This window comes from Melospiza melodia, chromosome 29 (genome assembly GCF_035770615.1).
Source record: "Melospiza melodia melodia isolate bMelMel2 chromosome 29, bMelMel2.pri, whole genome shotgun sequence".
Taxonomy (NCBI): Eukaryota; Metazoa; Chordata; class Aves; order Passeriformes; family Passerellidae; genus Melospiza; species Melospiza melodia.
In genome coordinates, this window is record NC_086222.1 from 7,967,323 (window position 1) to 8,039,411 (window position 72,089).

The following is a 72,089-nucleotide window of genomic DNA, read 5'->3' on the forward strand; positions in this document are numbered from 1 at the left end:
GAGTTAGGGATCTACGTGCGGAAGAAATCAGGCTGTACGGTCAGTCAGGACATCCCCCCACCCCTGCAGTCAGACCTTTGCTCCGTACCTGGCTGCACCCAGCCGGATGTGAGCAGAAGGAAATGACACTGACTGCCCAAGCTATAAAAACCCTTGTGACCCCTCAATAAATGCCATTTGCTGTCCACCACGTTGGTGTCAGGAGCATGTGGACTGAGTGACCCTGGGGTTTGGGCCACCGTGCCGGACTAAGAACCAGGTCGCCATGCCTTGAAAAGGCAACAGGCACAGGACATGATATCCAGCATAAACAGAACACACAGATGGGGATACAAACATCCTAACGTCACCTTAGGACGTTAACATGTGGTGACAGGTGCTGACACCCCCAATTTGGGCTCTGCAGCCCCAAATTGGGAACCCCCCCAATCTGGGATACCCCACCAAATTGGATGCTGGCGCCTTAAAATTGAGTGTTGAGCCCCTAAATAGGCAATGACCACCCTAAAATAGAGTGGTGACCCTCCTAAATTGTGAGTTAACCCCTTCAGTTGGGTGCTGACCCTGCCAAAGTGGGGTGCTCACTTTCCAAATTGGGTTCTGACCCTGCAGACTTGACTGTTGGTCACCCAAAATTGGGTGCTGACCCTCAAACTTATGGTCTGATGGCCAAAAATGGATGTTGACCTCTAAGACCTGGGATCTTAAGGTCCTGATCTTCTATGTCTAGGTTCTGATCCATAAAATTGTGTGCTTAACCCCCCCAAAATTGGTACTGACACTTTAAATTGGGTGTAAAATCCCTAAATTTTTCACCAAACCCCTAAAATTGGGTCCTGACCTCTCTAAATTGTCTCCTGCCCAAATCGTGTCCTGCCTTTCCAAAATTAGATCCCCGCTCTGTAGACCAAGTCCTGCCCCCCACAAATCAGGGTCCCCCTGTGTCAGTGGTCACATCCTGGTGACACAGCCTCGGTGACACCCAGGGGAGATGGCAGGGCTGTACACCACTGGGAAGGTGCTGGATGCCATCGGGAGTGGGGATGGAGTCACCGCTGGAGCTGTTGGGATGGTGGCGGCTGCTGGAGCCACAAGGTGGGTTGCAGCATTCCCAGGGCCTGTCCCCATGTCCCCAGTGTCCCTGATGTCACCGTGTCCCTGTGCCCCCACAGTGTGCTGTTTTCTGGCTGCCGGCGGTCTCTCTTCATGATGTTGATGGCGCATCTCTGTCAGAGCCTGAGCCTGCAGCTCTTTTCCCACCTGGTGCACCAAGACCTGGACTTCTTCCAAAGAACACCAGCACGTAACGGGGCACGGCCCAGCCCCATCCCACCTGACCCATCCCACCTGTCCCATCCCATCCCATCCCATCCCATCCCATCCCATCCCATCCCATCCCATCCCATCCCATCCCATCCCATCCCATCCCATCGATCCCATCCCATCCCATTGATCATATCCCATCCCATCCCATTGATCCCATCCCATCCCATCCCATCCCATTGATCCCATCCCATTGATCCCATTCCATTGATCCCATCCCATCCCATCCCATCCCATCCCATCCCATCTCATCCCATCCCATCCCATCCCATCCCATCCCATCCCATTCCCACCATCCCATCCGTCCCATCCCATCCCATCCCATCCCATCCCATCCCATCCCATCCCATCCCATCCCATCCCATCCCATCCCATCCCATCCCATCCCATCCCATCCCATGCCATCTTCCTGGCTTCATTCTACTGCAATGTTCCATCCTGTCCCCATCCCACTTTCCCATGCTAGCCGCTGTTCTGTCCCCATTATTCTCAATCCCGTGCCTCCACCCTGTTGCATATCCCCAGCTTCCTCCCACCATCCCATCACCCCATCCCACCATTTCCATTCCCACCATCCCATCTCCCCTGTCCCACCCCATTCCACCCTGACCATCTCCACAGCCATTCCCATCATTCCATCCCACTGCTCCCACATCATTCCCATCCTGAATGGGATCATCCAGGATGGGATCATGGTCTCACCCATCACTATCCCAACCTCTTTTCCCACCCTGCAGCTGAGCTCCTGGCTCAGTTTTCCATGGAAGTGCCACGGGTGTGCAGGGCAGCACCGAGTGGAGCCAACCAGCTGCTGCGGAGCCTGGTGATGGCCCTGGTGGTGGGGGGGTTCACGGTGGGGCTGGCACCGGGGCTGGCACTGCTGGCACTGCTGGAGGTCTCCTTGGAATCGCCACTCGCCGCATCCAGAGCACCCGCAAACAGGTCAGCAGTAGGAGGGAAAGAGTGGGAGTGGACTGAAGAAAGGTGGGAGTAGTGGAGCTGGGATGGGGGCTAGGGGAATGGGATAGTGGGGAAGGGATGTGATTGGATGGAGAATGGAAAGGAGGACAATGGAGGTGGAAATGGTGGGATGAAATGGGATAAAGACGAGGGGAATGGGATGGTGGGGATGGGATGGGATGGAGAATGGAAAGGAGGACGATGGAGGTGGAAATGGTGGGATAAAAGGGGATAAAGACCAGGGGAGTGGGATGGTGGGAGTGCTGACATGAGGATAGAACAAAATGGTGGAGATGGGAATGGTGTGGATGGGAAGAGAAGGATGAGGTAAGGTGGGATGGTGGGGATAAGACAGTGGGGATGGGGATGGTGGGATTAGGACTGGGAGAATGGATGGGAATGGTGAGAGTGAGAGAGAAGGGTGTGGGATGGCGGGAACGCAATAGTGGGGATACAGTGGGTGTGGTGAGATGGGATGTGCATGGTGGGCCAGGAAGGTGACCTGGGAAAGTTGGAGATCCCCCGTTGCTGCCACAGGCCCTTCAGCAATCCATGCTGGAAGCTTCTGCCTGCACAGCTGTGGGGGTACAGGAATCTGTTGCTGCCATCGAGACCATCCCAACCTTTTCGGCAGAGGAGGAGGAGGAGGAGGAGCAGCACAGATGTAACCTGGCCAAGGAGCTGAGGCTGAAGGAGCAGATAGAGCTGGAGCTGGCAATCCTTGTCCTTGTCTACAGGGTCAGAGAGGACTGGGAATGGGAATAGCAGGGAATGGGGATGCCAGAATCAGGGATGGGGACACTGGGAATGGGGGTACTGGGAATGAGGACACTGGGACCAGGAATGGGAAACCAGCGGCTGAGATGGGGGCACTCAGAGCAGAAGAGGGCGCCAGGAATGGGTACAACAGGACAGGGACATTGGGTTCAGGAGCAGGCATGGCAGGAATGGGAATGGTGACATTAGAAACAGGATGGGGACACTGGGATAAAGGTTGGAAACATCAGTGTGGTGGTGTTAGTGGGTCCCCAGGATGAGAAAAGAGACAAAGTTCTTGACTTCATGTTTCAGAAAGCTGATTTATTATTTTATGATATATATTATATTAAAAGAAAATTATATACTAAAGAAAGAGAAAGGAGACATTAGAAAACTAGAAAGGAATGAATAATAAAATCTTGTGACTCACCAGAGAGTCTGACACAGCTGGACCTGTGATTGGTCATCAAGTAAAAACAACCATGTGAGACCAAGCAAAGATGCACCTGCTTCATTTCACAGCAGCAGATCATTATTGTTTACATTTCATTTCTGAGGCCTCTCAGCTTCTCAGGAGAAAAATCCTGGTGAAAAGATTTTTTAGAAAATATGTCTGTGACACATCAGGGTCAGAAATAGGGACATCAAGAGTGAGATGGGGACACCAGAACAGGAATGAGGACACCAGGAACAGAGATGAGGCCACCAGGAACAGAGATAAAGACACAGAGATAAAGGAGTGGGATGGGGACAGGCAGAATGGGGACACCAAGAGTGGGTTGGGGGCAGATGGAATGGGGACACCAGGAGTGGATTGGGGGCAGATGAAATGGGGACACCAGGAGTGGGTTGGGGGCAGCAATATCCCTACAGGTGATCAAACTGGCCATCCGGGTCATGGTGCTCTTCAGAAGCCACCAGCAGCTCCGTGTCGGATCCATCACTCCTGGGGTCCTCGTCACCTTCCTGCTGTAACCAGGACAGAGTTGGCAGCCATGTCCAGGTGATCCCATGGAATGCTTGTGTCTGTCCGTCTGACCGTGCTTCTGTCCATCCCAGTGCCACCCCCTTCTTTCTCCCCAGGTGCTGCTCTACGGCTTCAATGAATTCCTGACCAATGCAGCTGCTGGACAGAGGATCTGGGAATACCTGGATTGGAAACTCACAGGGAATGTCGGGGGGACGCGGGAGACCCCCGAGCTTCAGGGCCACGTCACTTTCCAGAAGGTCTCCTTCACATATCCTGGAAATCCAGAGTGCCCTGTGCTGAAGGTGGGTCAGGGGGGAGGTGGGATTTCCCGGGGGTGGGAATTCTGGCATCACCTGCTGTCACAATCCATCCTTACGAATGGGTTTCTTGATAGTTCATGGATTGATCTCAGGGTGCAAAAAAACCGACACGGCACAGGGGGTTTTGCAGTAATAAAACAAATGCAGCTTTATTGAATGACCACAACAAAATGCGATAGAGGGATTAAAGAAGAGAAAAAGATAGAGAAAGAGAGAGAAAAGAGAGAGAGGGGGAGGGGGATATAGCTACCAAACGTAGAGACGAAATCCTTTGGTCCAGTACAGTTGAGGATCCATCTGTTACGTGGGGCAGATCTCAGAGCTGCAGTCCATCTGGACCCCAATTATACTCTTTTTCGATGGGAGAAGGGGAATGGATTTTGCAACTGAATCAAAGGTAGTTTATTGTATATTCGGGGAGGAAAGAATAGTATTTGGAAAAGGGGTACACACAGTCCATGTTCGGCAGTGGGGCAGTGGGTGTGAGCCATTGTTTTCATGGTCCACTGCTCACATCTGCAACATCCATCTCGCTTTGGTCAGCTTGCCTCCCCCACACACCTCCCCCAGGTTAGGGGTCTCAGTCCCAGTCCTTGGAAAGAGTGTGGGGGGGGCCTTTTCACCAAGGGGTTTCATGTCTCGGTCTTTGATGGAGAGGCTTCTTACATCTCAGTCTGTCTGTCACGGCAGTTGTAGGACGAGTGAGGGGTCTTCTGTGGGGTACCACCAAAAACTCAGGAGAAGTCCAGCCAGGCAAAGAGGGGACAGGTTCCAAGGCTACTGTTGCAAAAAGGCAAGGTGCCCCCTTCTTCTTCTCATTGGGCTCAGTGTAGCATATAGTAAATACACCTGTGGGCAATAGCTTAGCAATGCTCTCAGGTCTCGGGGCCTTGTTGGCATGTGACTTTATCCTTCATAACCAGAGGTTTTAGACAGTGGGGTCTTCTCTTCAGTGGTCCCCCAATGGCGATCGTGAGGCAGATGAGGAATATTTCAGACAGACTCTCTCACCTGTCCCCATCCCACAGGATGTGAGCTTCGAGGTGCACTCCGGGGAGGTGACAGTGCTGGTGGGGCCCAATGGCAGCGGGAAGAGCACAGCCGTGGCGCTGCTGGAGCGGGTGTGGGATCCTGGCAGGGGGACGGTGCTGCTGGATGGGATCCCGCTGCCAGAATATGAACACCAGTACCTGCACCGCAAGGTGGGACAGCAGAGACACTGGGAATGCTGGGCATGGAATGGGGAAAATAGGGACAGGGGTCAGGGGACAATTGTGATGGTGTTCACAGGGGTTTTTAGATGAGGGAAGAGACAAGGATTTGACTCCCTGTTTCAGAAGGCTTGATTTATTATTTTATTATATATATTACATTAAAACTATATTAAAAGTACAGAAGAAAGGATTTCATCAGAAGGCTAGCTAAGAATAGGATAGGAAAGAATGATAAAAAAGGCTTGTGGCTCGGCTCTCTGTCTGAGTCAGCTGGGTTGTTATTTGCCATTAATTACAAACACCCAACATGGGCCAATGAAAGATCCACCTGTTGCATTCCACAGCAGCAGATAATCAATGTTTACATTTTGTTCCTGAGGCCTCTCATATTCTCAGGAGGAAAAATCCTGAGGAAAGGATTTTCCATAAAAGATGTCTGTGACAGAAAATAAAATAGAACTGTGACCACAGGAGCATGGGAGCAGAAATGGGGACACTGGGAAGAGGGATGGGGACATCAGGAATAGGATGAGGACAACAAGAAATGGGATAGGAACATTGGGAAGTGGGATGGGGATGACAGGAATGGGAATGGGAAATGTGAGAAGTCAGGGGTGGGGACACTGGGGACACAGATGTGGAGAATGGGATCAGGGATGGACACTATGGGGACACCAAGGATGTGATGGGGTCATGGAACAGGACTGGGGACACCAAGAGCCAAGACAGCATCACAGGGGTTGGTGCTGGGGCAGGTGGTGCTGGTGGAGCAGGATCCCATCCTGTTTTCTGGAACGATCCGTGAGAACATCCTTCTGGGGCTGGAGTGCTCTGAAGAGTCAGAGCTGTGGGAGGATGCCACTGCTGCTGGAGCCATGGACCTCATCCAGGAGCTGGAGCAGGGCTGGGACACTGGTGAGAGCCAGGGGGATGGGGCACCCCTAGGGCACATCCCCCTGATCCCAGGATCCTCTGTCAGCGATGGGAGAGTGGGGTGGGTGGCAGATGCTGGAATGTGTGGGGGATCCCTGAGGTCAGATCCCACTGATCCCATGGGATTGCTCACGCAGGTCAGATCCCACTGATCCCATGGGTATGCTCACACAGTGGTGAGGGAGTGTGGGGGCTAGGGGAAAGTGGAGGAACCTCTCGTGCTGGGATCCTGCTGATCCCAGGATCCCCCCCCCCCCCAGAGGTGGGGGAGCACAGAGGGTGGGAGAAAAGGGGAGAACTCCAGGGCTGGACCCCACTGATCCCATGAAGTTGCTCCAACAGAGGTGGGGGAGCACGGGGGGTGGCTGGCAGTGGGGGAACGGCGCCGTGTGGTCCTGGCCCGGGCTCTGGTCTGGCGTCCGGCCGTGCTCATCCTCGATGAGGCACTGGATGCTGGAGATGATGGAGCGGTGAGTGGGGTGGGATGAAGGGGGTTGGTCTGGATAGGGGTGCAGTTGGTGAAAATGGGGTGTGATGGTATGGCTGGGATGACTGGAATGGAATGGTGGGATGAGGTGGTGGCAATAAGGGATAATGATTGGCATGGAGTGGGAATGATATGATGAAGACAGGGATTGGATGGGGTGGCGTGGGTCAACAAGGTGAAGAAATAGGACAGGATAGTAGAATGGGATAGAGACCAGGGGTGTAGGATGGCAGGAAAGTAGAATCAAAGGATGAAGACAAGTAGATATGAAGGGGTGGGGTGGGATGGGGTGAGAATGAAAGGGATAGGAATGCTGGGATGAGGACAGAGATGGAATGCAATGGGAAGGGTTGGAGTGGTAGGAGTAGGATGGGATGGGACAGTGGGAATGGGGATAGTGTGGGCAGGATGGCATAGTGGGCATGGGGATGGGATAGAGAACAGGGAGGTGGGATGGTAAGAACAGGATGATGGGATTAGGGTGAGACTGAGAGTTGGGTGGGATTCGTTGGTCGGGACTGGGTGGGATCAGGTGGGACAGGGTAGGACTGAGTTGGATGGGTTGGGATGAGTGTTCTCTGAGTTGGATGGGTTGGCATGAGGGTTCTCTGAGCTGGATGGGTTGGGATGAGTGTTCTCTGAGTTGGATGGGTTGGGATGAATGTTCTCTGAGTTGGTTGGGTTGGGATGAGCACGCTCTGAACTGGATGGGTTGGGATGAGCGTTCTCTGAGTTGGATGGGTTGGCATGAGGGTTCTCTGAGCTGGATGGGTCGGGATGAGCATTCTCTGAGCTGGATGGGTTGGGATGAGCATTCTCTGACCCCAGGCACAGCGCTGGGTGCACACTGGGCTGGCCCAGACCGTCCTGGTCGTGTCCCACCGGCCGCGGGTGCTGGACGGGGCCGATCGCCTGGTGGTGCTGGAGCGCGGGGCCGTGATGGAGACAGGAACACCAGTGGAGCTGCAGGAATGCCGCCGAGCCTACAGCCACCTGCTCCTTGGAGGAGGCAGCACTGGGCAGCCCGAGGCCCCCGGGATGGGCAGCGAGAAGGGGGCTGCATCTGGCAGGAAATAAAGGGGAATTAGCCCCAGTGTCCCCATTCCCGGTGTTTGTGTCACCAGCCAACTCCTGGTGTCCTCAGTCACGGTGTCCTGTGAATCCTTCATCCCCACGTCCTCAGGATCCCAACTCCCTGTGTTCCCCATGTCCCCACTGTGTCCTCCAGGCCTGCCCATTCCCTGGATGTGTCTGTGTCCCCTGTATCCACCAAGTCCCCATGATCTCTGGTCCCCATGTCTGCTCCTGGACATGGGACACCGGGTGGGAAATCAATCCCAAGGAATGGATCTGGGCATGGGTGTCACGTCCTCATCTCACTCCTGCTGTGCTCACTCCAAGCTCCTGGTGTCCCGAGTCCTTTCCCAGTGTTCCCATCCCCAGTGTCTTTATCCCAGTTCCCAATGTTCCCTTTTCTATTCCTCATTCCCTGAGAGGAAGTGCTGGGCACTGGAGGATGGGACTGAGATTTATTGCCCAAACCAGGGTATTTATACATGAGAAATAAACATTTTGAACAACTGTAATTCTTGTGTTTAAAACATGGGAAAACAGGAACTCAGTCTGTTGGGAAGGGCTGCTGTGTGATGAGTGGGAACAGAGGATGAGCTCTGCCAGCAATTTGTGGCTTTCTGCAGGGAGAGGGAAGGGGTTGGACCTGCACCATGGATCATTCAGCTGGTGATTCCTGCCAGGATGAGAGTAAGAGTTGCTGTCACCCTGTCTCTGTCCCCATCCCATGGGCTGGATCTGGCTGAAGAGCCCACAGAGAGCAAGGATCCCACCAGATCCTGCTGCATCCGTTGTACCCCAGTCCTGCTCCACCAACACCACCTGATCTGTTTTGGAATCCCCTCAATCCTGTTCTGGAATCCCACTCCAATCCTGCTCCATCCATCCCACATGATCCTGCTCTGGAATCCAGCCCAGATACACTTTAGAATTCTACCTGATCCCGATCTGGAATCATGCCCGGGTCTGGAATCCTGCCCTATATCCCTTCTGGAATCCCGCACAGATTCCCCTCTGTACCTGTGGTCAAGCAATTTGGTTTCTCTTCCTGTTTCTGCAGAATGAGAGGATCGATGAGATTCCATCATGGATCACACAACAGGATTCACCTGCATGGAGGTGATCCAGAGCTGGATCTGCCTCTGTGTTAGGTCACATCTGGAGGGTGAGGGGCACAGGAGACAAAGACCACTCACCCTGATGTTTGTGTGGCAAGAGAGGGTTTTGTTTTCCACTCCCTCCTTTATATAGAGCACTTGAGAGGCCTGGTCTGGAAGCTGTCATTGCTTTGAACTCCACACCCCTTTGGGTCCTGGGCCACTGAGATGCCTGCAGGCTTATGAGAGATCAAATTGGCCAAAGCCCTTGTCACTGAGCCCAGGGGCTGGCAAGGTGACACCAACATCTCACACTTTCTTTTCTATAAATTTTGATTTGCATTATAGCTGCAGCATTTATGTCCAGGAACTGCTAGGGGAGAGCTCAGGTAAATATGCCCCAGGCATTAGGCTTATAGGTTACAGATTGCAACTTATTTGTAAAAACAACAAACCATTTAAGCCTTGAAGAAAATATAACAGTCTATAAGAACAAGAATCATTCAACCCTTATTAAAGGAAAAAAAAAAACAAATGCAAAAACTAGGAAACAATGTGTAGACAAGGAAAACAGTTTTTAAATAGGGGGATAATTTGTAAACAGATGAATCTTTATGTGAACTGCAGTCCCAGATTTCTGTGAGATTGTCATCAATCACTGATCACACGGCTCTGTGTCTGCTGAGGGTTTATCAGGAGGGTGCTGTCAGGATGCAGAGCAGGCTGGATGCATCTGGCAGGTACATAATATGTCCCACTGTCTGTTGGAACACATGAATGTCCCCAAGCCCAGGTAATGAGATCTCAGGGACCCGCCCCTTGTATTGGTAAGGAGGTCTCGTGCCATTACCTTGGATTTGGGCAGCTGAATATCACAGGATTGCATTGATAAGGAGTGATTTAGCATAACTGGGTTCTGGGACTTTCCTAATACTGTTAAGTGATTTAATGTGTATAGAGCTTTAGCTATTCTACTCTGTGGGGTCTCACCACATACCTCCTTTTTGTTTATTAACTATACTTTTTCAGGCACCATGTGCTCTTTCCACTATTGCTTGTCCAGCTGGTAAATGAGGGATGCTGGTTTGGAGTGATACACCCCAGAGCTGTAGAAGTTGCCTGGTTTTCTGTGAAGTGTAGCAGGCCCTTTATCAGTTTTGATGGTTTGAGGAATGCCCAAGGCTGCAAAAGCTGATTGCCAGTGTGCCATGGCATCCAGTCGCCTTTGCCCTGTGTGTACTGTAGCCCATATTGCTGAGGAAAAGGTGCCAATTGAGACATGGGTGTATTTTAAACGGCCAAATTCAGGGATGTGTGTGACATCAATTTGACAGATTTGCAAAGCACACAGTCCATGAGGGTTCACTCTCATCTGCAATGGTGCAGTGTGACCTTGACAGCACAGATGCTAACAATATTACAAACCTCTGTGTTTGACAGCTGAAATTGCTGTTGTAAAGCTCAAGCATCTTAGTGGAAAAAACTGTGCAATGTCTTTGTTTGTGGAAGCACATCTGGCTGTGGTGCTGAAAAGGTACCAGAAAAAGGTACCCAGACCATCTGTAACTCTTTGTTTTTATTGTCTCATATTGTCCTAAATCCTAATTGCCCAAATTTTTATTACTCTAGTAATATTGCTATTTTTATAACAATTTTATTACTATTAAACTTCTAAAATTTTAAAAAACAAGTGATTGGTGTTTTTCACGCAGTGCCTGACACAACGGACAGGGGGGTCACAGGATGTGAAAAATGCCAATTCTGTCACTGCTGTGTCCCGGCGCTGCACTGAGGACATCCCCCTGCGTGATGGCCGTGTCATCCCCAAGGGTATGGCATGGCCAGGGTGTACCCAGTATCACCACCCACCCTCACTGCTGTCCCTAAAGTGGCCATTCCCATCCCACCAGGGGTCATCTGCCTGATGAGCATCTACAGGACCCACCACAGCCCAGATCTCTGGCCCGAGCCTGAGGTAGGGCCACCTTATGAGGTGTCCCTGTCACCACAGTGGTGACAGCTGTGTTCCCTTGGTGTGAGTGTGTCGGTGTCACCCCAGGTGTTCAGTCCTCTGAGGTTCAGTCCAGAGAACAGCAAGGGACGGTCCCCGTCGTCCTTCATCCCCTTTTCTGCTGGCCCCAGGTAGCATGAATAAATGATAGCATGAAAGGGACAGTATCATGGTGGTGGTGGGGATGTGTTGTCCTTGGCCATGGGACACTCCATCGCATGGCCATGTCAACCCATGGACTTGTCCCCTAGGCCACTTTTGTCACCATCCATGGCCATGTCCCCCATGTCCTCATACATGGCCATACATCCCCATGTCACCATCTCTATCTGTGACACCCCCCCCCCATGCCCTATATTGCCATCCACAGCCATGTCTGCACCCATGTCCTTATCCCCATCCTCCCATGTCCCCACCCATGTCCCACAATGTCACCATCCGTGTGTTAGTTAAATGTCTTTATATTTACCCCAATGTTGGGTGAAGGACAAAGAAAAATGAAAGAAAATAAAGGCCAAAATAAAAGCATTTACATGTCCATGCTGGCTGAGTATCCATGTGCTTGGGTGGGTAGAAATGACCTTTTTTAAGAGGGATTTCCATTCCATTGTCTCCAAAATCCTGGTTTTTTTGCCCCAGTCCATCACCATTTGGCCGTGGAAGATGCTGGTGAGCCAGAGAGAATTAGAATCATGGAATGATTCAGGTTGGAAAAGACCTCCAACACCATTTGGAATTCCTGGATGCCACCCAAAGCAATGATTGGATGCCAAAGGTCAGATTTTTTTGGTGTCAAAAATAAAAAAATGTGCTATCCCCTATGAAATTCTGACATCAGTTTGCACCCCAATGGATTTTTCTCTGGCTGTGTCCAAGTGTCCAAGGGAAGCCAGGAAGATGTGGAGACCATCAGCCAGGTGTCTTCCCAACATGGATCACCAGGACTATGGATGACCAAGTCTCTGCCCAATGATGGTCTCTGTGGACCATCCAGTGGGGGTCCTCTAATGGGGGATGGAGTTGAAGCAGCGCTCAACGCTCTTCCTGTCACTGTAGGACACAAAACAACACGAGCGCACACACTGCTGCTCTCAAGGGGAAGAAAAGGAAAGTTTATTTTCTGACTCCAACACCTGTAGTTTTCTAAAAGTGACAGTGGATTGGAGGGTGAAAGTGCCACCTCTCCAATGACACTGGACAAACCAACAGTCCATCAAATTTTTCTTCTTCTATAAAAGAATGCAAAACAATAAGTTATTTACAGAAAGTGTGTGAGAAAGTTTGCTACAAGAATGTAAACATCAGAAGGCTTAGAAAATCTTAAAAAATCAAGGCGACACTCTTCCTGCACACAGGGCACTTGTAGGGCATCCCTTACTGCTGCCTCCCTTGGTGTTGGGTCACGGCAGAGTTCTGGGAGAAGCTCTTCCCACACTTGGGACACTGTCAGGGCCTCTCCCCAGTGTGGATACGCTGGTGGGTGACAAAGGTGGAGTTTTTCTTAAAGCCCTTCCTGCAGTCTGGGCAGCAGAAGGGCCTCTATTCTGTGTGAATCTGCTGATGCTTGAGGAGACGGTATTGGCTCTGAAACCTCTCCCCAGACTCAGAACACTCATAGGGCCTCTCCCCAGTGTGGATCCTCTGGTGAGCATTCAGGCTGGAGCTCTGGCCGAAGCTCTTCCCACATTCTCCACACTTGTAAGGCCTCTCCTGAGTGTGGATCCTCTGGTGCATAATCAGGCTGGAGTTCTCAATGAAGCTCTTCCCACACTCTGAGCACGTGTAGGGGCATTCCCCAGTGTGCATTGTCTGGTGAATGATCAGGTGAGAGCTGTCACGGAAGCCCTTCCCACATTCCCCACACACATAGGGTTGTATCCCAGTGTGGATCATCTGGCGGAGTTTCAGGCTGGAGCTTCTCCTGAAGCCTTTCCCACATTCTCCACATTGATAGGGCCGTTTATTGGTGTGGATCCTCTGGCGGGCGACCAGGTTGGAGCTGATCCTGAAGCTCTTCCCACATTCCCCACACTCATGGGGCTGTTCCCCAGTGCACATCCTCTGGTGGATGATCAGGTGGTAGCTCATGGGGAAATTCTTCCCACATTCCAAGCATTGGTGGGGCTTCTTGCCATCATCAAGCTGCTCATAGACCACCACCTCAGAGCTCTGGCCAGAGCTCCGGCTGCCTTCCTGGCACAGGCTGGGTCTTTCATCCTCAGAGAATCCTGGACTGGGTTTGCAGCCCCTCCTCCTGCGGGATCTCCAGAGCTTTTCCTCCCCTTTGCACTCCTGTGCCCTGGAGCCACTCGAAGTGGCCTCTGCCATGAGGTTCTGCTCTGGGGATTTTTCCTCCCTGGTCTCCATCCTCAGCTCCTGCTCTGGGGGAGGAAGGACAAGGAGAAGATGGGATTTGCCTCTGTGCCAGAGGGAAGGAGAAGGAGATCCCCCCAGTGCATCCCTGGCTGGACAGCAACAGCAGTGGAGATGTCCTGCAGCCGGGGGCCATGCTGGGCTGGGAGATGGAGCAGGACAGAGGGGGAACGGGGCAGCAACTTCCTCCTCACCTGCCTGGGTGTCCTGGGGCATCTTCGGCTTCCTTGCAGCCTTCTCCTCTATCTAGATAAGCTTTGGGAATGGGAAATCCTGGTCTGGGGAAAAAACAAGATGTGAGTGCATTGCCTTCGAAGGTCCCACTGACCAAGTCCATCTCTAGAAGTCACTGGGTGTCTGGTGGCCAGAAATATCTCCAAAATCAAGGAGTCCAAAAACCTCTCCCAGGAGTTCCTTGTTTCTAGTGTCCTCACTTTGGGGTTATGGGGGTCCCTCTTCTCAGAGTTGCTGGGGGGCGCATAGGTCCTGGCAATTCCCCCTCTCCTGGGTCCTGTGGGGTTTTGATTATGAGCCATGGAGCAAATGATCAACGTTGTATGAAGGTCAGCAAGCCACAACAGTTTAAGTAGAGTATTAGTGAAGTTATCATGGGTTGGAAAAGTAGATTTTAGGGGTTCAGGAGGCAAAATGGAGGGGACTGGGTGTGTTCAGCCTCTCTCCTTCTTCTTGGCCTCCATCTTCTGCTGTGATGGTGGCACTTACAGATTGGTTTAGAGTAGAAGCTCACTGTCTAACATAGGTGATAGGTATTGGAAAGTAATTGCAAACATTGTATACGTAGTTTGTAGTATAAAGACATAACACTGCCCTGGGGGCAGGCAGAATGCCTGGAACTGTCCTGCTGGAAGGACCTTGGCAGGGCAGGAGAAAATTTTTTATAGATCAGATAAAATAAACAACCTTGAGACTGAGAAATGAAGAGCCCTGACTCCTTCTTCAAGCGCCGGGCTGGGAAAGGAGTCTTTGGAACTTTTCTCAGGGTCACTCTGAGCAGCTAGAGATCCCAACAAAGATTAATCAAGGATTAACACAGAAATAGATGTTCTAATCTATCCTTGCACTTCTGCTGGTCCCTAGGAAGGCTGGTGGGTGATTTCTGTCTGTGTTCAAATATTTAAAGCAACAACAAATAATCCCACACTTTATATTTCAGATAAATAATTTAATGACATCTTAACATTGTTTTCATGATCTCATAATGTGCATATTTTACTCCTTGTGAAGCTGAAATCTTTTTAAATACAAGTAATTCTACTGAAATTTTAGAAGTTTCAAAACCATTTTAACATACTGAAAACAAAACAGTCTAAAAAGACAGGTCTAACAGCCATTAAGATGCAGGAAAAAGCAAGAGGACTTCAGGTAAAAGTACATACACTTACAGCTACATTTCTTCCACTAAGCATTTATGTGTTAAGAAAAACACAGGAAATTTAAAATAACAGTAGTTCTTTAAAAACAGAATTTCTAACGCCAGAAACAGCTTTGAAACAACTTTCCATGTAATTCTATTTATTTCAAAATTTAAAATTGGCTCATTTTTGTCCCAACATTTTGAAGCACAAGGGAGGAAAGGTGGAAAATGCTCTGCAGGGGTTGCAGTTATAGATCTATACAGTTCATATGTGTAAAGGAATGAACACAGTATTAAACACACTGAGTATGACAGAAAAATGCAAAGTCCTAACTCTGAGAGAAAAACAACACTGCAGGCAATGCCAGGGCACTGGGTATTTCTGCATTTTAAGCAAAAAACTTTACAGCATCTTTAATTTTCCTTTTCCTGTCCATTTTGGAGAGCGCAGTCCAGCCCACCTCGCACATTCTCCTCATGGTTTTGAGTTCCAGAGCAGAGCCTGGAGATTTCACACTGGATGGAGCTGGGGTCTAGGAAGGAAAAAAATCCATCCTTTAGTTTCTGTAAACAATCTGATTAACTATTTGGCTTAATCTTGGGAAAGACTAACATAGCTTTTTTGGTGCTGTGGAATGTAATTGTGTAGCTTGTGGATAATCTTTGTACAAATTTTTAAACATGTTTTCTTCTGAGACTATGCTCTAATAAATTAAAAGTTATAAGTTAAATTAAAAGTTACTTAGTCACACTATATTAAAAATACTTTTTCTTTCCCCCTAAGAACATTAAACTATGGAAAAAAAAGTTAACATGTCATTATGAAGCATAATAGTTCAATAAAAAGAATGTTAATTATGTACATACAACTACAGTTCCAGAAAGAACCAATAAATAAAAAAAAAAATAAACATAAATATTGGTTTGGATGTGGAAGCCCAAACTCTTTATTTTCATTCGCAGCCCCAGCAGTGAGCACAAAGAGCTCCTCAGCCCATAATTTGTTCTCTGACTCTTATCAGGAGCTCAGTGCGCTCAGAGCTGCACAAGCACTTTCTGCTTTTTCCTGCTGCTCTGCTCTGCAGGCAGGTTTGTGCTTTTTCCACTTTGCACTTTATCTATTGGAGGAGTCTTTATAACATATGTCTGAGAAAGAAAATGTTTCTATTTTTAGATTCTATTTTATGGGGTAAGTATGGAATCTAAAGCCAAACTCAGGACCCAGTTTACAGTCTGAGTGTCCAAGAATTCACCTGAGAGAAATGGTGGAACTCTGATCTTTCCATCCAAACATGAAGCAAAGACCCAACCAAAGTGGGATGGAAATATAATTTTTTATATTACTTTTGTTGCCAAAGGAGGAGAATGAATGGGAAGCTATGGAAGAGCTGAGTTTCATGGCACGTTGTATTTAAGTTCTCTATGTTTATCTGCAGAAATTCAGGTTATTCTGAACTGTAGCCACTACATGTGGACTATATCAAACATCTAAGAAAATAGGAACAAACAAAACTGCAGGAAAAGGCTTTCAGAGAAAGATTGATAGCTATATCAAGATTGGTGTTACTTAAAATAGTCTTTTCACTAGAAGTTAAACTGAGAAACATTGAATGGTCCAGTGCAGTCCTTTTATAGACAGATAACATCAAAATGGTGCTGGATTCCATTGTTCCAATATGAAAACCACAAGTGAACTCCTGACAGGGAAGAAGCATAAGTTCTGCAGTCAGGACTAGTATGATACTTTGACCCTTTTTACAGCTATATCAGTTTTTTTCTCTTCCGTAGAGAAAAAGTGCCTTTACAAATGGACACTTTTAAGACTAAGTAAAATAATTCTAGAGACATAAAAAAATCAACAACTGAACAAGAAAAATTACACACTGGGAGCCCTTCCAGAAACTGCTGTCTAATACCTCCCTGGAATGGTATGACCCTTTAAAATCCCTTCTTACCCCAGGGGGAAAAAAAAAGCATCTACAGAGAAGTAAGAAATACAGGCAGAAAAATGCAACAAGAAAAATTCACTGTCAGGAGTTATAAAATATCAATGTTGGACTGCCTAAGGGGCTTCCTGTTCTGAAGGAGATGATTTTTTTTTTTTTAATTTTAGGAATATTATTTGGAGACTTTCTATTTTTTACATGAATAGATTCACTGTGTAGATCTAAAAAAGGTTTAGGAGTCAGGAACAGAAGTTTGCATTTTCTATAATTTAAAATTTTAAGTCAAAAGCATTCTAATGTCTTTTGTTGAATGCAAATAAATTATCATGACACTTCAATTGATTCTACACATATAAACACTACCAAATTCTAAAAGCAATTTAAAAGTTAAAGTTACCTTGTGTTTCTTTTCCCTTTCAGGAATCATACTGCAAGAGTTCTCTTTTACAAGATTCTCCTAAAAAAGTTATGTGACAGGAAGGAAATATTTATTTGAATTCAGTTTTTAAAAATCTTCTTGGTGTAATTACAAAGCACAGTCTATAATCACAGACTGCTACAAAGTTCACACAGAAATATGACCACATTTAATACAACCTCAGCATTCAAATGTCACTCAAAAACCCAACAGTTTAGGGAAATGTTTTGCTTTAGCTAGTTAAAATTAACTAAAATAAAGGAGAGTTTTGTTTGTTCTTTGTTAATTTATATATAATCTATAATCACAGACTGTTACAAAGTTCACACACATCCATGATCAGATTTAGCACAACCTAGCATTCAACAGTCATTGTTTTTCCATTCAGTTTCATTTTTTATCCAATTTCTCCCACAGCACAAGCCCAGGTCACACCTCTCACCCCCACTGCTCAGTGAATAAAAAACTCCACCTTTTCTTCAATTTCTGTTTTCAGTTGTTCCTTAAAGGAGGACAGTTCACTTTTCAAACATGACAGCTCATTTTCCTACAAACCATTAAATAAAGGACAGGGTTAACTATGCACAGCCCAGAAAAAGGAAAACAGTCCCAAGTGAGACAGTAATTAACAAGGACACTCATTAGATACACAAGATAATTCTATTTGCTTTTCAGCCCTATACTTGAAGCTTTGCTTTATCTTGTTTAAAAAAGACTGAAGCACTATAAGAAACAGGTACTTGATCAGAAGTGTTCAAGGTAATACCTTAAAACCCTTGGGAGAACAGGGGTGAGAGGGGACAATCTAAATATTTAAAACAAAAGTTTCCTATTCAAAGTGTGAAGTCAGAACATGGCACACTATCTGGAAGAGCAGACACAAACACACTGCTACTCCAACCTATTTTTAGAAACATTTGGAGTTTTTAGTGCCCAGAATAAGATCTGTTGCAGCAGTTTGGGTGTAATTGTAAAAATTCAAACCACAGTGGAAGAGTTCCCAGAGAACTGTCTCTGGTAGGAAAGACCCCAGAGCACATCAAGAAAAAGAAACTCTCTAAGCAAACTGAAAAAAGATTTTTAGAAGTCACAAATGGACTGAAGATCACATCTTTTGTGTCTCTGTGCTGTCGGTGGGCAAGAGGGAGGGATTGGGAAAAAAAGTGTTTTAAAGGTTTATTTTAATTCTCATTACCCATTTTTAATTCTATTAATAATAATTTTTATACTATTTAAGTTTGAACCTGCTTTACCCTCAAAGTGTTTTTCTCCTAATCCTTATCTCAGCTCATGAGTCCTTGAATTTTTCTTTCCCCTCCTCTGCTCAACTATAGCAGAGAAAAATGAGTGAATGTTTTTTTGTGTGTGCCTGGCACTTAGCCAGTGTAAAACCACTACACAAGGACATGAGCCCCTTCACTGAATTATTTACCATTGGAAAGTGCTCCTTACCAGTGCTCTTTTTGATGAGAACTGCTTTTGCTGTTTCACTTTATATACTTTTAACTCTGCATCTTTTTCTTCAACCATTTTATCATATTCATTCTGTGTTTAAAAAAACAAATCAGCAACAAACTCAAAACATGCGACTAAATGTTACAATTATAGAGTTATCCGGTCTTAAAACATCATTTTTTCAAACCAGGCTCTTAAGATTCAGAAAGAAAAGATTCATTGATGCTTCTGCAGAAACTGTAAAACAGGAAATACTCAATAATAAAATAATTCTTGAAATAATACTTGAAATAATACTTGAAAATAATTCAAGTATTATTTTGTGGACTGGCAGAGTTTTATTTCTGTGCAGCAATATGTGCTCAGCACTAAGAGCCAGCTGTGCCATCATTATTAATGTATCCGCTAAAGATATTGCAAAATGAGGAATAGAAAGGTAAACTAAAATGTGTCAGGCTAGACTGCTGACAGTCACTAAGTAACCTCAGAGAAAGAGCCAAACTGATACTGAATAATATTGCATTCACATGGTATCAAAGGAAGCCTGAATTGGAAAAAAAAAAATCTAAAAATCCCAGAAGTTTAGATGAATGGAATTTATCTGCCCATAGGAATCTTTTCAAAATCTTCAAATGAATTTGATTTTAGATGATGCAAAGCCCAGCATGTTTTCAGCTTCCTTTTCCCAGATTCAGGCCTGTTTCTGCTTTTAAAAGGTCATTAACGTGGTTTCACAAGTTATAAACATGGTATTGACATGGTATCACACATTGCAAACCACAGCAAGCAGTAAAATCTCTGACCTTGTGCTTTTCCATCAGTGCCATCATCTCAGTTATCTTGTGCTGACATCTGCTATCAGTTTCTCTCTGTATCATTGCTGTTTCATCACAAAGCAACCTCATCTTTTCTACCTGTTAGTAATAAATTGCATTTCATTCATCAACAAACCAATATATTTCTTTTAAATCCTAATTTCTTCTTTCCCCTGTGGGTACAAAGTTTGCAGTCCCACTTGGGCTTTATTTGCTTTTAAGATCCCTTTCAAATCCCAGATCTTTTCAAATGCAGATTGTTAAAATGGGCAAGATCAAAGGTACAGCCATGTCAGGCAAGTTCACTTTAAACCAAAAGGCCATTTCAAGCACTCTGCCCTAACGTTTCTTAGCATTACCATAAAAAAAAGTGTGGGCAGAAAAATACTAATATGGGAGAAGTTATAATCTAATTTAACTATGCTGACTTTATACCAAGGGTGGAATTTCTTTGACCTATATCTTGAAAGAAAGAAGTCTAAATGGAGTTCTCATTTTCAAAGACACATTCAAATACTTCAACCTAAGCACCTAACAGTACTAAAGTTTTGTTCACAGGGATTCACAACAAGTTCCATTTATGTCTGCAATGTAAGAGCAAGAACTCTGGCCAATAAACTTCATAAAAACATTTTAAATTAAAAAAAATAAATTGCAGTAAAAATTAACACCTCTCACCTCTTCACAAAGTTTATTTTCATTTACTTTTCTTGTTTCCATGTATTTTTGATAGATGTTGACTTCTTCCTTATGTTGCTTGTTCATATTTTCCATCTCTAACTGCAATTTATTCACCTTTGGAGAATGCAGAATAGCTGCTGTTATTTGTTTAGGAATTACTATGTTAATGATTTTTTCTTACCTCTTATTTTTGAGCACAAACAGTTACTTTTCAGGTATATGATTAAAGTGTTAGCTATTTAAAAGTTCAGGTTTTTTTAATAAAGAGTTGAACTTTGGCCTGAGGTGAGTTAGAAAATACTCAAAGAAAGAATGGCAACAGCACAGTGGGGAAGACTGCCCTAAGCAGTCACCCTAAATGCTCTGAATGCCTCAGAAAAAAACAAATACAGATGGAGATTTTATTCCCTCTCTTGTAAATCTATATAAGATTTTCACAGGTTTTATGGTACATTTTTCTCCCAGCTGTGCATTTTGATTACAGTTTTTCCTTTTAAGTTTATCATATGAATATCCTCAAAAGTCCACTTTTCTCCAAGTGCAGTACCCAAAGCTGGACACAGTATTCCCATCAGAGGGATTGCCACTGCAGAACACATTTAAAGAACAGCCTAATAAGATAAATATATATATATATATATATATATATATATATATATATGTCTTTTAAATGCTTTTCTGTTACAATGAGGTTGCTGAACCCTGTTCAGTCCACTATCAACAAAAGAAAAAAAAATAAAGGAAGAGATTGGAAACACCATTAATTGCAATGTGAATCCATCTCTTAAATGTCCAATAGTCAGTGCCCAATGATTAAAAATGGAAGCATCTTCTAAAAACTATGAGCTCATTCCTGCAAAATCTGTATCCCAGACCCAAAAACCAGCTCAGAATGCATTTAATAAGTATTATCATTATTTACAGTGGGACTTAAAAACACTCACCTCATCTTCTACATGATGCTATTTAAACATACCCTCCCTTCGTAAGTATTGCTTTTCTTGCTTTCCTCAGTATTTTTCTTTTTCAGCACCTTATTCTGTTGAAATAAAACAAAACAAGCGCTGTACCTTAATAAGTTAATTTTGTCATGGTTTAACTGCATCAAAAAATTCCAGCTTTCATCAGGCAAATACCTCTCTGTTGTGCAGCTCAGGTTCCAGAACAATTCTTCAAACAAATGAATGTTCTGTTCTAGTCTAATCTAATCTAATCTAATCTAATCTAATCTAATCTAATCTAATCTAATCTAATCTAATCTAATCTAATCTAATCTTCTAACTAATTATTGTGATAAAACTGTTTCTTCGTGACCTTAAGAAAGGCTCCTCCTGAGCAACAACAGGAAATAACAAATGAGGTGCAGAATGGGAATTAAAACTAAGATGCTGCTGACAAGAAGGTGTGAAGATGTCATGACAAAAAATACAAGTTATTTATTTTTACAGTGAAGTTACTACAGTTTGTGCTAGTGCAGAATTCTTTTCTACTAGCACTAACTTATTACAAGTAAGATACTTATTACAAGTGCATAAATAATACTATTCACTAAATGAAAAAGAGTAGAAGTTTATTAAAGACATTATTTTTGTAATTGCTTTTTTCAAATTAAGGGTCATTTAACAAATCAAGTGATTCCTAAGATGACTCCCTAATTTGCTCAGGATTAGGATAAGAAAGGAAAATTTTTAAATTACATAGGTGTATCTAAAGACATCACAGCAGACACAAACCTGCTGAAAAGGCAACCCAAAATATAATGTGTTTATGTGTTTGTGAAATTAAAATCTTTACACACCTCCTGCTGCAACTCTTAAATGCATTTGGTTTAATTTTCCACCTGCTTCTTTAAATTATTCATCTGAAAAAGATAATTCAGGCATTAATTATTAAGTTCTACAAATGACTCCCTATGCTAGCAATTCCTGTAAATGTTCTCAAACTTGCACTTGCACCAGTTTGGTTTGTTCCAATGGGACTGAAACACCAGCTGACATGTTAGAATAATCAGTTTTAGCCATGTAGTACTACAAGATGTTAATTAATAGCAGTGAATCAGTTCCTTAGTGGTTATGGAGTTAAGAAAGAAGAGGAAAAAAAAACCCAGTATCTTCACAATTTAAAAATGCACTTGTATGAAGTTCCTTACATCCATTAAAAAATGAATTTCCCAATAATTTTCTAGAATCTTCAATGGCTTTTCCTTTCTTGAAATTTCATTTTCAGTACTCTTAACCTGAAATTACAATTGTAAATCTTTGACTTTTACAATGAAATTTTGGGATCCATTCTAATTCTAAAAACCCCTTTCTATTGTTTTGAACCAATAGAAAGAAAGTGAAAATGTTTGAATCTATTTAAGCTAAAACTCACACTACATATAAAAAGCTAATCCAGAGCCCCTCCATCACTGAGTGGGTATATGAAAAAACAGAAAAGCAGGTTCTCTGTTTGTCTGAAAACCAAGAAATCTTTAATATTAAACTTCCAGCACAGAGTGAACATCCCAGTGACTGTGCTTGTCTTTTGAAATACCAGGGCTCACATGTGGACACACAATGGCACCGCTGGCAGCAGCTGGGAAAGAAGAAACCTCTGGCAGAGATCACATCCCCCAGGCAGAGCTTTGCAGAAAAAATTCCAACAAAGATTTTACACTGAATGCTGTCCTCTAGGTTCTGTAAGATATTTTCATGACACGACATACATTTTCTTCTCTTTCATCCAGTGTACTTTTCATCTCTTCACCCGTCTCTCCATTTTCTCCTTCAAAGACTCCAGTTCATTTCTAAGTGCCAAATTAACAAGCATTAGTAAATATTTTCTTATTGCCTTTAACTTATTTTCAGTAGTTCTCATAAATCCATATTTTATTTTCTAAAAAGAGCTGCTAATGTTGATGGGAACTTCATAACTTGCTCAATGAAAATGTTCTTAAAATGCAGCAACATGCCCAGTAAGTCATTATGTGAACTGTCCATACTTTTTTAAGTAGGAAAAGATGTTCCAGCTAACCCAAGGAAAATACATCCTAACCTGGATCATTGTAATGCAGCTGTGAAACATGGGAGCTGCCTGTCTACTGAACTGGGGATACAGGGAGTAACTCTTATCCAGTTTTGCCTTGTCACATTTAATCCAGAACCTTCAACTTTCATTTGAATTTCCTTCACACCTGAGATGTCTAATGCAAAACAAGACAGTTCCTACTATGGAATACAAAATGATGGCAAACATTGTTCCTGTAGCAATTGGTATTTCTAATCTGAGAAAATTTCTACTTGGCCAACAGCAATTCTGAATAGTTTCTGTTTAGCTATATAATCTAGAAAAACATTCACCAAAAAAATCCCAGAAAACAGCATTTGAACATAACCAACTATTTGAGTCTACTTCCTTTAACAATATCAGTTATTAATATTTGTTTTTACATGCCTTAGCTGGCTATTTGCCTCTTCTAGATTTTCAACTAACTGCTTTGTATTTTTTTCTTTTTTCTAACTGTCCTAAATAAAGACCCATGTCAGCAAAGAAATAAAATTCAAAGTGACTTCTTAAAAAATTCAAAGACATCCAAAGCATGCCCTATTCACAAGTGTAAATACACTTCCTTTCCAATTCAAAAACAAAAAATGGCTCAGATACTCTACAGACCCAAGTCATGTTGCAGCTCATCATCTAATTTGTAAAACTGAGTAATTTGTCAAATTGAGTATTGTCCTTTCAAAAAACCTGGAAGTTTACAACTTGCCTCTTGTTGTTCTTGCAGCCTCTTGAGTTCTGCAGCCCCAGCATTTTTCTCTTGTGCTGTTTATTCTTTCTCTAGTGAAAGCTTACTGAGATACACTGTTAGTTGTTCATTCTTTAACCTAATTTAAAACAAATGGCCAAGAGGAATTAGAAGATGCATTTTGAAATCTCCTTTTAAATAAACATACCCATTATCAAGTGTTATTCCATCCTGAAAAATCCCTTTATCTACAAATATAAGATTTGCAGCAGAGTCAGAGAGATATAAAAAGGTGACAGAAGAAGGAAAGAAAATCAGTCAACTTTTATATAAATATAATGGTTAGTGAAGATTATGTACTTCAAAGCAAGATTAACAATGAATTCAGAAACTTTCTCTTCTTGTTAAATAAGTCAGAGAGATACGGAACACCTACATGTGCCATAGAATACATACAAATAGAGAAAGTGGAATTTAGAAATGTAAGTATATCATTAATGGCATACTATGTGGTTCAAAACTTTCATTAGAAAACAATCATAGTTCATTTCACTGTGGATTAAAGCAACTTCTATATTACACCAAAACTAATTAAATATTACATTTTCAAAATGGTCATACCCCTCTTGTTCAAGATCTGTTTTCAGAGTCACAAGCTGCTTTAAATAATCTTGTTCCTTCTCAGCTGTACTTGTCAGCTGTGCTTTCAAACCATGGAATTCTTTCTGCAAAATGAAAGGAAGAGTTTTGAGTATATATGTGCAAACTCCAACTGCTGGAGGTTATCAGACATGAACTAAGATCACAAGGCTTTCAGAAGAACCAAACAACATCCATGCCATGGATTATCCAGATTGGATCTTTCCAATCTCTGCTGGGATCTGGAAGTGGTGTGAGATAGTGAACTGTGACACCAGTGCTGTTCATGTCTGTCCCTCGCTGTGAGTTTCATTACCTGGGCTGCAAAATTCGGGTGGGACACTGCTCTGGCTGCTGTTTCTATGTATAAACTTGTATCCAAGTCATGATGTGTAACGTCACTATTTCTAAAAACATGTTACTATTGCCCTACTTCAGACCTCTCTCATTTGGAGAGCATTTTCATCTCTCTCTCCAAATTTTTTTTTCTCTGCATATTTTCTACAGTAGCCTCAAGATTCTTCTTCAGTAAAAGTCCTCCAATGTGCCCATTTTAGAAAATTAGCGAAACTCAGTTCAGAACACTCAATGCACAGATTATAACAAGCAGACACAGTAAAATGCACACCTGATTTCACACTATCTTAACTTTAGTTGATATGGATTCTTGTTAGACTTGTAAATATAAAATCATAATGAAAATAAACCTCTGTTAAGAGTGTATTTCATATAGCTTAGACTTCTGTGACAGAAAACGGGGCTGTGTCACAGTACAGCAGGGTTCACAGAGGCCAGAGCTAATTACCTTCCTGGAAGGAAGAAAAAATGGGAAAACTTTATATCCAGAGGGAGTGCCATTTGAATGGGCATGAACAAAGAAGGAAATAACCAAAAACCTTGAGAAGGAAAACCAAAAATGTGGGAGACAAGAATAACCAAAAACACAGGAGAAAAGAAAAACAGAGGCAATAAAGTTCTTCAAAGAAAACACTGAAATTGTGTGTGAGAAAGTTTAGTAGAAATGTTCAGATAGACTGGATGGAGTTTATTTATGGCATTTAAGATACTTACAAAGCAAGAGGAATTTCATATGAAGAGCAAATGCCATGAGATTAATAAAATGAACATTTACCAGAGTTTCTGACAGCTCTTCAAATTTCACTTCTTTATCACATTTTACTTTAGTCATCTCTTCTACAGCACATGAAATGTAAAATTAATGGAACAGAAATGATTTTCATATTTAACGGCAGTATAAAACATTTACCCTTTTGCAATACCCAGTTCTCAAAACTTGTTGGATTAAGTTAAGAAACTGAAAAGCTAATTTATGACTTAATCTAAATGTAGACTTGAAAAAATTGTTCAGACATTAGCAAATCTATATCTGAAGAGAAACTAAATATTTATCTTAAAAATAATTAAGGCCTATTATTTTCCACAATTATAGCTTCAAATAAACTATGGACTGTAAGACTAGAGTATTATCCAAGTATTGATGCCTCTGCATTGTTCCAGAAAAAAAAATCTGAACTGCTGAAGGTATCACATGGATATGCTGAAAAGGAAACCAGTTGTTACTAACTTCCAAATGGTTTCTATGTGCACAGTCACAATTCTGATATTTTTTGCAAGCACTCAACAGCAAGGCAGATCTCTTACTCTGGGGACTAAGGAGCACATCCCTAGAAACCACAGGATATCAAATTTATGATATTTAAAGACAACCCCTGCCAGCACCATTCCACTTCCAGCATGGGGAGGGTCACAGAAATGTCAGTGGGAAGGTTTTACCTCTGCTGCAGAAGTCACTCCTGGCACCTGCAGTGCTGCTGCTCTGAGCTGCAAACCAAAATGACCTCCAGAAGAATGCATGCATGAATGATCTTACTATTGGAACTCTGCACAGCACTGCCCTTTGGCTGCTGCCAGTACCAATGATCCCCAAAGAAAAGCGATCAACTGAGTAAAAATAAATTTAGGCATTCCTGACAGGTACAGGTACTGTAAAATCATTTCTCCAACTACTAGAGACAGTCCATTTCCAGACAACAGCAGAAAACATTTTTATTACTGCCTAGCTCATTTTCTGCCTTTCTACAAGCCTTACCCAGTTCAGCAGATTTCTTTTGGAGCTCCAAGGTAAGCAGCTTTGAATCATCTTCATATTTCTTTAATCTAAGAAAATGGTAAATTAAAAATCCCAAATGTAGGGTACAAAGCACTGCATATGAAACTTACAGGACAATAAGACAAAGTCTTACCACAAGCACTTTAAGAAGATTTACCTTTCAACAGGCAGATGATACATCTGCCTGCAACACTTATCAAATTTCACTTTCACAACCTCACAACAGTAGACATAAAAGTAAACAAATATATACTTACAGAAATATGTATTTCTTAAAGCCAGAATTATGAAAGTTGGAGGGGGAAAAATTTACTTTTTATACAGTATCAACTATCACAAACAAAAAAAAATTACATTAAATTTTCTGCATTTAGACCACTGTGTGAAAAAAAACCTCCAAATTTCAGCTTCATTTCCAATCGTTCTTGATTTTGTCATAGACTGCAACCTGTAAGATCACTCTTGGAATTTAAACTCATTAATTGACATATTTTGCTCTTCTTGCAGCAAGCTTTTCAAATTGCCAACAGAAGTCTCAAACTCCTCTGTCAGGGCTGCAAGCAAAGCCTTCATTTTTTCACATTCTTCCTTTTCTCCAGTAACCTGAATTAATGTTTTCATTCTAGTCTGGAATTCAGTTTCCAAGTTCTTTTGAGTAACCTTCAAAACATGATATAACTTCTAAACATGTTTTGCAACAAACAGGTACAGCTGTTTCATGTCCAAAGTATCCATAATTATTTACACAAATACTCATCTAGTCTATTTATACTGTAAAGCTATACGCAAGGGGTTCCTCTGCCTTTTGCAATGGAATTTTAGCCTCTTCCAGCTCTGCCCTCAAATGTTCTTTACTGACCTGGAATTCCTTTAACATTTCTTCCTTATGTACTAAACAAAAAAAGATGTTCAAATTTTTAAAATAGGGTATTTACTAAAAAATCCTGACAAAAATGGAAAATTATATACATTTAAAGAATTTAACAAAGACCAATGGTACTGACATCATATACTATAAAAAATATATAAAATTTGAATATAGATCGCTTAAAAATACTGAAAATCAAGTTCTGAAAAGTAAGTTTCCTCAGTGACATCTGCCTGACTAATTTTGCAAAACTGAAGCAACACATTTTCCCCTTGCAATTTTCAAAAGCTCTCACTGCTTGACTCACCCTAAAAACTGCCCTGCCAGTCCTGCTCCCACGTGAGCAGCTCCAAACAAAAATAAGGCCTTCAAGGCCCCAAAATTCTCCTGCCAACCAGCAACAGAATAAGACTATCATGACCCTGTTTCTATGCTTCTATAAACAATCACATATAATAAATAAACAATCATAAACAATTACATTTAAATTCTTTAAACAATTACATTTAAACACAGCAGGCAGAACTCTTACATTTTGCTTCCATTAAGTCAGCAATCTTATTTTGTGATGTCTGCAGCTGAGCCTTGTTGTCTTTTATGACATCATCTTCTTCATCTCTCTGTATGGTAAGAGCTGAAATCTAGAAAAATGCAAGAATTATCAAAATGAAGTCTGGAAAAGGGACAGATATTAATTTTCATTTGTACTCCAGGTATGGTAAGCAGACATTTTGCTGTCATTCAAGTTAGATTAGATAGATAGATAGATAGATAGATAGATAGATAGATAGATAGATAGACAGATAATATTTGTCTAGATATAATCTTAGCCAAATATTGATCGTCACATTACTCTAAACAAAAAAGTTCTCCAATTCAAAATCAAACCATAAATTCCAGTAGACCAAAGGCACTGAAAATCATTAAATTTAGCAGAATTTTTGAAATTCTTGAAAAGGGATTGAAAACCCAACTTCCTGCATCACACATGACATGACACCCATACATGATGGATACAAACAGTATCCCAACATAAACATGGAACTCAGCTCAGCTCACATAACTCACATTCCTTTCATCAAGTTTGGTCACTTCTATGTTGCTGCGAAGTTCCTCATACAATTGTATTGTTTCTTCCTTCTCCTGTTCATCTATCAAAGCAAGAACATAGGAGAAAGCTTTTCTGTCGACGGAAGGGAACCAGGACATCAGTTTGATCATCACAGGCTCAATTTTATTGATCAGTACGGCGGGTTAAATACAGTTAATAATGAGCTTCATACATATTGCAAAAGTTGAGCTCAGGATTGGTCAGTTACATATCAGCACCTACGCCTACTTCTACATTCCTATGGTTCTACTTTTGATACTTTCTACATATTCTTAGGATATATTCAGGACTAATCTCTACTCCCTATCCTCATGTTGCAGCAAGGTCACTGCTGACCTTTCCTTTCAGCTTGCTGACTGCTGACTTTTCTCCTTCAGCTTAACCAGCGGCATTACGTCAGTATGGCCTTTCTCAGCTAACCAATTATGAATAAATCTCTCCACATTTCCCCCGTTTTCTTCTTGTGCAAGGAGATTAGTTTGCCATGTTTTTGCTATTGTACGGCTGACCATGTTTTGAATACAGTTAAAGATACAAGGCAAAATAAGCAAAAACAGTGAAATTACACCCAGCAGTCCTATAGCATAAATCACAAGGTTCCTCAGCCACGGTCCAAGTCCTAAGCCTTTAAGCCATTCGTCAATTCCTAAACCGTCTTCTTCCTTAAGTTTGTGAAGTCCCTGTTGTAATTCTTTTATCTTAGTGTGAATGGACACCGAATGATCAGACAGATTCATGCAACACATTCCCTCGAACTCTTCACATCCATGCCCTTGTGCTAAGAGCAAAAAATCTACAGCAGCTCTATTTTGCAAAACAGCATGGTTAACACTTTGCACATCTGCAGTTAACATGTCTAGAATTTGTGATGTCTTGTTCAGCTCATCCCTTGCCCAGCATCCTAATTGTTTTGCTAAATTCATGGCTTTATTGGCAGATCCTCCTGGCAAGATAGTTGAAACCACCACCTGTTTGAATGTGCCCCAAAACCGTGGATCTCCTATCTTGCTGGAGTCTAAGTCATGTATGCTACGTTTTCTCCTGTTTGAATTTTGACTCAGCTGCATTAGCAAGGACACATTAGGATGAAACAGTGACAATTTTCCCAAAAAACAGGGTCCACCCTGTGGTTTAGCTGGTATACCATTCCATGCCCTGTCTCCACAAATCAAGAATATTCCTGTGGGTAATTTCATTGGTGCTGTGATATTTGTGCCGTTACATTGACTGTAATGCTGTGGAGAGAATTCACTCACATTCAGGGATGAATCTAGGGTGGCCCATGTTTCTTTAGGTTGGTTTAAATTCTGAGCACCCGAAAGTTTGAAGCTAAACCATCCACCAGCTGTAGTGTTAGATATGCTGGCATTAGTACTTCCAAAAAGATCCAATTTTTCAGGAGGAGAATGCAAAGAGGTGTTAACGCACTTTTTGGTGCGTTGGCCGGGAATCGAACCCGGGTCAACTGCTTGGAAGGCAGCTATGCTAACCACTATACCACCAATGCTACTTGGAGTAAGTGGATTGCCCTCATTACGCAGCAAAAAAGTATATTGTCCTGGTTTAGGACAAATTAGGGGAAATCTCCAAAAGGGAGCCCCCCAAACAAAACAAACCTCCAACCACCCCTCCCCCAACACCGGGTTCGGGAAGGAATTTCTCGGAGGAGCAAAGTGGAAAACAAAACCTATTTATTTACAAGTAACAAAAGAACACTCCCCAACACAAGAAAAGGAAAGAAACAGACTGTGTATGGTGAGGGCGTCAAGCTTCTCTTGCAAGCTCCAGGTGTCCTGGACGTCTCAGGTCAGGTCCGGAGCCGGTCCAGTATCTTCAGGGGAGGGTAAGAAAGAGGGAACAAAAGAAAAGAAAAAAACAGTGCAAAAAGCAGAAAGCAAGCAAGCAAAGCGGCTAGCCAAGCCAAGCAGCAAAAAGCCAAAAGCCAAAAAGACCTGGTCAAACACTCCCCCCCTCTCTTCCCCGCCCCGCTGCAGCAAGACGGGCGGGGGGGGGGGGGAAGAGAGAAAAGGCACAGCTGCCAGACACAACACACGATATTGGGATAAAGGCTGTCAACCCACGACAAATGACTATATGTATCTATGGTGACGTGCACATGCTTGACTTTACCGAATCTAGCTATGTGTGTAACATCCATTTGCCATTTCTCATTTATTTCTAAACCTCGAGGATTAACCCCGATGCCTAGACCTATCCCACCATTATGATAACTACATGTTGGACATGCTCTGACAATGGCCTTGGCTTCTGACAAACTCAGCTCAAAGTGTTTTGCTAAACCTCTTGCATTTTGATGATATCTACTATGTGCTTCTCTGGCCAATGTGTGCTTGTCAATAGGACAAGAATTATCAATGGGTAGGGTAACCAATTTATCTGCACGTTCATTCCCTTCTCCTAAACCTTCACACCATTTATGACTCCTAATATGAATCACAGAATATGCTGCATTTCTCTCTCATAAAGCCTTCCTCAACTATATCAGTAACTCATACAATCGTTTATTATTCACTTCCTTAATTGCTGCTTCCTCTATTCGTTTGACTACTCCTGCAACATACATAGAGTCTGTGACCACATTTAAAGGCTCCTGTAAGTTGGACACCGCCCATACTACTGCTAACAATTCCAAAGTTTGTAAGCTATCTGCAGGGTCTGCTGTGAGGAGTTGATGCTTCCATTGTTCCTTTTCTTGCCAGGTAACAGCAGCACGCCTTGATTTCTTTCCTGCATCTGTAAAAGCTGTAATAGCTCCTTCTATGGGGTTTTCTTCTCTCAAAGGTCGAGTGATCCAGTTCCATTCTGTCATCCATTGCAAAACTCTAGGCACTAATTTACTAGTCTCTACTTTAGCAGGTGACATCAATAATGCTTCTTGTAAATTCTTCGAATTAATCAAGTACCAGTCCAAGGTTTCTTTTTCCATAGGCAATCTAATAGTAGCAGGTTCTCTACCATCCACTTCAAGAATTCTGAGATGCCCCTTTTTGATTAATGCAGCCAATTGTTCAATTTTTGAAGAAATTGTTTTCTTGTGCTGTAGTGGTGGTGATAACCATTCCAACACCCGTATCTCCCCCGTTTTCTTTTGCAACTGAGAGAGAGCACCAAGCAAGTGACAAGGGCTATTCCAGATAGTAAGGTCAATGGGGTGGTCGAGTTGTCGATGAGACACATACCCTTGCTGTACACAGTTACTAATTTGCTGCAAGGCAAGACGATGCTCCTTTGTCAGGTGTACAGGAGTAGTAGGGTCCACGCCTTTTAACAAAGGCCGTAGGGCTTCTAATAAATGATTTGGTATTCCCACAATAGGCTTCAGCCACTGTAAGTCTCCCAGCAACTTCTGTGCATCATGTAGAGTTTTAATGTCCAATTGTAATTCCAATTTTTGTGGTATTACTATTTGATCCGTCAGAGTCCATCCCAAATATTTCCAGGGCCTAGTAGTCTGAATTTTCTCTGCAGCAATAACAAGTGAATATGCAGCAAGAGTATTTTTAATGGTGTTATGGCTGTTGCTGTGCAAACAAAATATCGTCCATATAATGATATATTATAGTTGCTGACCATTTGCGACGTAGTGGCTGTAATGCAGCATCAACATAAAGCTGACATAAAGTGGGGGAGTTGCGCATGCCCTGCGGAAGAGATGTCCATTCAAATCTTTTATCTGGTTCTCCACGATTTATTGCTGGTAAAGTAAAAGCAAATCTCTTCATGTCATCAGGATGCAGGCCAATAGTGAAAAAACAATCCTTTAGGTCAATAATTAAAAGTGGCCAGTGTTCTGGAATCATAGCTGGATTTGGAAGGCCAGGCTGTAAAGCCCCCATTGGTTCCATTTGGTCATTTACAGCCCTCAAATCATGTATCAAACGATATTTCCCTGATTTCTTTTTGATTACAAAAATAGATGTATTCCAAGGGCTTGTGGATAGTCGTAGGTGCCCTTTTGTATATTGTTCCTGTACCAATTCATGGGCATGCATAAGACTCTCCCCTTTTAATGGCCATTGCTTAACCATCACCGGGGTATCCGTTTTCCAGGTGAGTGGAATGGGGAAAGTCCAAGCAATGGCAATTACCCCAAAGGGTGCTGATTAGTTAACACCACTCCCAATTGTGTTAAAATGTCCCTTCCAATTAAGCAGGAAACTGTAGGAGGCAGTTGAACAATCGAAAACACAGCAGATACTTGTTGATTCTCAATGCACACAGACAAAGGCGGCGATCTGCTTGCCAATGTAAATCTTCCCACTCCTGTCAGCATGTTTGATGATGGGAATAGGGGCCAATGTTGTGGCCACGCTTCCGGAGAAATGATGCTTGTATCTGCCCCTGTATCCACTAATCCATAAAGGGTTATGCTTTGATGCCCATAAGTAATTTCAACCTTTTGCTTTGGTCTATTTTGTAAATCCATGGTTAAAAGTGTAACACCAGTAGAGCCAAAACCTTTTTCATCCCATGTTTGCCCAGTAAATTATTGTATTCCTGATGTCATTTGTGACAGTGGTACTAATTGTGCAATGCGTTGTCCCTTTGTAATTTTAATCGGAGGATAAAGGGTGTAAGCCATGATTTGTATTTCCCCTGTAAAGTCCGCATCGATAACACCAGGCAAAACAAATAATCCCAACATAGTTATAGAGGAACGTCCCAGCAATAATGCTCCACATGTTTGTCCATTTAATATAAGAGGGCCCTTTATTCCAGTGGGTATCCTCTCAGGCCGGTTTGTCATTAGTGTGACGTCTAGTGCTGCTGATAAGTCCAAACCGAGGCTCCCGGTTGTTGCAGGTTGCAGACAGGAGATGGCAGCGATGTCACAGCAGCTGCTGGTGTCCCCGATGTCACGGCGGCAACTTGTGTCTGGGCGCAGCCCCCGAGATGCGCGCTCTGCGGATGGTTTCCCGACCGGCACCTACAAGCCGTAGTGTTGTGGGAGCTGGATCGGCAGTGTTGACACCATATGCCAGTCACTCGGCATGTTCGGCGTGTGTGTCCTTCGTTGTCGCATCGGTAACACTTGAGGAATGGTTTCGAACCTCCTTGCGTGAATGCCAGTGAGCCACTTCGGAGAGGAGCAAGAGCAGCTAACACCTGATTCTGAGTAGACTCTGCTTGCTTTTGTAACCCTAATCCTAATTCCTTTAGAGCTTCTGCTATAAATGCCTATGAAGCTGTTGGCATTAATGCCATTCGCTCTAACGCTTCCTCAATAGTCCAATTTGCCCCTAAAGTAGCTAACACTCTCTGGGTTGCTGGATTGCTGTTTTGCAAGGCACACTGCTTCAATAGCGCCCCCTTCATGTAGTCTGCAACACCAGCCCGATCTATAGCAGTAGCTGCTCTATCAATAAAATTTCCAAATGATTCTTCCCTTCCTTACTTAATACCCATATAAGCTGGTAACCCTCCTGGCTCTTTAACCATGTCTATTGCAGCACGCACTAACCTCATAGACTCTCTAAGTTTATCTGCTCCCGATATCATCTGTGCCTCTGTACACAAATATGCCCCTAAGCCCATCAGCTCCTCTACTGTCACTCCATGTAATGGGTCTCCCTGGGCTCGTTGTACAGCAACCGACTCATTCACCAAAGCTTGCCAATGGGCGTTAAACAATAACTGCTGATGCTGAGTGAATATCAACCGAACTATTCCTCTCAAATCATTAGGACATAAAACCTGAGTATTAAAAAGATAATCTAACATTTGCCTAACAGGTTCACTTTTTACTCCAAACTGACTAACCGTAGAACGTAGCTGAGTTAACAGCTTCCAATCTAAGGGAGTATATTCTGCTATATTATGCGTAAGGTTCCCCTGTGCATCATACTGTGGTGTGTATGTAACTGGACATGCAAGACTAGAAGCTATTTCCACCGCTTCACCATCCCCCATTTGCATTACTTCTTTCGCCAAAGCAGCCCAAGCTTCCCTCCTCTGTTTAGCCATCTCCCCCCATGGATCACGGTGTGCCCCTGGGATGGGATCTGACTCTTTAAGGGTGCTATGCTGCTGGCGCTTTGGTGCAGACACCGAGTTTTCGCACGGGGAAGGCAGTGAAGCAGAGGCTGGCTCGCGCGGGGGAAGCAGGGGAAGCAGCCCCCCCGCTGGAGCTGACAGTGAAACCGGAGCCGACTCGAGCGGAGCCGGCTCGTGCGGGGGAATTGACCCCCCCACTGAAGCTGTAACCGGAGCCGGCTCGCTGAGGGGAAGCGGCGGAGGCAAGGCTGGCGGCGGAGGCGAAGCTGGCTTGCTCCCACCCCCACCATCTGACCCACCTGAAGCTGGTGGCGGAGGCAAAGCGGGTTTGCTCTTACCCCCACCATCTGACTCGCCCTCCCCCTCTGACAGGAAAGGTGCAGACGGTTCCACTGCGCCTATAGGAAAATCCTCCACACCACTTTGCTGGGGACTCTTAGGCATAAGTACCTTAGTTACAGAAGGTGCCAGGGGATCATCTTCACAACCATACCCTATATTCCTCTTATGAGCTTCTGTTTCCCTTTCTGCTGCCTTTCTCTCAGAGACCTGCTGAAGTAACGTGTTATAGACCACCCGCCATAACTTCCCGAATTTCTTTGCTGACTTATCATCATCTAGCACTGTATCCCACAGTATTTCCCCAAACTTCTTCCACTCTGCTAGCTCATGAACTGTATGAGGGTTAGAAAAGATACCCCTAGCATGGCCATAGGCTAATAACCCTGGTAACTCCTTTTTTAAATCTATCCCTTTTATCCCTTGCCGCTCTAAATAGGCGGTGAATAAATCATATGCCGCTTGCCTATCCATACCTATTAATCAGCGCGCGCTGTGGCAGCTCTCCAGGCTCCGGTGGACACATATTGGCTTGAGTCAACGTTGTGAACCCCAAGGGTGCTTCAAATTCCGGCACCGTCCCAGCTGCAAGGACCCAAACCCAACTTCCTCGACCGTGGCGTAATCCCTTTTTCTTTTAATCCAAGAAAAAAGGGCAGAGATTCGGTTATGCCCACATTCTCCACCATTTGTCGACGGAAGGGAACCAGGACATCAATTTGATCATCACAGGCTCGATTTTATTGATCAGTACGGCAGGTTAAATACAGTTAATAATGAGCTTCATACATATTGCAAAAGTTGAGCTCAGGATTGGTCAGTTACATATCAGCACCTACGCCTACTTCTGCATTCCTATGGTTCTACTTTTGATACTTTCTACATATTCTTAGGATATATTCAGGACTAATCTCTACTCCCTATCCTCATGTTGCAGCAAGGTCACTGCTGACCTTTCCTTTCAGCTTGCTGACTGCTGACTTTTCTCCTTCAGCTTAACCAGCGGCATTATGTCAGTATGGCCTTTCTCAGCTAACCAATTATGAATAAATCTCTCCACACTTTTCTTTTGAACAAGAATGCCAGCTGCCCAAGTCATTATACTTAATCAGCATAATGAATTAAAAAAGGAATTATCAGTTTCATTCTTATTTATTAAGTCATTATGAAACATAGTGTCAAAATTTACAGAATCTAGGGAAAATGTGTATTTCAATGAAACATTAAGCAAGCTCAGCTTTTAAATTACCTTCCTAAGATTTTTTTTTTCTGTGAAAAGTGTAATTCTGGATCAGTTTATGTGACCATATTAATTATTATAGTATTAATGCTGTTGAATAATAATGTCGAAAATGTTAGTATTTATAAACTATAATCTAGGGTTTAACACTGAATTTCTTCCTATCAGCAGATACCTATAACCACAGAGCTGTCATTATAAAATTGCAACGCTCCATGTCCATATTTTCCTTCTTTCCTTTCACTTTTGTAATTGATAGTATTTTTTCCTAAGAAAACAATTTAAAAGAGAACAGTAAAAGAAACAGCTGTCAAAAAAGAACAGTACATCTATATACAAGTGTTTCTAGAATTAATGCTAAAAAGAAACAGACATTTCTTAAGTATCCAGGATCAAGTTAGTAAAATTCTAATGATTTCATAACAATTCTAAATTGCATATAAAGTAGAATTTCCAAGCAAGAACATATTTTAAAACCTCAAGAATTTAAACTTCATTAAGTTAACCAACTGTCTTGGCTTGTTCAGTTTCATGAGAAGAATTCCAGTTATTCATTATACCTTGGGGTTAAGACCTTTTTTCCTCACAAATGTGTGATAGCTGAAAACAGGAAATGTCAGCTCTGGAAATTTGTTACAGAGTGCTGAGAATTTAGAGTAGATTCTACTGCCTAAAAACAGGCATGAAGTGTCACTTCTTATGTCTTAATATATTCCCAGAGTGTGGCTGGGACTGCAAAGCTTCATTGGGCTGAGCAGCCTTGAGGAGCCCTGCCCTGCTCTGCAGTGGCTGCCAGTGGCAGTCGGGGCTGTGGGCACTGCCTCAAACCTGGAGCACTGTTTGGGCACCCAAAGAGCTCCCAGGCTGGCAACCTTGCAGCAAACAATCTCACTGCCTTCTAAAGCCCTCTGCATTTAGCATTACAAACCAAAAGTCTGTTAGACCTGGGGTTTCACTTCCAATTTTGTGAGCCACTTAAAATTCATTTCTCATTTTGAGAGCCACATCCAGTCGATCTCAACTGGAGAACTTTTCTGAACAGCATGAGAAATTTCTTCTTCTTTCTTCTGTTTGTGAATTTAGAGCAAGCCAGAAGTACATTTACTCTGAAAAATAAAAACTAAAAAAGCATTTACATTTGCTGGTCTTCTCTGTGAAGCGAGTGCAGGTTTCCTTGAGCAGATTACACAGATGCCTCAAAGTAGCAGCTCTAAAGGAGGGAAAAAATATCATGTTTGCTCAGGAGTGCACAGTGCTTTGTGTACCTAAGGAGTAATAATGGAAATGACCTTCAAAATTTAACAGCTACATAAAACTGCCCATGTGAAAACTGATTATTTTGACCACAAAAATATATACCTGGTTCTATTACTTACTTTTTCAAAAGATCTTTATTTTCACATATCTCATCTTCCAGTTTCAAATGGAGTTTTTCATTCTCAAACTAATTTCATAGGGAACAAATTCAAAAAGACACTGTCATTGAAAAATATATTAGAAATGCACTTTGACTTCTCAAATCCCTCATGAAAAAGTAATTTTGGGCATCAGTAGACAGAAGTCTGTTTTATCTGGTATTACATGCTGAGTCATCTTTTGCATGAAAGATGTTATAATTAATGAACAATAATTTACCAGCAAATGAGACACCTACAGGTATATTCTTCATACACACCCTCACACAGGACAGGTGCCTGCAACTTCTCAAAATAATCATTTTCTCAAGGCACAAACGAAACTGCAACAGTCTTTAAGATTTAATTGTATCAAGAATACTGTCATACTGAATCAGGAAGCACTTAACTTCATCTATTCAATGTACACTATACAATACTGGCCTGCAGTTCTTGAATGGCTTTATTCTGTGCTTCAATAATCTTTCTGTTCTCTTGGAGTTTTCTTTCTTTCTGGTTTAGTTCAGTTTCGACAGTCAGTTTCCACTGCTTGATCTTCTCAGCCTCTTTGTAGAGTTTTGAGAACAATTAATTCATTGTTTCTGTATTCTATTAAAACAGGTTCCACAATTTAATCTCAAATACTATCCAATTAATAGTACATAATATCTAATTAATACTGTTGTAGATAACATATTTCTGTCTTAGAAACATCACAAGAATAATATTTTTCCACAGATGGTGATATAAGCTTAGATATGATCAGGAGCCCAAGTTTAAATCTTTGTGCATCCTCTATGTATGTATCAAAAGACATTACAGAACACATAGGAGAAACAAATACAATGAAATATCCCAAACCCCCTTCAGACATCACCAAATAGATGGGCTTGAAGACATGGATAACTGCAGTCCACCAAAATCAATAAAAGTTTTGCCAGAATTATCAGTGAAGCCAAAATTCCTTCTAGCAGGTTTTTCACACCATTTCTGTCCTCTCTTTCTGACAGACACTGCTGAAGTAAAAGCTGCTTAAGTAAAAGCAGCTTCAGAGACTTTGCCCAGGAGTACCTGTGATATTGCCATGAACACACACAGAATCACAGAATCACAGAATCACAGAATAATGAGGTTGGAAGAGACCTCTCAGATCATCGAGTCCAACCTATGCCCTAACACCTCAACTATAACACCAAGTGCCATGTCCAGTCTTTTTTTAAACACATCCAGAGATGGTGATTCTACCACCTCCCTGGGAAGAACATTCCAGTGCTTTATTATTCTTTTGGTGTAAATTTTTTTCCTAATATCCAACCTATCCCTTCCCTGCTGTAGCTTGAGACTGTGTCCTCTGGTTCTGTCAGTGCTGCCCGGTGGAAGAGACCGACCCCACCTGGCTACAACCTCCCTTCAGGAAGTTGTAGAGAGCAATAAGGTCACCCCTAAGCCTCCTCTTCTCCAGGCTAAACAACCCCAGCTCCTTCAAATGTTCCTCACAGGGCTTGTGTTCCAAGCCCCTCACCAGCCTTGTTGCCCTCCTCTGGGTGTGCTCAAGCATCTCAACGTCCTTCCTAAACTGAGGGCCCAGAACTGGACTCAGCACTCAAGGTGCAGCCTCAGCAGTGCCCAGTACAGGGGCAGAATGACCTCACTGCTCCTGCTGGCCACATCATTCCTGATGCAGGCCAGGATGCCATTTGCCTTCTTGGCCACCAGGGCACATTGCTGGTTGATATTCAACCGGCTGTCACCAGCACTCCAGGGCCCTTTCTGCCTGGGCACTGTCCAGCCACACTTTCCCCAGCTTGGAACTTTTTGTGGCCAAAATGTGGAACTCAGCACTTAGACTTAAACTTCATGCTGCTGAACTCTGCCCATCCATCCAACCGATCTGTCTCTCTGCAGAGCTCCCCTCCCTTCCAATAGATCAACAGAAGCTCCCAGCTTAGTGTCCTCTGCAAATGTACTAATGAAGGACTTGATGTCCTCATCCATGTCGTCTATAAAAATATTAAACAGAACTGGTCCCAGTACAGCCCTGAGGGACAGCACTGGTGCCTGGCTGCCAGCTGGATGCAGCACCATTCACCATCCCTCTCTGGCCCAGCCATGCAGCCAGTTCTGAGCCCAGCACAGAGTGCTCCTGTCCATGCCCTGGGCTGCAGCTTCTCCAGGTTTGTGCTGTGGGAAACAGTGCCAAAGGCCTGGCTGAAGTCCAGATACACAACATGCACAGCCTTTCCTGCATCCACCAGGTGGTCACCTGTTCACAGAAAACCAGGCTGGTCAGACAAGACCTACCCTTCGTAAACCCATGCTGGCTGGGTCTGATAGCCTGGCCATCCTGTAACAGCACTCAGTATGAACTGCTCCATTATCTCACCTGGTACTGAGGCCAGGCTAACTGGCCTGTAATTACCAGGATCCTCCTTCCTACCTTTTTTGTACATGGGTGTCACACTGGCCAGTGTCCAATCATCTGGAACCTCACCAGGGAGCTATAACTCCTGATAAATAATGGAGAGTGGCTTGGCAAGCTCATCTGCCAGCTCCCTCATCACCCGGCATGGATCCCATCTGGACCCAGGGATTTATAAATATCCAAGTGTCCCAGCAGTTCTCTGCTCACACACAGAGCAGGAAGGAAAACCACCACCCTTGTGCCCTTAGACCACCTTGAAAGTGCCCTACAAGCAGTGCTGGGCCAGTGGTTGAGGCAGGGAGAGCAACATACGAGCCCAAAGGGCCCTTTGGTTCACTTACAACACCCCCAAACACCATCCTTGTTTTGGCTGCATCACAGTTTTGTTACCGTCCTGATGGTACTTTAATAGCTTAGGATTAAAAAAGTCTAAAAAGTCAAGGATATGAAAATCAGCAGAGAGAGCACTAGAAATGTGTTTTATTTTGTGGTAGCAAACAGTGTTTTGTAGCTGCAAAGTACAGAAGCTATTGCAAAAAAAAGGAGCTGTACTGAGTTGTGCTAAAGCAGAGATCTACTGGTAAAGACACTGTGAAAAGAATCCAGTGCTTGAGGAAATCACTGAATTCATTGTTTTACAGATAAAATAAAGCCAGACAAGGCAATTGGGATAATCTACTTCAGTTTTCCAAAGAACACTCTGACTTCAACCCTTCTGCCCCTCAACAGAATATTCAGAACCAGTTTCACAAGGATACTTAAGCGTTTAAATCTTACTCTAATTAAAGCTCATAGACTTTGCAGGCACTTCAAACAAAGAAAAAACAACAACAATATTGCAATCACCTTAATTTTTAAAGATTTTTTTCCAGGCATGTTCACTAAATCACAAAAATATCTAAGTGGTTCAGCTTTAAACAGGAGACAGAAAACATTATTCCCTTTTGACTACTTCCTTTAGCCCTGAAATATCTACTGAATAATGCTTTAGGCACTGTTTGGGGACAAATTCAGAAGACCCCAAGGAATTAGATGTGCAGAGTTGATACTTAGCTGACCTCTTCATCTACTTCAGAGCAAAGTTTCACTTGCTGTGAAATTGTATCTGAAACATGAAGAGATTTTCATCACTGTATTTCTAAAAAAAGTAACAGTGAAACTGTATTTAACAGTTACAGACGTGAAACTCTGAGACTACTCATGAAAATTAAAACTTGACAATATATAAAAATCTAAAGAAGGTGCATGGCAAATATTCCAATCGTACCTGAATCAGTGATTTCGCCACGGTTCGACACATCGAATGGCAGCTTAAAGTCATCATCTGAGCATCTGTTAAAACCCTGCACAAATTTAAAAGTTGTTTCTTATGGGTAGATTTGTAAAGGAAGAATTATAAAATCCATAAAAAATCCCTACAGATTATGTGAAAATAGAATTTGTCATTAATGAAACAACTGCCTACAATTTTCAAAGCCCAAGGTATTGGTAATGGCTTTGGAGCTCACTTCTTACTTCCCAATGGTTGATCAAACTGTTGGTGTCCTGCAGTTTGATTTATAGACTGGCCAAAGGGGAGCTTTCAATGCAGGGAACTCAGCAGCTCCTGCCTGTCTGGGCACTGGTGCATGGCAAAGGACTCAAGGAGACAAATTACTTTTGTGAAGACCAGTAGTTGATATTTCTTTTTTGCTTTACTTCCAAGGGCACTTCTAAACCATATCTGATTATGTTTCAGCATGAAATACCCTTTTACAAGGTTTTTAAGTCACAGAAGTTCATCCTGTAAACAGCTAACTCATCTGCTGTCAGAATATCCCGTTTGAATCTCAACATATTTCATAAGGAGCTTCCACATGAAAAAATAACTTATTGAATTCCCATAACTCAGTGCGGGGACAGAACATTTTCACTGCACACCTGATCTGGTGAGACCAAGACACCGATGCCAGTGCGAGCATCTGAGTGAGGCCTGTGGGAATCCATAAAATCAAAGGGTTTTGGGAAAGCTGCAAAAGACAGGCCTCAGAGACAGCAGAACTGTGATTAGAGCCAAGCAGTAGCCATGAGATAGGTCAGCAGAAAAATTATGTCAAAAGTAGAAAAGTAGGGACAAATAGAACAATGGTCTGAGCTTGGCTAGAATAACTCCCTAAAGTACAGAAAAGATTGTCTACAGAGATATTAGGAAGTTCTAAGCTTAATAATGGAGCTATGTGCATTGTGTTTTAAGGCTTACAAGCAGGTATTGTATTCAAAATAAGCAAGCATTGTTTTAACCAAAGGTACGTGTACTTATAGTGGTTGGATAGAACTACTGTCAGTATGCTTTTGATTTGTGTGATTGGTCAAAACACTTCTAAAGTAAGTCATTAAGTTCTCAGTCTGCTGCCTGGGATGCGAGCTGCTGGCATCTTCCCATTGTCATAACCATGTAATGAGACTAATGCTGGAAAATAAAACAGCTCAAGGCAGTTCCTCAGCAGTCCTGTCCCGTTGGTGATTTGTACACAGACTCCGGCCGGCAATAGAGCCCTGCTCGCTCTCTGGGCTGAATTACCCACATCAAACGCGGACTTACAACACAGAGCGGATGCTTGAGAAGATGATTCCCTTCAGTTTTGATAGAAAACAACAACAAAAGTCTTTGAAATTCAAACTGAAGATGTCTGTGCATATGCCACTCTAGGCATACGCACAGAAATGAGTCCAGCGCAGGAGCCATCCCGGCCCAGGCAGGGTCAGATGTGTGTGTGCTCCAGCCCGGGGCAAGGGGCAGGTGCGTGTGTGCTCCAGCTCGGGGCTGTGCCGGGGCAAGGGGCAGGTGTGTGTGTGCTCCAGTCCGGGGCAAGTGTGTGTGCTCCAGCTCAGGGCTCTGCCGGGGCACTCCCCGGGCCCAGCACTGTCCCCGTGTCCCCGGGGAAGGGCCCCTGCGCTTTCCCCCCGTTCCCTCCTCAGACGCGGCCTCCAGAGCAGCATAGCCCGAGGGGGCGGCCGGGGGCGGGGTGGTATGGCCCGCCCTCAGCGGCCCCGCGGCCGAGCGCTGACCTGTGATGTGCCTGCAGACACCTGCCCTGCATCAGGCGCGGCAGAATGAACAATTGAAAGCGGTTTTTCTTCTCCATGGCTCCGATAAAAGGGCGGGCGGGGCGGCCCCAGCTCCCGGCGGCCGCTGAGGGCGGGCGCGAAGGGCGGGAAGCGGCAGCGGCCCCTCAGCGCCGGAGCGGGGACGCCGCCTAGCGGAGCTCGCGAGGCCCGCCCCGGACACGGCCCGGCCGGACAGAGCGGTGGCGGCGGGGCCATCGGGGGGGGGGGTCAGCGGGACCATCGGGGGGGGCCAGCGGGGCCATCAGCGGGGTCATCGGCACCATCGGCGGGGCTGGCTCGTCGCCCGTGGACGCCAGAGAGGTCTCGGGGCAGCCCGGGGGGTCGGGCGGGTTGGGGATGTCGCCGTGGTCGCCGGCCGGGGGAGCACAGCGGGACTTTCGCCGTCGCGGGGAAGGCGGGAGAGGTCTGAGGGGAAGGGGGCGTCCCGCCTGTACAGGGAATAACTGGGGGAGCCCAGTCCTCCTGTGTGAAAAATACGTATTTTATGATTGGCTTTTCACAAATATTAAAATGAATATTATATGTGTTATGTCAGAAAGTAATGCTGTATTAATTTTCTTAAGTAGTGTGTTAAATCTAGTTAAGGGTATAACATAATGTTAAAATAGAAACTATGCTATGTGAGATACTTTTTTAAAGAAAGGACTTGCAGCGAGATAGCAGCCACAGGATACCTAAATCTTTCAGAGTAAGAGAATTTATTGCTCTCTTATCAGAAGAAACGAACTTCTTCCTTCCTGCCTGCTCAGCCATGAAGATGCTGTCAGGATGCAGAGGAAGAAGTTGACACTGACCAGACAGAATCCTGTGTTTGAAAGGAATTTATGCATCATGTATAAGATGTATGAATATGCAATAGGTCATTGTTTTTAAGGGTTAATCCTCTCTTAAAGTGTGTCCTTTTTCAGGCTTATTTTGCCCAGAAAAAGGTACCTGGATGTCCGTAAATCTTTGTTTCTATTAACTCATATTATCCTAATCCAAATTATCCAAATTCTTATTACTCTAATTATATTGCCATTTTTATAATAATTTTATTACTATTAAACTTTTAACATTTTAAAAAACAAGTGATTGGCGTTTTTCACATCCTGTGACCCCCTGGTGTTGTAAATGGCTACCCCAGAAACATCAGTACATGGGATGTTGTGTGTTGGGCACTGTGTGAAAAATGCCAATCATTTGTTTTTAAAATTTTAAAAGTTTAATAGTAATTAAATTGTTATAAATAGAGTAATATAATTAGAGTAATAAAAATTTGGACAATTAGGATTTAGGACAATATGAGAGAATAAGAACAAAGAGTTATGGACGTTATGGTTTTTCTGGGCAAAACCATTGTGATGGTTGGTGGCCATGGGAAGCTGCCCTGGCCCTTGCTCAGGGCTGGTGTCAGTGCCCAGTGCCAGAGGGTATCCCTTGCTGGGGGCTGTGCCATGGCCACCTGCCCTGTGCCGCGCTGGCCGCTCAGGCACCAGGAACCAGCAGCCACCAGCCCTGCCAGGGCCAAAGGCCAGCTCAGCCAGACAGAAAGGGGCAGGGCTGGGCACTGTTTCCATGGCAACCGGCACTGGGGGGACACCTGGGTCACCTGGCCTGGAAGTTGCCATGGAAACCCCTGGCAGGGACTGAGGGCACAGCCCCTGGCACTGAGACACTGCTGGGCCGGGTGCTGAGCACAGCGCTGAGCACGCACAGATGGTTTTGTTCTTGCTGAGCTGCAGCACAGCCAAGGCCTGTCCTGCCCCTCATCCAGCCACACTGGGGAGGGGCTGGGGCTGCAGGGGAGCTGGGCAGGGGACACAGCCAGGACAGGGGATCCCAACTGGCCCCAGCCATACCCCACACCAGAGGACATGCTCAGTGTGTGAAGGGGGGGAACAAGGAGGAAGGGGGGAATTTTGGAGGGAGGGCTTTTGCCTTGCCAGGTAACACTTAGGCAAGAGGGGGCCCTGTTTCTCCAGTGGACAGGGTCACTTCCAAAGACACAGACACCAACTGAAGGAATTGTGTCATTTATATCATGCACAGCTGCAAAGAATTACAAAAGGATAAGCTCAGCAAAGCACATCATCATTATCAAAGAATTACAAAAGAAGCTCAGCAATCCATCCAGTCATGACTACCAAAGACTGCCTGCAGTGATTAGATCCACCAGCAGTTCCCCTCAGATTTTACATCACCCAGATCCACACATCAGCTGGGGAAGCCAAGGACTGCAGAGCCACTCCCAGACTCTGGGAATTCCTGCAGGTGCCTCCCTTTGCAGGCAAGGAGGCTCCAAGCCCGCTGGGAGAGGACACAGCTTTTACACTGTTAAACAAACAAGCTGACGTCGCTGCTACTGTGGCAACATCTGGTTTGATTCTTCTCATTGGTTTCTCCCAAAGCCTGGCCAGGGCTCAAGGAGGAACCAAGGGAGTTGACTTTGATCCTTCAGCCCCAAACAAGGCCAGATGGTGCCTGCTCTGGTTTCTAAATACAGAAAGATAAATCCATGTTTTATCAAGGAACACATGCACTGATCGTGTTGTTAATCATGCTTCCTTAAGGAGTAGATACAAATATAACATTTGGTTGGAAGGTTCATCTAGAGGTGAACTTTGCCTCAGGGCCTGTTCAGGCCTTGATCACAGCCTGGTAAGGCCTTGGTACTTTGATCAGTCCTCAGACCCACAATGAACTACAACCTTCATACAATTCTTTCAATAACACAGTTTAGATTGAGATATTAGGCAAAAAGGCATCTCCTCTTGTGCTTCAATTAAGTGCTGTTTAATTTCATTACTCCGTTCCTTTTAAATCATGCCTAAATAGTTGCTGCTATTCTCTGTTATTTATCAAATGCCTCTTTTCTTGAGACTGTCTCTTTTAAGACAAATCCCAGTACTCCACTTCCCAGCACAAAGCATCACAACAACTCTAACGTGGAATGTCAGAGTGCACACCAAGTGCACACACTGCAATGATGGCAGGCACTGCCACAAATGTCTGTCACAGCAGTCTCCAATTTGGCAGCCATGAAACCAATCCCAGCCAGAAGAATTTTGGAGCTCACAGGATGTGCTATTGGACATTTTAACAGGATCATTTGCTACTTCTTCTAATAATCCATTTAGCTTATTCCTATAAACTCCACAGGACAGGGCAGCACACATGGGGCACAGGATGAACCAGAATCTTTTGCTTGCTGAAAGCCAAGGCACTCCTTGGGGGGAAAATGTTCTCTGGGCCCCAGCTCTTCCTTGTGGTTGTTGCTGAAGGACCCAAAATGGTGGCCCTGCAGCCAAGAGTGGTGTGACACTGACACTGAGCAGCTCCAGCACCCCAAGTTCTACTGACATTAGCAGTGATGGAAAAGCACAGAAATCCTCCACACTGTGGCCTCTGGAACCAGAACAGGGTTTGATTTCTCCTGAAGGGAAATCTTAGGGAATCCTGTCCAAGTGATCATTGCATTCCTGTGTCTTCTTTAACTGTCCCTTTACTGACAGTTACGAGTCAAGAGCCCATGGACAGAGTTCTGGCCACCCCACAGCGTGGGCCCTCCAAGGGAACCCCACTCCTCCCAACTCCAGCTGGGAACAACCCTGGCAATTGGTGACATGCAGTATTTTGGCTATCCTGATCTTTACAGTTTCATAACTAATAATTACATTTTGAGGAGTAACCCCTTGGTGAAACACTAGAGGTGTTTGTGGCAGACAAAGATTCTATCAAGGTACACCTTACAGACATCAGTAGTACTTTAGTGACACCGTTCTTCATTCTTTTTTTTCAATCATATTCAAGTTAGGAACAAGAATTCTGTTGTCGATCGATGCATTGATTGTTGCAGGGTTCGAGCTCCAGGAAAAGAAAATTCAAAAGATGCCACCTTGGAAGTATTTGGGCTTAGAAATTGGAAATAGGACCATTGTTCCTCAAAAACTAGAAATCAATCCAAGGATCAAGACCCTTGCAGATGTCCACAAGTTGTGTGGGTCTTTGAACTGGGTAAGACCATGGCTCGGTCTGACTAATGAAGACCTTGCCCCTCTTTTCAATTTATTGAAAGGGGGAGAGGACCCAGGTGCTCCTAGGTCGATTACCCCAGAGGCACGGAAAGCTCTAGAAAAGGTTCAAATTGCAATGTCCACAAGACAGGCCAACCGATGCCGGCCTGACCTGACATTCAAATTTATCATCCTAGGTAAGTTGCCACACCTCCATGGAATTATTTTCCAGTGGGAGGAAAAACAAACACCTAAGGCAAAGAACACACCAAAAAAGGACCGGGACCAGAGGGACCCTCTCTTGATCATAGAATGGGTTTTCCTCAGTCACAAAAGGTCCAAGAGACTGACAAAGCCTCAGGAGCTGGTAGCAGAATTGATTCGAAAAGCAAGGACCCGGATCAGGGAGTTAGCAGGATGTGATTTTAAGTGCATTCACATTCCAGTTGAGTTAAAATCAGGTCAAAATACTATGAAAATACTGGAACAATTGTTTCAAGAAAATGAAGTGTTGCAGTTTGCTCTGGATTCCTACTCAGGACGTGGCAGGAGTAGTATCCAGGGCAGATCAAGCAATACTGCAAGATGTGTCTAACATCACACTTTTTGAATTGCTCTCAAAACTGGTAAAGTTAGTCACTCACCGAGAGCAGCCTTTTTATGTGATGCATGTCAGGTCACACACTGACTTGCCAGGGTTTATCGCTGAAGGCAACAGAAGGGCAGATGCTCTTGCTGCACCTGCAGTGATGGCCACTCTCCCAAATATTTTTGAACAGGCAAAAATCAGCCACCAGCTTTTCCACCAAAATGCACCTGGCCTGGTTCATAAGTTTAACATGACTCAAGAACAGGCCAAAGCGATTGTGGCCACATGCCCAAATTGCCAACAACATGCACTCCCTACAGTGAGTACGGGAGCAAACCCAAGGGGACTGAACAGTTGTGAACTGTGGCAAACAGATGTAACACACATACAGTCTTTTGGACGGCAGAAATATGTTCATGTTAGTGTAGATACCTTTTCTGGAGCGGTCTATGCTTCTGCCCACACAGGAGAATCATCTATTGATGCTATTAAGCACCTCTTACAGGCTTTTTCTTTCATGGGCATCCCCAAGGAGCTGAAAACTGATAATGGGCCTGCTTACAAATCCAAGGAATTCGGGAGCTTCCTGCAGCAATGGGGAGTAGAGCACAAAACTGGCATCCCCTACTCCCCTACAGGTCAAGCCATTGTAGAAAGAACTCACCGTGATATTAAAAGGGTCCTGGACCAGCAACAACAGGTTCTGAAGGTGGAACCTCCCCACATCCGGTTATCCAGGGCGCTATTCACAATCAATTTTCTGAATTGTTCTTTTGACAGCCTGGACCCACCCATCCTACACCACTTTGGGGGGAGCAATCATAAGTTAATGAAAGAAAAACCTCCAGTTTTAGTAAAGGACCCTGAGACTTGGAAAATGGTGGGACCTTACAAATTGGTTACTTGGGGACGTGGATACGCCTGTGTGTCCACCCCCTCTGGTTTAAGGTGGGTTCCTTCCAAATGGGTAAAGTCCTATGTTCCCAAGGTCTCAGAGAAATCTACAGAAGCACCCCAGGTTGCTCATGCTGCCTGGAGAAGAAAACGCCGCACGTGTTCTCTGGAGGAATTTCCACTTAAACCTCGTATCTGGAATAGTTTATAATATATGTTTGTTTCAAGTTTTTGTGCCAGTTTAGATCCCACTGTTCGTGTGTAGCCTCGAGACGCCATGAGACTGAGCCTGCTTCTCGTCCTACTCGTGATCATCCCACCTGCGATCTCCTGCATAGTCCCTCAGCCCAAACCACATAATGGACTACCTTGACAAAGGCTCCCGGACATCAACAGAGAAACTGACAACTGGCTGAATGGACTGTTCAAAAGCTGGGGACTCTCGGGCTGGTTGGGATCTATTCTGAAAACTGTGTTTTTAGTGCTGTTTATTTTAGTTATAGTTATTGTAGTTTTTAGCATTGTTTTTGGACTAATCAAATGCATGGTGCTCAAGTTAATTTCAAGCTCATCTCCCCCTCCTGAAGTCTACCATTTGGAAGCCCTCAGTGCTCCAATGGATGACCTGGAAGCCTCAGTGGAAAACACTGACCCTCCTGTAGAGGAAGAACTGATTTACCAACCATGGTTTGGCAATCATTCTGCACCACAAACACAGTCCTCTTCTTTTTAAACAAAACTAGGGGGAGATGTTGTGGTGTGCTGTAATGTCCCATTTTGGCCTTCCAGGTCACTTTCCCAGGTGTTCCTATACGTCTCTCCCTTCCCCCTTGCCCCCATGCTGAGTGAGTTCTGTCAATCAGGCTTAACATTCCAGCAAGGCGTCGTGTGGTTGGTCAAGTTCAAAGGATGCCCCTATGCCCAGAGGTCATTGGCCTTTCTGGGTGTCATCTTCCCCTGAGACCCTGCCCCTCTCACCTGGTTGGTGGCTCACCTGTACCTCCCCTCTCCCTGTCCCTGAGCTTAAAAAGGTGATCAGAGCATGCGGTCGGGGTTCTGTTGGAGCAGTTCCTCACGTTCAGACCTCTGTAACCATGGAATAAACCTCTGGACATTAAACCCTCCAGCAGAATCCTCTCCTTTTTCTCTTCACCATCGCCTGAAGCTATTCCTCCTGAGGTAAACGGGGTCCTAACAAGCCTGGACTTGTTCAGTGCCCAGCTGCAACCACCAGCAAGCCAAGGTATCTCTGGGGTGATACATCGCAGTTGCTGCCTTTGGCCCAGCAGCAAGGGTCAGACTGGCCCAGGCACAATCTAACTGGTAATATTGGGAGCTTTTTTCCAATAATTTATTATATTGATATTTCACTTGCACAAGTGCATCTGAGCTCAAGATTAAAACCTTCTTCTCTTGCTGTTGCAGTGTGTTGTAACAGCCTGTTTTAAACTTCCGGGTCCCTTCCCAGGTGTGCCTATACCTCTCTCCCTTCTCCCTCGCCCCCTTGCTGAGTGAGTCCTGTCAATCAGGCTTAACATTCCAGGAAGGTCATCGTGTGGTTGGTCAAGTTCAAAAGATGCCCCTATGCCCAGAGGTCATTGGCCTGTCTGGGTGTCATCTTCCCCTGAGATCTTGCCTCTCCCACCTGGTTGGTAGCTCACCTGTCCTTTCTCTCCCCCTCCCCCGGGAGCTTAAAATGTCAATCAGGCCATGTGCTTGCGATTCTGTTGGAGCTGTTGCCTACATTCAGACCTCTGTAACCATGGAATAAAGCTCTGGATATAACCGTCCGGCAGAATCCGTCTCCTTTTCCTCCTCACCATCGTATGAAGCCTCTCCTAAGGTAAACGGAGTTCCTACCAAGCCTGGACTTGTTTCAGTGCCCAGCTGCAATCTCCAGCAAGCTAAAGGTATCTCTGGGGTGATACATCACAGTTGCTGCCTTTGGCCTAGCAGCAAGGGTCAGACTGGCCCAGGTACAATCTACCTGGTAATATTGGGATTCATATTCCAATATTTGGCATCCCTGGGTGGGCAAAGCGACTCTGCAGCCCCAGACGGACTCTCAGTACCTCGGGCAGGCTTTTGGCTGCCGTGCACCCAGCTGAAGGAGCCTTGGTTGCATCGCTCTCAGCTAGAGACTTTGGGAATATTCCCAGAAGAAGTTTTGTGGACTGTTCGGCGCCTCTGGAAAGCCCAGCTCCTTTGTGGCGAGCAGATTTTCCAGAGGAAGGACAGGGTAGCCTCTCCTGCCCATAGAGGGGTCCTGTTCTGGTGATGATACCTGCCTGCCTGAACCCTAGCCAGCTACAGCTTCCATTTCGGGTGAGTATCTCTGCTCTTGGTGGAGCAGAAGCTCAAAAAACAGCCTCTGCTGCGAGTTCTGTTCCTTTTTTGCCTTTGCATTTTTGGCTGCGCAGCCTCCACAGAAGGAATTCCTTGCGTTCTAAGCTTTAGCTTTCTGCTGCGTGTGTTGCTCTCTTTTGGAATTCACGCTGGTGCGGGAGTGCTTTCTGCCCTTCCCCCCGGCTCGGCAGCACAGGATGCTCGGCTCTCTGTGTGGGGGAGGGGGGCTCTCGGTTCACATGGCGCAGGGGGCCCCCGGTATCGGCTTGCCACATGGCGTGGCTGCTCTCTCAGCCCCGCGGGGGGGCTGCATTCCACGGCGGGGGAGGCTTTGTGTCTGCCTCGGCTCGGCAGGGCGTGCCCTGCTGCTGCTGCCCGGGAATTTTAAAAGCAATATATACAGCTGCATTGTGAAGCTTTTATCTGTTCATTATCACTTTCCTATCTGTGGTGTTTTTTAGAAATCAGTAGCTGATTTTGGCTTTGTTTTTGGTCAGGCGGGATTTAGTACTTTGCCTTTTACATCCAACATGGGTTCAAATCTCAGCATTGTACAAAAAGGAGTGTATTACTATATTGTTAGCATTTTAGTCAGTGGTAATGTGAAGTTCTCAAAAAGAAAATTGAAACAGTTTATAAGACGGCTTTTTCTGAACTTCCCACAAACCTCCCCTGAAGAAATCCACAATATTCAATTCTGGGATAAAGTTGGGAATTAACTGATAACCTTAGGACAATCTGGCAATACATCCTCAGCTAAATTTGTGTTCTGGAGTTTACAAATTCGAACCGCATTGCTCAAAAAAAAGGAATTGGAGAAAAAGCCAAATACCAAGCCATGTACCTCTGCTCTCCCTGTTTCTCCCTCTCCTAGCTCCAAAACCCCTAAACCTCTTACCCCAAAACTTGGTATTTTAAAGAGAGCACACTCATTGGGAAGTCGCCTCCCCGAGTTCATTAAAATGCCTGAGTTGTCCTGTCCACAAGGCCCTGGCCAGGCTGCATGGAACCTTCCCCAATCCCCTGTGTCCCCTCCTCTGAAACCCACAGCACGTGTCAACTTTCCAGAGAGCAGTGATTCCCAAAATGGCCCCCAGTCCCTAGGAGGTCCACAAGATGGTGGATGCCATGTGGCATATTCCCAAACCTGGTCTTCTTCTTCCCAAAATCCTCTTAAACATTCCAAAATTCCATCCCCCTCTCCTCTTGTTCCTCGTGACACCTTCCCCCCTCCCCCTCGCTTTCCTGCAATACCCTCAGCTCCGCCCCTCTACTCCTCCCACGGGGCGTCTGCTGAAGTGATGTCACCAGGCACCTCCGCCCCCTGCCAGCCCCTTGACCCTGCCCCTTGTTCCCACAGTGTCCCCGCCCCCTGCTCGACCCCTGACCCCGCCCCCCGTTCCCACATTTTCCCCGCCCCTTGCTAGCCCCCTGTCCCCGCCCCCTGTGCCCATTGCGTCCCCGCCCTCTCCCCAGGTTCCCATGGTGGGGACACACCCACTGCCTGCCCCTAAACCTGTAGCTGGGATCCCAATGCTTCTGATTCAAGGGATACAGAGCAGGGCACAGCAGATTCAATGCATAGTCCCATGTTGTCACTGGCTCCTGTTACCTTTCAGCCTGCTGCTCAGGGGGGAGCAGCTTCAACGGCTAATTGGAGTTCTTTTGGACGACAATTGATTAAAGAGATCTGTAAATCTCATAAAGAATATGGTCCACACAGTCCATATTTCCGTGGCCTTTTAAATTCTGAATTGAGTAGGACTGTAGTGATTCCACATGATTTAAAACAGCTTTTTTCCTGTCTCATGACCTCCACGGAATTCAAATTATGGGAACTAGCATGGAAACATCTGCGAAAAGATGCTCTCCCAAGCTTGCATGCTGATCCAAACTCAGCGAAAGACAACAGTGGTAACCCTATCACCATTGAGCACCTCTGTGGTGCTTTCACCCTTTCCTGCCTCTTGCCCTGCAGACCCTGAGCAGCAAAGAAAAGCTCCTGGCAGTCTGTGTATCATAACACATTGTAGAATTATTTACAGTAATCTATAATAATACATATAATTCTATATACTCTAAAATTTATTTATTTACAATATAGACAAAAAATGGAAAAGAAGAAAAGAAAAATCTTAAAGAAAAGGAAAATTACCCCTGGCTCAGGTTGCCCCAGCAAAGACAGCCTCCCAGAGCAGCTCTCCTCCTAAGTCACCCGGCAGAGCAGGCAGCTGAGCCCCGACAGGTGAGGCCAAGTCCTCCATGCCCTGTGCAGCTGATCGTGCAGCCTCTGGATGGTGGAATATCGCCCACGCTGTATTGCCAGGAGGACATGCAGTGTTTCAAGTGCCAGCTGTGACACGGCACTGCTCCTGTCCTCCATCAGGCGTTCCAGGGCTGCAGGAGAGAGGAACAGAGGCACGGTCAGAGCTGGACCTGCGGGGAGCCCAGGAGAGCCCCCTGCAAGGGCCATCCCAGCCGGCTCTTGCCATGGCCCGGAGGGAGCAGGGAGCAAGGGGATCAGCCCGAAGCTGCTGGCCACCAATGGCCCACATGGCCCTGAAAGCTCTGTGTGCTCTGCCCACGGGAGCAGAGCCCTCCACAGCTGGGGCAGGGCTTGCAGCTCCCCTCGGCAGCCCACGCTGTCAGCCCTCTGCCCTCACTCACCAGTGCAGATCAGCTGCAGCTCTGGCTGCTGCCCCCTCAGGCGCCGCCTGGCCATGCCTGTGAACACGGAGCCTGTCACGGCCCCAGCGGCACAGCTCCCTGCCAGCGGCGCTGCTGGCACTGTGGCCACACGGGCTGCTGGCCTGGCAGGGCTCAGCCCGGGCCCTTGCCGCACGCTGCCGCCCCAGGTCACGGCTACCAGAGGGTGGCAGCAGCAATGCTCAGGCCAGGTGGGGCTCCATGGCGCCGGGCCTGACTGGCGCTGCCGGGGCAGCAGCTGTGGCCAGGGCTGAGCTGCGGCGGGCCGGGAAGGGGAAGGGCAGCCCGGGCTCATGGCTCACCCATGAACCTGATGGCTGTCTCTCGCAGGGACTCCCGTGGGCTCTCCAGGTAGCGTAGAGCCTGGCGCAGGTGCTCGGCCGCTCTGCTCCTGTCCTCTGCCAGCTGGAGAGAGCGGCAGGAGGGAAGGGTTGGCGCGGGCTCAGCCCCTGGGCTGGGCACTGCCTGCGCCCAGCTCCGGCCTCCCCTGCCCGCACAGCCCTGAGGCGCGGCCAGCAGCCGCTGGCGCCGGGCTCCCGAGGGCAGGGGGCAGCAGGCCGGCTGCTGCCCAGGGAGCCGCGGTGCTGGCCCGCATCCCCACTGGGCCGGGGCTCCATGGGCACCCGGCTCGGGCCCACGGGAGCCTGGAGCAGAGCCCGCATGGCCTCTGGCTGCAGCACCGGGCAGGGGCACAGCTGCCAGCCCCGCACACTAAGCACCGCCCTCAGGGGGCTTCTCCGGGCTGAGGCTGGGGCTTGCAGGCCCTCCTTACCAGAAACTCAGCGAACTTCCACAGCTTCTTGTTCTCCAGCAGTCTTTCAAGATCCTTCCTCTTCAGGAACTCAGCCACACAAAGCAGCGTTTCCTGAGAAGCCTGGAGAGCAGCAGAGATGCGGAGATGGCCCCACAGCCCAGGGCACAGGACCCACGTCCCTGTGCCAAGGCCTTGAGGAGGCTGCAGTCCGGCAGGCACCAGGGCAGGAGGCAGCCGAGCCCCCTGCCAGGGGGACAGCAGCAGCCCATGAGTCCTCACCTGTGCCACACGCTGATTCTCATCGTGGCAGTGGAAGAAGAGTGGCAGCAGGCTCTGATGCAGGGGTGTCTTCAGGTCCTTTTTTGCCTTTTCCTCTGGATGAGTCACCAATGTTTGGAAGAGTAGTATGGAGATCAGCTGCACCTGGCTATTGTCCTGTATGAAAGGAAGAAAAAAAGACCTCAGCATTGGCTGCACAGAGCTCAGCTTGGCGCAAGCCTGCAAATCCACAGGCCATAAAGTGTCTGGGCAGCACCCAGTGGCTGTGGCTGGGAGCAGTGAGCCTTATGTGGTCAAAGAGTGGCAGCAGTGCCTCAAGCAGCTGCAGTGTGATGGGGCTGGGCAGCAGCCTATCACTGTCCAAGATGATAGAGTTGAGTAGCATGACTGTCATGATAACTATTTCTCCATCCCATAGGAGCTCCACAAGACTTTCAGTCAGGCTCTGCATGTTTTTAGTCTGTGCAGAACACAAGTTTATGAAATGCCATCCTGCTGCCGCTGGGCCTGGAGGCCAAAGGCCTGTCCTAAAGCACTTGGGCAGCTGAACCGGGAGGCAGGAGAGCTGGGAGCAGCTGCCCCAGCACCCAAAGCCCTGCCAAGCCCAAGTGACCACATTCCCCAGCTCAGCCTCAGCTGCTGCCCCCCTCTCACCATGCAGGGATCATCAGTGAGCTTGAGAAGGGCCCTGAGCGTCAGGCGACGCCTCTCCCTTCATTCACTCTGCAGCTGCCTTGACAAGATTTGCAGGACTCTGTTAACGCCACGTTCACTCAAGTCCAGCCACTTGAGGACCTGAAAGGCACAGGGCAGTGACGGGGGAGCCGGCTGGTAGGAGCCCGGAGCTGCACAGGGCTGGGCCCAGGCAGCAGCAGCAGCACAGGGCACAGGCACTGTCCCAGGCGGCTGCGACGACGAGAGGGCGGAGAGCTGGGAGGCAGCTCAGCCACGCGTTGCTGGCCTTCAGCCTCACCTCCACAAAGAATGCCAGGGTGGGCAGCTCCCAGTGTGGCTTCTGTGTGCTGAGCAGCTGGAGCAGGTATCAAGTGATCTGGGAACACAAGGGGATGGAGACACAGCACATCTTCCTGGCAGGAGAAAAAGTAACCAAGACTATGGGCCAGGGGGACAAACCTCTGCCAGGACTGACACACACAGGTCTGGTCTTTCCCCAGCATCCTGCAAGGGGCCCTGGGCTATTTGGGAGGTGGCTCCCTGTGGGCACCCTCCTCTCCCAGCCTTTTCCAGTCTGCTTGGCCATCCCTCAGTGACAAGGCCCTCTGGCCCACGACCTCAGGGACTGTGTGGAGCTCCCTGGGAACAGAGCACAAATGTCAGAGGCAGTGGGGAGAAGGGGCTCTCACCTGGCCAGCAGACCCACGGCATAGTGGTGGGTGACAGCACACAGCAGCGTGTCCCAGCCACAGGGATCTTCCACATCACTACAGTTGCCTGCAAGGGACAAAGCCCCCTGAGACAGCACTCAGTGCTGAGGTGTGCATGTGGCAGGGCCCGAGCAGGGCAGGGAGAGGCCTGGAGAGACCTTGGCAGGGGGAACACGGGGCCTGGTGGGCCTGAAGCTGAGTCAGGGAGACGCAGTGGGGGAAGGAGGATGGAGAGCTGCTGGAGAGGCAGCCTTGGGGCCAGCAAAGGCCAGTTACAGAAACTCACAGCCAGGCCAAAGACACCCATTCTGTCCCCATCGGAGGTGCATATGCTGTGCTCCGGCCAGCTCCCCAGCACATCCAGGAGTATCAGCTGCACTGGCTCCGCAGTCCTGGGCGAGCACATAATGGTCTTTCACATGGAGATGGCAGCTCTGCAGGGTCAGAGCTCTGTCTCGGGGTGGGGGGGGGGGAGTCTCAGACACAGCACTGTGGCCTGGGCATCCCTAGGGGCCCGGGCTGACCGCTGGCTCTGCCTCTGCCCACTGGCCCTCGCCAGCAGCACCCAGGCAGCCCAGCCCTGTGGGGACAGAGCCCTGAGGGGTGGCAAGGGAGCATGGCAGCAGGCTCGGGGGTGACATGCCAGGTCTGGGAAAGGCAAAAGCCAGAGGGCCCTGGAACTCTCTGTTGGTGAGACACCTGGGCCAGGCTGTACAGGGTGATGGGCTGGGGAGGTCTGAGCCATCTGGGCAGGTGTGCCCCATACCTGTCACAGGACGGGGCCACATGCAGGAGCGTCACGACTGCGTCATCTGGGTGTGTTTTGGTTACATTCAGCAGGGCCTTGTCCAGCCTGTGCTCGGCAGAATCATTGGCCTTGACCCATGGGTGAATGTACCTCACCATGGCAGGCACCTGGAGAGGGCACGGGGAGCCTTGGAAAGCTGGCAGAGGGAGCAATGTCCCCAGGGTCCCCAGAAAAGTCCTTCCCTTCCCAGCACACTGCCATGGCCTCAAAGGCTCCCAGGGACCAGCAGGTGTGGCTGGGGAAGCCACGGGACTCATGGGGGAATTGAAGCCTGGCCCCAGGCTGCTTACGTGTTCTGGCCTGGCAACACCCTTCTCCAGGAGCAAATCCAGAAGGGCAGCACTGGTCTCATGACTGAGGAGCTCGGAGTGTGCTCTGAGCCTAGCGCCCATGGTGCTGCTCTCTTCCTGCAGAATGCTCCTGATGAAGTCGCAAAGTGTAGAGCTGTAGAAGGGCAAGAAGCCGAGGATGTTGCATGGAGTGCTGCACACACGGTGCTGGGCTGAGCGGAGACAGCAGGCCCAGCCCAGGTGAAGGTGGCTGCAGGTACCTGCACAGTTCTGCGGAACCGGCCACGGGTGTGTTTCTGCTCTTGTGTGTGCTCCAGGGGGCTGCATCTGGCAAAGAGCGAGCGCAGCCAGAGCTGAAGGGCTGTGGGAGAGGCCGGGGAACACAGCCCAGCCCTGCGCTGCCCAGGCCGAGAGAGCCCCGGGATGCTCCAGGGGGATGGAGCACGGCCACTGCGGGGTGTCTGCCCAGCCCCTCTTCCGTCCTGTCTGTGGGCATTTCCCCAGGGGATGGGATGGGATGGGGCCAAGTTGGCTGCAGGCTCCAACCCTGCAGCCCAGCTCTGCCACTCACCCTCCTGCGGTGGTTGGAATGGCACCACCTCTTCAGTCTCCTGTGCTGGGGTAGCTCCAGGGCCTTCTTCCTCCTCCTCCTCCACCCAGGCCAGCTTGGGCACTCTCGGGGCTCTCTGCTCCATGGCTGTGCCTGGAGCGCACCCCAGCAGCGAAGCCAGCCGGTGCCGCTCCTGCAGGGCCTCCTGCGCCTTCCCTGTGGGCGGGACACGGCTCTCAGCGCTTGGCCCGGAGCCAGCAACGGCCCCCAAGTGCCCCTCACCCGCCCCGGGCCGGCCATGCCCGCATGTTCGCTCTTCGGAACTCGGCACAGGAGGCTTGGGGCCGGCGGCTGCACTGCCGAGCAGCGGAGCTCGGGCCGGGGAAGCCGCAGCGGAGGTGGCAGGAGCGGCCGCGCCGCCTGTGTCCTCCGCGGGCCCCAGGAGGAGCCGGGGCCGGGGCCGGGGTCGGGACTGGAGCCTGCCTCGGGGCCAGGGCCGGGCTCGGGCCAGGCAGAGGCAAAGGGCGGTGATGCCGCCCCGGCCCCAGGCACTGATACCCACCCAGCAGCGCCACCGCCAGCACGGCCAGAGCCAGGTGGAGGCGAGACCGCAGCGGGACGGCTGGGGCCGGGCACGGGGCAGCCCCGCCCAGGGCCGGGGGCATGGCCTGGCCCATCACGGGGAGAGGGAGGCGGGGACAGGAGAGGGACACCGGGCAAGGGACCCCAAGAGAAGGGTGCCCGACAGCGGGAAAGGGACAGAAAGAGAGAGAGGGAGAGAAAGAAAAAGAGAAAGATCGTTCAAGTGTATCTGTTTTGCTGCTTCTGCCGCTGCTGCCACCGCTGCCGCCGCCGCTGCCGCCGCTGCAACTGAAGCACCGGGGCCGTTCATCCCCGTGTCCGTTCCTTGCTCGCCCTACGAGCGCCATGTTCGAGCCCCGCTCGCCCCAGGGACAGCCCTTTCATCTGTCCAAACACGGGAACTTTGCAGCGTTGAGCCCAGATGCAGAGTCCTGACTCCTGCGTGCTGGCACAGCAATCCCCTCGCTCGCTGCGGTGCATTGTCCCTGCTGAGGATCAAACACTGTTGGGCCACCTTCCCTTGGGGTAGGATTCTTACCTGAGCCCAGTACTGCACTTACATCTCCAGTGTTGCCTTCCAGTAAAAACAGGGGAAGGAAAACTCTGTGTGGTTGATGGTATTTTAGAGTGTCCAAAAGTCACTAAGTCATCGATCTTAGAGGTGAGTTGCATCTGGAATTACTGGGATGGAGAAGTAGTGCAACATGAGAAAGCTGTTTCAGTATTCCAGGAATCTTCTCCTGTCTGCTCTTCCCAAGAATCTCTCCTGGAGAACAAGGTTGAGCCTCTGTCACAAGATTTGCCACCAGCTGCAGCTTCTCTTGGCTTTCCACACCGCACAGTGTGTGCAGCACGACTTATGCAGCAAAGCAGGACAAATGTTTGGAGAACTTTACATGTCCTTTCTTTTCCTGGTGGGCTGGGGAGTTGTGCCATTGGTGAAGTTTTCATTGTGACTCATTGTGCTGGTTTAGGGCAAATTTTGGGAGGAAATCTCCAAAAGGGGTCCGTCTAGAAAGCAAGTACAAGTGGCCCTTCCCCCTGCTAGTTCAGGAAGATTTCCCTCGAGAAAAGTGAAAAAACCTCCGTTTATTTAACAAGTAAAATATTCACAAGCATGAAAAATGAATAATATTAAATAAAACCTCTGACAGTGCTGAAGAGATGGCAAATTCAGGAAGTCCTTTTTGTGGGCTGTAGTTGTCTCACTCGGTCTCTTCTAAGTCCCTCTGGTGCTGGAATGCAGCGTCCCAGAGCTCGGTGGGCCGCAGGTGTGAGCTGCCGGTGTTTGTCTGGGTTTTCAGTCTAGAGCAGGTTTAAACAGTTCCAAGAAAATGGAAAGTCACAGTCCAAGTAACTTCTCTTCCTAAGCTAGCTAAAACCAAATTGCTAGACCTGGGCTGTGAAGGCATCAGGAAATTTCCAAATCTGGGCACTGGCGGTCCCAGCAAACACCAGAGCTGGATGGTGCTTGAGCCAGAACCTGGAAATTTCCAAATTTTGGCTTTCTGTGCCAGCAAATCACTGGACTTGGGCTGTGCCAGCACCAGGAAGTTTTCAGATCTGGGCGCTAGCGCTGCCAGCAAACACCAGATCTGGGTGGTGTCGTTGCCAGTGACAGAAATCTGCCAGATTTGGGCTCTGCTGGCATTGAGAAATTTCCAAATCTGGGTTCTGGTTGCATGAAACACAAGATGTGGGTGGTGCCAGACCCAGTAGCAGGAAGCTGCCGCAGGTTTTGGATTTCTGTGCCAGAAAATTGCTGCACTTGGGCTGTGCCAGAATAGGGAAATTTCCAGATCTGGGCACTGGCAGTGCCAGCAAACAGCCCATTTCAGGCTCCAGGCTCCAGGAAGGACTGGATCTGGATGCCCTCCTCTTTTCTTTCCTTCTTTCCTTCCTTCTTTCCTGGCGTCCTGCTGCCAGCAAACTCCAGATTGGGCAGTGCTGGCAAGGGGAAATTGCCAGGTTTTAGCTTTCTTTGCCAGCAAATTCTGGACATGGGTGGTGCTAGAAGAGGGAAAATTGCCAGATGTGGGCACTGGCAGTGCCAGCGCACACCAGATCTGGGTGGGGAATGTGCCAGCACCAGGAAATTGCCAAATGTGAACTTTCTGTGCCAGCATATTGCTGCAATTATGCTGTGCAGGAACCTGAAAAATTCTGGATCTGGGCACTTGTGGTGTCAGCAAACACAAGATTGGGTTGCTGTAGGTACCAGGTATTTGCTTGGTTTTGGCTTTCTTTGCCAGAAAATTACTAGATTTGGGCTGTGCCAGCTGGGAAATTCCTGCATCTGGGAACTGGTGGTGCCAGTAAACACCGGATCATGGCATTGCCAATGGCGGTAGCAGGGAATTGCCAGATTGTGGCTTTCTTTACCAGAAAATTGCTGGACTTGGCTCTGCCATAACAGGAAAATATCCAGATGTGAGCACAGGCAGTGGCAGCAAACACCAGGTCTGGGTACTTGCATTGGCATCAGGAAATTGCCGGATTTTGGCTTTCTGTGCCAGCAAATTGCTGGAATTAGGCTGTGCAGGCATCTGAAACATTCCGGATCTGGGTACTGGCAGTGTCAGCAAACCCGAGATTGGGTTGCTGTAGGTACCAGGTATTTGCTTGGTTTTGACTTTCTTTGCCAGCAAATTGCTGCACTTGGGCTGTGCCAGAATACAGAAATATCAAGATCTGGGAACTGGCAGTTCCAGCAAGCACCACATTTCAGGAAGGATTGGATCTGGACCTGTTCCCTCTCTGCCTCCCTCCCTCAACAAGGTGCCAGAGGGGCTGGACAGCAGCCAGGCAGAAAGGGACCTGCAGGGACTGATGGACAGCAGGCTGGACATGAGCCAGCAGTGTGCCCAGGTGGCCAAGAAGGTCAATGGCTCCTGGCCTGGATCAGGAATGGTGTGGCCAGCAGGAGCAGGGCAGGAATTCTTCCCCTGTGCTCAGCACTGCTTGGGCAGCACCTTAAGTACTGTTTGCAGTTCTGGGGCCTCCAGTTTAGGAAGGACATGGAGGGGCTGGAGTGTGTCCAGAGAAGGGCAACAAGGCTGGGGAGGGGTCTGGAGCACAAGAGCTGGGAGGAGTGGCTGAGGGAGCTGAGGTTGTTTATACTGGAGGAGAGGAGGCCCAGTGCTGGAATTCATAAAGTTAGAGGAATTTTAGGAAATGGTTAAAAAAGAATAGGCCTCAGACAGAAGTTTTGTTAGCATTGCAAATACAGCAAAAAAGTTTCCTAAGCAGTAGAGCATAGGTGACAAATAACAATAGGCCTCTGTAGAACCAGCTTACGGATTGCAACAAGGTTATTTAATGTATATCTTTAGAAGGTTAGCATGAATGGAGGTCTGTTCTTTGTCTCTTATGAACCAGTCTTTGTTTTAACTACCATTATGTGTGTTTTATATGATTGGATAGAATGCTTGTCAATATGTGTTGCTCTATGTATGATTGGCTGAACTCTAGGCTGAGATGGTTTTATGCTATGCTGTAATGCCACACCTCCTTGGCATTCCCTGTGGATCAGCGAGCTGTTAACATCCTGTCTGCATTGTCTAACAATATGCTGAGACTGATGTGCTGAAATAATAAAACAGCTCATGTCACTAGTCCGGATGTTCCGTCCTGTCCATGATTGTACATAGTTGCCGGTGACATGTGGGTTCCTCTATAAGCGTGGCATTGACATTTTGGTGCCCCATGTGAGGACGACGTAGTTTAGGAGAAAAAAAAATTGTGGAAATCCCGGCTGCCGGAGACCCAAGTGTTTATCAGGAGGACAGTGTCATCCCTCTCGCCGAAGCCGACGAGTTTGTAAGTAACTTTTCTCGAGAGGGCGCTTGGGTAACGAGAATGGACAAAGAATGGGACGAATCTCACCAATTGGAGACATTGTTACAAGAGAAAAGTCATTCTGAGATCTCAAAAACTGAGCTTAAAAATTTACTCATCTTGGTTAAAGCGAATACTCAAGATTTAAATTTACAGTCTGCTTTTACTTTTCATTTTTGGGATCAGATAAACTGGAGAATCTATAATTTGTTCTCTCTCAAAAAAGATGAAAGCCTGAAAGCACTTATACTTACTTTTAGAGCTCTGATGGAGTGTTTCAAAAAAACTGATACCAATAAGGTTAACTCTGACTTACAATGCAAAGTTTCTGGCTCTGACTCTTTAAATACAAGTAAAACGGAGTCTGCGTGTGCATCGGGGAATGTGTCAATTTTATCTTCAGACCCTGGGAACAGTGTTTCGTCTTCTGCTGAAAAAAATCTTTCTTCTCTCCCTCTGGGAAAAAATGAAAACTGTTCATACTTTTTCCAGTGTTCTGTGAATGTAAAAATATGTGAAACTTTTATGGGGGAGGGAAATGAAAAGAGGTTTTGTGATAAAGAGACTGTGCTTTCTAAAATTGTTAATGGAGGAACAGTGAAAACTGCTTTAGACTCTGCTTCCGCTGAGGGGGGTGATGGAGGAGCCGAGGGGGTTCCCACTTGGGAAATTGTGGTTCGGGTTCATTTCAAACATGTTGGGTGCATGGGGACTCGGGGAGTTCTTTTTTGGTAAAGCAAAGACCTGGATTTTCTGCTGTTTGTCAGTCTATGGATTCAGAGAAAGAAAAGCTGGCTTTGATCCAAAGGGTGGAGTCCTTTGGAAGGATGGTAGTGGTAGTCAGGAATTGATTCAAGTTAGAGGGAGAAAAGAGGTAGATGAAAAGGTCGAACACTCTAAAAAATCCTCTGGAAAAACACAGGTTGAGTTTTTAAAATCTCACTATTCTATTCCTTGTACTTTAGAACAAAGACATGTAAGCTTAAATTCTGGGTTTGATGTTGGCAGCTCTCCAGCTGCGTTTTCCTTGGCAGGGAGACACTGTGAAACATGCAGTAATATTTTCAATGTAACAAATTCAAGGTTAAAGGCCAATGTTGGATATGTTCCCAGATCAGGGGAACACGCCTCTGTCCCGGCCCCTTTGGGCAGGGCTTCAGAGGAGGCGTGTTGTTTGATGGAGCCTACCCATCTTTCATGGCAGGGCTCCAAGGGGGGCGTGTTGTTTGGAGGTCTCTGCCAAGACACTGGACATTGGAAATGTTCCTGGGCTTGGCCAGGTTCCCAGATGGGGAGAGCTTTGTTCAAACATGGCTCATAGAAAGAGGCCATGAAAATATACAGCTGATGGAAAAGTAAAAGGCAGCTGATAGCAGCAATTCTCAAGCCTGTTTCTGTAAACAACAAAGTTTTCAGGCACATTTCTGTAAACAACCAAGTTCTCAGGCACATTTCTCTAAACAACAAAGTTCTCAGGCTGTTTTTTCATAACAGGTAAATATTCTGTCCTTGGCTGGTATGGGAAAGCAAAAGTAACAAACCACAGGTATTGAAAACAAAAGGAGGGGTTGATGTCTAATCTGTAACCTATGATGAGCTCGGGTTTTGCAATATGTATGAACTTAATTAACACTGTTAAAAAATGTGCATGGTGGATCAATAACTCGGAGTTCGATGCTCATCAATCCCTTCACTTTGTCAAATGGTGACACCCGATCGTGATACGGTGAGGCACCAGGAAGAAGTGAAGAAACAGGTCAGGTTCCGTAACAGCCGGGACAGCAGAAAGCGCAAAGAAAAAAAAAGCGGAGAAAAAAGAAGCCGAGACGTGCCGTGCTCTGGGTGATTGTAAAGGCGAGCCCGGCCGAGACGTGCTGCTGTGACCTCGAGGAGCTGCAAAAGCGCTTACGATTTAGGTATGGAGAGGCAAGCAGCATATGACTTATTTATTGCTTTTTTGCAGAAAAGGCAGGTTAAGGGGATAGATTTGCAGAAGGATTTGCCGGGACTTTTATCTTATGGTTATGATAGAGGGGTTTTTCTTAACCCCCATACGGTTCACAAGTTAACGGAGTGGCGTAGATTTGGTGATATATTATGGCAGGCTACTTTAGAGGACAATAAAACTGCGAAAAAGTTGGGGAAATTATGGCGGGTCGTTCACAATGAATTACTGCAGTTTCAGGCTGAAAAGAAGGCTGCTCAGCAGGCTACTGCCGCTCACGACCGTAATAAAGATTACGATCAAGATAGGGAATTCAATCAGGAGAGGGGAATTCCATTGGCCCCCGAAATGAGGACGGCTTTATTACCTGCTTCGCCGCCCTCTTCGGCAAGCCAGGCTACACAGAGCACTTTATTACCTGCTTCGCCGCTGTCTTCAGCAAGCCAGGCTACACAGACCGCTTCTGAGGCTCCCGCACCCTCTGAACAACAGCAGTCATGGCCAAGACAGCCCAGTCAGCTCCCGAAAATCAATCAGCCGATCCCTGGGGCAGAAAGCGACCTAGCGGGGGGCTATTGTGAGGGAGCGACGGGAGGCTTGGGCTGCCTTGGCAAGAGATGCAATGGAAAAGGGAGATCAGGAGATTATAAGCGTTGCTACTGAACTGGCTTGCCCGGTTATTTTCAGTCCTCAGGAGGGGGCGTGGCATGCAGGTGACTATTACCACTATTGATTGGAAATTGTTGTCGCAACTACAATCTACTGTTAGTCAGTTTGGAGTTAAAAGTGAGCCAGCCAAACAGATGCTAGATTATATTTTTGATACTAGCCTCCTTCTCATTAATGATTGTCGTGGATTAGCTAAATTGATTTTTACCCAACATCAGCAATTGTTATTTAATGCTCATTGACAAGCGCTTGTTAACGAGCGTGTGGCGGTTCAGAGGCAGTCGGATGACCCTCTCCATGGCATCACTGTTAATGATCTTATGGGCCTGGGACCTTTTCTTCGTACCGAGGCACAAGCTCTATTGGGCCAGGAGAAGTGCCGGGAGGCTATGAGGTTAGTTAGACTCACTAGAAAGGGTAAAAGAACCAGGAGGGGTACCTGTGTATATGGGAATCAAACAAGGCAGAGAAGAATCGTTTGGCTCGTTTATTGATAAAGCTGCTGCTGCAATTGAAAGAGCTGGGGTACCAGAATATATGAGGGGGGCATTACTCAAACAGTGCGCTCTTCAAAACTGTAATTCTGCTACTAGGAGCGTGCTTAATACCCTAGGTGCCACTTGGATTATAGAAGAGGCATTAGAGAGGATGGCCTTAATACCAACCGGACAGCAGGCTTTTGTGGTAGATGCGATCAAACAGTTAGGAATAGGCTTACAAGAACAGGCAAAGTCCTCTCAGGGTCAGGTATTAGCTGCTCTTGCACCGCTCCGAGAGTCAGCTGCATTGGCACCACCAAATAGAGGAAGCCGCATGAAATGTTACAGATGCGGAGGTATGGGCCACATGTGCCGGGAATGCCGGGCTGCAGGACTCTGGTGCCAGAGATGCCTTTCGGACACTCATAATACGGACGCTTGCAGAAGGAAATCGGGAAACTTCCCCAGGAGTGCGCATCGCAGTGGCCGTGCCCAGACACAAGTTGCCGCTGCAGCAGCAACAGCATCCCCTCCTGCCTACAACCCGCCACAGCAGGGAGCCTCGGCATGGACTTGGCAGCAGCAGTAGATGTTACGTTGATGACTCCGCACCCGCAAAAAATCCCAACAGGGATCCAAGGACCTATTATTACACAGGATAAAGCGGTGGGTGCTTTGCTCTTCGGAAGATCATCTGCATCTATGTTGGGACTATTTGTTTTACCTGGCGTTATTGATGCGGACTACAAGGGAGAGATTATGGTGATGGCATATACCCCTTTTCCCCCACTTCAAATTAATAAGGGACAAAGGATTGCTCAGTTGGTACCGCTTGAACAAATGACTAAGGGAATGCAACCCATAAAAGATCAAGAAAGGGGGGAAAGTGGTTTTGGCTCTATAGGAGGTCTTACCTTGTTGACTTTAAACCTTTCTGAAAGACCCAAGAAAAGGGTAGAAGTAGAATTCAAAGGACAAAAAAGGTCATTCTCAGGCCTACTGGATACTGGAGCAGATTCCAACATCATTAGCCATAGCTGTTGGCCTCAACACTGGCCTTTGCAGCCAGCAGCCACTACAGTGACCAGGGTCGGAGGATTTACCCTGGCTAGCCGTTCGCGTCCTCTCCGAGTTCACATAGATGGAAAACAGCTCACAGCTATTCTTTCAGTGGTCTAGTTACCACGTACTGTGCAATGCCTTATAGGGCGGGACATTATGGCCCAGCTAGGGGTGGTTTTGACTAATGAACACCCTTTGGAGTAAAAGCCATTGCTTGGACTTTCCCAATTCCCATTACCTGGATTGTTGACACCCCGGTATGGGTTAAGCAATGGCCCTTGAAAGGGGAAAGTCTTCAACACGCACATCAGCTCGTCTCAGAACAATTTCAATAGGGACACGTGTGGTTATCTACCAGCCCCAGGAATACTCCAATTTTTGTAATAAAGAAGAAGTCTGGAAAATACAGGTTGCTCCACGATTTGCATGCTGTTTATGATCAGATGGAACCTATGGGCTCATTGCAACCTGGATTACCTAACCCGGCCATGATTCCAATGGATTGGCCTCTGCTAATTATTGACCTAAAAGATTGCTTTTACACTATTGCCCTTCATCCACAGGATATGCGACGGTTTGCTTTTACATTGCCTGCGATTAACAGGGAAGGGCCTGACCAAAGGTTTGAGTGGACCGTACTTCCGCAAAGAATGAGCAACAGCCCCACCTTGTGTCAGCTTTATGTTAATGCAGCATTGCAGCTGCTTAGGAAACAATGGCCTAATACAGTAATATATCATTACATGGATGATGTATTATTTGCTCAGCCTATGCCTTTTACACAACAACAAATCCAGAAAATAAGGACCACGCTGGCACAATATTCTCTAGTAATAGCTTCTGAAAAAATCCAAACAGCAGCCCCCTGGAAATATCTGGGATGGTCCATGACAGAACAAACTGTAAAACCTCAGAAATTACAATTAAAAACAAAGATGACCACTTTAAATGATGCTCAAAAACTTTTGGGTGATTTGCAGTGGTTAAAACCAATAGTGGGAATACCCAATGAATTACTCAATGAGTTGCACCCGCTGTTAAAAGGAACTGACCCAACTTATCCGGTGCGTATCACTGACAAACAATAGCGGGTCATTCAGCAAATTATGGACTGTGTTACATATGGGCACGTTTATCGAAGGGATCCAGACTTACCCATAGACTTGACCATTTGGAATGGCCCACAATATCTTTTGGGAGCATTTATGCAATGTAAAGAAAAAACGGGGGAGACACAGATATTAGAATGGATCTCCCCTCCGCTACAGCAAACTAAGACTCTTTTTCAAAAAATTGAAATGTTAGCGGATCTAATAAAGAAAGGCAGAGAAAGGATGTTGCAGGTGGCTGGGGCGGAACCAGCTACCATCAGGATGCCAATGAAAAAGGATACTTTGGACTGGTATTTGACTAATTCAGAAGAACTGCAGGAAGCTCTCTTAGGTGCATGTTGCCCTATTGAAACAGATAAGCTTCGACCAGCTCTGATTCAATGGATGGGGGACTGGGACTGGATAACTCGCCCAAAGCGAGAAAATTCCCCTATATCAGGTGCCATTACTGCATTTACAGATGCTGGCAGGAAGTCAAGAACTGCTGCAATAACTTGGCAGGAAAAGGGAGTATGGAAACATCACATTCTTCAAGCGGAAGCAGTGGGCAGTTTACAAACCATTGAACTGTTAGCAGTGGTATGGGCAATGGCACAGCTTAAGGAACCTTTGAATGTTGTTACAGACTCTTTGTACGTTGCAGGAGTTGTAGCAAGAATTGAAGACACCTCCATAAAAGAGGTGAAAAATCAAAGACTGTATGAACTATTAATGCAGTTGAAGAGGGCTACAAGATCAAGGGAGCATGCCTATACCGTAATTCATATTAGAAGTCATAAATGGAATGTTGGTTTAGGAGAAGGGAATGATAGGGCAGATAGATTGGTTACCATCACCCAAAGCACACCTCTGTCAAGTCATCAATTGGCACGAGAAGCCCACTCAATGTTTCACCAAAATGCAAAAGGCTTAAGTAGAGAATTTAAGGTAACACTTACAGAAGCAAAAGCCATTGTGAGGGCCTGCCCGACTTGTAGTCACCATAATGGGGGAAGTGGTTTAGGCCTAGGAGTAAACCCACGAGGCCTGCAAACAAACGAATTATGGCAAATGGATGTTACACACGTCCCTAGATTTGGCAGGCTAAAATACGTGCATGTGTCTATTGATACTTATAGCAAATATATATGGGCAATGGCTCAGACAGGAGAAAGAGCCATACACGTGGAAAGGCATTTGTACAGTTGCTTTGGGTACACGAAAAAGAATTAAAACAGATAATGGTTCTGCCTATATCAGTCAGAGGATAGGGAGATTCTTAAGAAGTTGGGGAATTGAACATGTTACAGGTATCCCAAATTCCCCAACAGGGCAAGCCATCATCGAAAGGGCAAATGGTACCTTGAAAAAGTACTTAGCCAAGCATGAGGGAGTAACTGACCCCCAGGTGAGATTGTTAAAAAGTCTATTTGTGATTAATCACTTGTGTGTATTCGGAGATGTAGGGCAACCCCCGGCAGAACTGCACTATAAGCCACAAGAGACTGTTGAGCAAAAAAAGGAAATATAGATAAGATACTGAGATCCCAAGACAGGGTTATGGAAGAATCCTGCTAAGGTCCTGTTCTGGGGAAGGGGATATCTCTGTATTTCCACCCCTGCAGAAGCACTGTGGGAACATGATAGGGAATGGGCACTACGGAGTCAGACAGGGCTAAATACCACCTCAGCTTTAGATCTTTATGAATCTCAGGAGCAGAAAATCTTGGCCTACTATCCGTGGGAGGTACAGTGTATTTTGAAGAGAGTTAAGGCTCAAAGTAAGTCATACATAGCCTCTGCAAGGTGTAGAAAGCTGGTGCCCTTACAGCATTTTGTTGTAGGACCCATAAGTGGAGATCCCAATAGGGCATTAGATCACTGCATTAGGAGATTACAGGGGTGTAGGCTACAAGAGATGGGAACAGCAAGGTTAAAGATTGATAAGAAAAAGAAGGCAAGATAAAGAACAGAAAAATGAGGTTTGTTTTTATTATACTGCTTAGTGCCATGGTTGCTGGAGAAGTAAGGGTAACACACTTTAATCAACCTAGAGATAATATATGGATAATGCTTGCTAAACAAATTCACCAGTCATCACTTTGTCTCAGTCTTGGAGGGGTTACTAACCCATTTTGAACGTGCTTGGTAGGACTTCCAGTATGGTCTCCTCGAGAATTTTGCAGTCTTATTAATAACCGAACTCTATGCATGCGCAATATGACGAACATTAAATTGCCCGCACAAAAAGGGTATACTGCAAGTCAGAGTGACAGCTACCGCCAATGTTTACTAATCCAATTACTTGATACTGCTTTGCACTCCCCTCCTGAGGAGTTGGATCTTTTTGGAAGTGCAAACGCTAGTATGACCAGCACTTCAAACGGCGGATGGGTCAGCTTTGATTCCTTAAATCTTCAGAAAGTGAATCAGCATAGAGGGACATGGGCTACTCTAGATTCATCCCTATGTCTGGGCAGGGTATCCAAGCAACTTTACAACCAATGTAAAGGCTCTAGTATCATGACATCTAAGAAATTACCCACAGGGATATTTTTAATTTGTGGAGATAGAGCCTGGAATGGTATACCAGCCCAGCCACAGGGTGGACCTTGTTACTTGGGTAAATTATCATTATTTCACCCCAATATATCTATACTAATGCAACTAAGGCGTAGCTTACATGATTTAGACTGTAGTCAAATAGGAGATCCATGGTTCTGGAGTGAACTGAAACAAGTGGTGGTTTCAACTATCCTGGCAGGAGGTGCTGCAAACAAAGCTATGAACTTAGCAAAACAACTGGGGTGCTGGGCTAAGGGTGAATTAAATAAGATGTCACAGATATTAGATATGTTAACTGCAGATGTACAAAGTGTTAATCATGCTGTTTTACAAAATAGAGCTGCTATAGATTTTCTGCTTTTAGCACAAGGCCATGGGTGTGAAGAGTTTGAAGGGATGTGCTGCATGAATTTATCCGATCACTCTGTATCTATTCATGCTAAGATAAAAGACCTACAGCAAGGACTTCACAATCTCAAGGAAGAAGAAGGGTTGGGAATTGATGAATGGCTTAAAAGTTTAGGATTGGGACCATGGTTAAGGAACCTTGTGATGTATGCTATAGGGATATTGGGTGTGCTTTGAATGCTTTTACTTATTTTACCTTGTCTTTGTAATTGTATTCAAAATATGGTTGGTAGGATGATAGAGAAAACTTGGCAAACTAACCTCCTTGCGCAAAAAGAAAGAAACGGGGGAAGTGTGGAGAGCTTTGCTCAAACATGGCTCATAGAAAGAGGCCATGAAAATATACAGCTGATGGAAAAGTAAAAGGCAGCTGAAAGCAGCAATTCTCAAGCCTGTTTCTGTAAACAACAAAGTTTTCAGGCACATTTCTGTAAACAACCAAGTTCTCAGGCACATTTCTCTAAACAACAAAGTTCTCAGGCTGTTTTTTCATAACAGGTAAATATTCTGTCCTTGGCTGGTATGGGAAAGCAAAAGTAACAAACCACAGGTATTGAAAACAAAAGGAGGGGTTGATGTCTAATCTGTAACCTATGATGAGCTCGGGTTTTGCAATATGTATGAACTTAACACTGTTATAAAATGTGCATGGTGGATCAATAACTCGGAGTTCGATGCTCATCAATTGGATGGTCGTCTCCCTTCACTTCGTCACCCAGACTTGGCCAAAATCCCTGGCCTGGAAGAGTTCCCGGACAAGAGTACAAGGTCCCTGCCAAGAATTCAGACACTGGCAGAATGCCTGGTAGCCAGTGGACTGGACTCTGACAAAAGGCCTCATTGCTTTGTCTGTTGTAAACCTGGTCATGTCAAAAAAGGATTGTCATGTGTAAACATTCTAACCAAAAGTACTTTGTACCTGTCATAAGATATGATTGTCATGATGTATATGATCTGTTAATGTCTTGTTGTACAAGTTGTGTCCTCAGTTCACAGAATTTTCCAGGATTCAAGAATCTACACTACATGGATGATTTGCTCATCACAACTTCAACGCAGACAGAGATGCAGCAAACCTGTGCTAGTGTTGGGACTGAAATCCAGAGTGCTGGACTTGACATTTCTATGACCAAACTCCAAGGATGCAACAAAGATCTAAGGCTGAGACATCAGCTCTTCAAAGAAGACAACCTTATCACTGGAGTCTGACTGTGGTTCGAGCTTTTCAGATTTTCCCTCAACCTTTTAATTTAATCACAGATTCTGCTTATGTTACTAATGTAATTAAGAGAATAGAAGGTGCGTTTCGATTAATAACGTGGGGACAGGGTATGCTTCTGTCTCCACAGGTGCTGGAATTAAGTGGGTCCCTGCCAAAAACGTCAAACCATATTGCACCTCAGAATCTGTTAACGAGCCCAGAACCGAGGAAGCAAGTACGCAGATGTGAGCCGAATCAAAGGATCCCGGGTCTCGCCTGACGCTCCTTGTGCCTGACGTTCTTTGTGCATCAGTGGAACCTACGAACTCTGATTTTGTGTCAATGTTATTTATGAGTATGCCAATTGTATGCTGAATGCTTGTTTAACAGAGCTAATTTTTGGCAAAAGTTTAGATTATTGTTTTGTGGAGAGAGGATTCTGCCAAAAC

General features: G+C 46.0%; 1 protein-coding gene, 1 non-coding gene and 1 pseudogene across 2 annotated transcripts; 1 reads left to right on the forward strand and 2 right to left on the reverse strand.

Moving 5' to 3' along the window:
• Nucleotides 1-991: 991 nt before the first annotated feature.
• On the forward strand, nt 992-8,043 carry LOC134430555 (antigen peptide transporter 2-like). The gene is given in 12 exon segments (XM_063178310.1): nt 992-1,095; nt 1,173-1,303; nt 2,061-2,228; nt 2,231-2,265; nt 2,821-3,021; nt 3,916-4,014; nt 4,016-4,045; nt 4,126-4,314; nt 5,361-5,534; nt 6,302-6,461; nt 6,822-6,958; nt 7,795-8,043. Coding segments are annotated over 12 exon segments (1,677 nt in total).
• A 9,665-nt stretch (nt 8,044-17,708) lies between these two features.
• On the reverse strand, nt 17,709-43,222 carry LOC134430556 (synaptonemal complex protein 1-like; annotated as a pseudogene).
• TRNAG-UCC (transfer RNA glycine (anticodon UCC)) lies at nt 30,123-30,194 on the reverse strand. The gene has a single exon. It is a non-coding gene; the product is annotated as a tRNA-Gly (tRNA).
• Nucleotides 43,223-72,089: the final 28,867 nt, after the last annotated feature.